General features: G+C 37.6%; 2 protein-coding genes and 2 long non-coding RNA genes across 10 annotated transcripts; 2 read left to right on the plus strand and 2 right to left on the minus strand.

Moving 5' to 3' along the window:
• The first annotated feature begins 4,490 nt into the window (after nt 1-4,490).
• Nucleotides 4,491-12,123, plus strand: LOC5511372 (spore wall protein 2). The gene is made up of 16 exons (XM_032380674.2): nt 4,491-4,530; nt 5,100-5,119; nt 5,973-5,989; nt 6,243-7,338; nt 7,478-7,515; nt 7,627-7,663; nt 8,118-8,143; nt 8,313-8,349; nt 8,654-8,679; nt 8,757-8,814; nt 9,137-9,171; nt 9,595-9,639; nt 9,748-9,784; nt 10,168-10,202; nt 10,520-10,556; nt 11,459-12,123. Exons 1-16 carry the CDS (start codon nt 4,521-4,523, stop codon nt 11,519-11,521), a joined length of 1,617 nt encoding a protein of 538 aa, XP_032236565.2. The 5' UTR covers nt 4,491-4,520; the 3' UTR covers nt 11,522-12,123.
• Nucleotides 12,124-12,398: 275 nt separating this feature from the next.
• Nucleotides 12,399-56,474, minus strand: LOC5511383 (QRFP-like peptide receptor). 7 transcript variants are annotated; one of them, XM_048722588.1, is made up of 6 exons: nt 56,439-56,474; nt 54,866-54,934; nt 53,731-53,926; nt 37,251-37,302; nt 31,129-32,379; nt 12,399-15,150 (listed from the first exon to the last, which is right to left on the minus strand). In XM_048722588.1, the coding sequence occupies exons 5-6, from the start codon at nt 31,775-31,777 to the stop codon at nt 14,582-14,584; spliced, it is 1,218 nt and encodes a 405-aa protein (XP_048578545.1). In that variant the 5' UTR covers nt 31,778-32,379; nt 37,251-37,302; nt 53,731-53,926; nt 54,866-54,934; nt 56,439-56,474; the 3' UTR covers nt 12,399-14,581. The 7 variants fall into 7 exon arrangements, with proteins under 7 accessions (XP_048578545.1, XP_032236568.1, XP_032236567.1 ...); XM_032380677.2 differs by lacking the exons at nt 53,731-53,926; nt 54,866-54,934; nt 56,439-56,474 and adding exons at nt 44,298-44,332; nt 45,487-45,559; XM_032380676.2 differs by lacking the exons at nt 54,866-54,934; nt 56,439-56,474 and having other exon boundaries at nt 53,731-54,282.
• Nucleotides 16,649-17,442, minus strand: LOC125560645. Its single transcript, XR_007306715.1, has 2 exons — nt 17,391-17,442; nt 16,649-16,823 (listed from the first exon to the last, which is right to left on the minus strand). It is a non-coding gene; the product is annotated as an uncharacterized LOC125560645 (long non-coding RNA).
• On the plus strand, nt 51,433-52,738 carry LOC125560643. Its single transcript, XR_007306713.1, has 2 exons — nt 51,433-51,599; nt 51,670-52,738. It is a non-coding gene; the product is annotated as an uncharacterized LOC125560643 (long non-coding RNA).
• Nucleotides 56,475-57,496: the final 1,022 nt, after the last annotated feature.

Raw genomic sequence — 57,496 nt, forward strand, 5'->3', positions numbered from 1 at the left:
AGTATCTGAACTTAGTATTCTTTTTTGAAATGACCAATAAACTTCTAAATCTAAATCCGTCAATTCTCCCTACTATACGTCGTACGGCAAACAAGACCCTCCCTAAACTGTGTAAAGTACACTGAACCTAAGTATAAGACTACAGCATATCTGAAAACCTTTTTTGTCCTCACAACTAGGATATGGGACTCTCTCTCTCCAGTGAACTGAACTTGATAAAGTACTCTTCTTTAAAGCTCTTCCAAATCTGCAATTCTAACTTTTTTGCCGCCTTACATTGTGTACGCACTGTGTACACTCGCAAGAGAACACACATATAATGCGAATACACGCATTGTGTACACTCGCAAGAGAACACGCACATAATGTGAATACACGCACTTTGTACACTCACAAGAGAACACGCACATAATGTGAATACACGCACTGTGTACACTCGCAAGAGAACACGCACATAATGTGAATACACGCACTGTGTACACTCGCAAGAAAACATGCACATAATTTGTATACACGCACTGTGAACACGCGCCAGAGAACATGCACATAATGTGAATACACGCACCGTGTACACTCGCAAGAGAACACGCACATAATGTGAATACACGCACTGTGTACACTCGCAAGAGAACATGCACATAATGTAAATACACACACTGTGTACACTCACAAGAGAACACACACATAATGTGAATACACGCACTGTGTACACTCACAAGAGAACACGCACATAATGTGAATACACGCACTGTGAACACTCGCAAGAGAACACGCACATAATGTGAATACACGCACTGTGTACACAGATAAGAGAACACCCTCTAGCTATCTAGGTACCTCAATAAGCTGTTGCACTCCTAGAATTTTTCTGTTTTAACTGATGTAACAGACACTGGAACACTGGGTATAAAAAAAACCCAGCCTGTAAAATCAAGAGTATGACGCTAAGTCGTTTATTTTCATTTATTTGATGCACATGTATTTCTTTTCGCACAGTTTACAAGAACTACTAACTACTTTGCCGCCTTAGATTTCTACGACGCAGAGAAACCGCGTACGTACAAAAATGTGTGTATCAAGTGTAATTCATGCTGTAGTCTAGCTCGTCCTGTAACTTGTTGTAAATAGTAGTTTTACATCTTCTATTATCTGTTGCGGTTACCCTGCCTATTGCGGCGAAGCTAATAATATAAATAAAAATAAATAAATGCACACCCTACATACACTAACAAGCAAGCACATAAATACATGGACTGCACAAATACATACATGTAGAAACGCACACTCACAAGAATACTTCATATAAATACACATACGTAAATACAAAACTTACACGCCAGCAAGCGTGAAAATCGATACACCATGCTAGCCCCGATATAAATACATGCTGCGCGCCCACTCACATATGAGAGAACACCCATATATGTAAATACACGCTCTGTGCACAGGAACACACGCACATAATGTGAATACGCGCACTGTGTACATTCACAAGTGAACACGCAAATAATGTGAATATACAAACGGTGTACTCTCGCAAGAAAACATACACATAAAGTAAATACATGCACTGTGTACACTCACAAGAAAACACGCACATAATGTGAATACACGCACTGTGTACACTCATAAGAGAACACGCACATAATGTGAATATACGCACTGTGAACACTCACAAGAGAACACGCACATAATGTGAAAACACGCACTGTGTACACTCATAAGAGAACACGCACATAATGTGAATATACGCACTGTGAACACTCACAAGAGAACACGCACATAATGTGAATACACTCTTTGTGCACACTCACAGGAAAACACGAACATAATGTGAATACACGCACCGTGTACACTCGCAAGAGAACATGCACATAATGTGAATACACGCACTGTGTACACTCGCAAGAGAACATGCACATAATGTGAATACACGCACTGTGTACACTCGCAAGAGAACACGCACATAATGCGAATACACGCACTGTGAACACTCACAAGAGAACACGCACATAATGTGAATACACTCTTTGTGCACACTCACAGGAAAACACGCACATAATGTGAATACACGCACTGTGTACACTCATAAGAGAACACGCACATAATGTGAATACACGCACTGTGAACACTCACAAGAGAACACGCACATAATGTGAATACACGCACTGTGAACACTCACAAGAGAACACGCACATAATGCGAATACACGCACTGTGAACACTCACAAGAGAACACGCACATAATGTGAATACACTCTTTGTGCACACTCACAGGAAAACACGCACATAATGTGAATACACGCACTGTGTACACTCATAAGAGAACACGCACATAATGTGAATACACGCACTGTGAACACTCACAAGAGAACACGCACATAATGTGAATACACTCTTTGTGCACACTCACAGGAAAACACGAACATAATGTGAATACACGCACCGTGTACACTCGCAAGAGAACATGCACATAATGTGAATACACGCACTGTGTACACTCGCAAGAGAACATGCACATAATGTGAATACACGCACTGTGTACACTCGCAAGAGAACACGCACATAATGTGAATACACGCACTGTGAACACTCACAAGAGAACACGCACATAATGTGAATACACTCTTTGTGCACACTCACAGGAAAACACGAACATAATGTGAATACACGCACCGTGTACACTCGCAAGAGAACATGCACATAATGTGAATACACGCACTGTGTACACTCGCAAGAGAACATGCACATAATGTGAATACACGCACTGTGTACACTCGCAAGAGAACATGCACATAATGCGAATACAGTCACTGTGTACACTCGTAAGAGAACACGCACATAATGTGAATACACGCACTGTGTACACTCGCAAGGGAACACGCACATAATGTGAATACACGCACTGTGTACACTCACAAGAGAACACGCACATAATGTGAATACATGCACTGTGTACACTCGCAAGGGAACACGCACATAATGTGAATACACGCACTGTGTACACTCATAAGAGAACACGAACATAATGTGAATACACGCACTGTGTACACTCGCAAGAGAACATGCACATAATGTGAATACACGCACTTTGTACAATCACAAGAAAACACGCACATAATGTGAATACACGCACTGTGTACACTCGCAAGAGAACACGCACATAATGTGAATATAGGCACTGTGCACACTCACAGGAAAACACGAACATAATGTGAATACACGCACTGTGTACACTCACAAGAGAACACGCACATAATGTGAATACACGCACGGTGTACAATCACAAGTGAACACACACATAATGTGAATACACGCACTGTGTACACTCGCAAGAGAACACGCACATAATGTGAATACACGCACTGTGTACACTCACAAGAGAACACGCACATAATGTGAATACACGCACTGTGTACACTCGCAAGAGAACACGCACATAATGTGAATACACGCACTGTGTACACTCGCAAGAGAACACGCACATAATGTGAATACACGCACTGTGTACACAGATAAGAGAACACCCACTAGCTTTCTAGGTACCTCAATTAGCTGTTGCACTCCTAGAAATTTTCTGTTTTAACTGATGTAACAGACACTGGAACACTGGGTATAAAAAAACCCAGCCTGTAAAATCAAGAGTATGACGCTAAGTCGTTTTTTTCATTTATTTGATGCACATGTATTTCTTTTCGCACAGTTTACATGAAAAATCCCCCCCTATCCTTCCCTCTGCCGTGAATGAGAACTGGGAAAGATGGAATCGCACAAGGTACATCTGACCTTAAATTAGAGTTCGTGTAGATAATGTGGTACCACAAGTAGCAAAGCGCCTACATACCGTGCGGGTCCTAAAATGAAGTCAGCACAAGGGTCAGTACGCTGCAAATTAATTGGGCAAATGAACAATATCCGCACCTCGACACAAAGAACGGGGGGTCAGTACGCAGCTCTTACAAGCTGCAATTTGATTGGGCAAATTGAACAATATCCGCACCTCGACACAAAGAACGAGAACAATAGAGACAAAAGAACTCCTTTTTAGAACAAAGATAATAGGAGACAAAGCAGCTGCGTACTGTTTAGAAGAGTCCGTAGGTCGAACTTGCGTTAAAATTTTCTTTTTTTGTTTTTCAAAATTCAAAACTTTCAGTATTATTCAAAATACAATTTTACCATTATCATTTGATACTTTTAAAATATAATTGGGGTTTTCATTTTAGGATGGATTGAAATTCACTGAAATGAAGATCTCATCGTATAAGCGTCGCTTGAGTCGGATCGAAAGGCTTTAAAATCTCTAGGGAACACGCACGATGAATATTCTGCCTGTGCTGCCTTTTCTCGCTAATATCTGGTGCCCCTCTAATGAACTTCTTAAAAAAACCTAATTGAGCATTTAGCTTATCAGCTTTTTAGCCAGCGGTTTTACTAGTCAAACTAGGTTCCATTTACGTCGATAATCTTAATGAAAGCTGATTGGCGCGCGCTGAAGAACTAGAACGTTTCTTTCAAACAATGTCGAAAGGTGAGTCTAACTCTTTTGGTGCTTTTACTTCAAATAGCAATTATTTGCATCTTATTCTCTATGAAAAGAAATTTGTCAGGCTGTGATTTCTTTTCTAGCGTTTTACGAATGAAATTTTCAAAAAATATTAATGGCAAACGTGTAAGACACCAGGACAAAAAACAGATATGGAAAAACAGCTTTAGGCACGGCGCACAACTTACAATTACTGTCTTTTGTTGGGAATTGTGAAATTGATTAGCGAGACTGCTTTCAGTTTACAGGTTTATTTCACAATTCATCTGAACATCTCCTCACAGATCGTCTGACACACCCACAAAGATTCCTACGTTTTTGTCTCTTTTGGGAATAGAAGATAGCAAAATTAAACTTTTGAAGCAGTTTGATAATTTGTTGATATATTACGCGCTAATTCTAAGTAAAAGAAGGTTTTGGAATTTGTGATAGGCGGAATATTATATCCCTTTGTAATTTACATACGTGTTGTATTTTTACTAAAAAGTTGTGCACGAAAAAGAGAACGATAGACCTACGAATATAATAAATGGGATGTTTTTTTTATGTTTCAGAAAACATTGTCAAGGATATGGTAAGTGTTTTCCACTGACGAATACAGCGCATTAAGAAAACTTGCAAACTACATAGAATAAAACAGAAACAAATAAGGAGTTGTATGCAAACGCGTAACGCAAAACAACGACATAAGCGTTCTAGTGATTTACCCATTAGCTACATTATCACGGGAAATGTTACACTCGAATAACACTACATTTTCCGTTTAGGAGCAGCACGTCATAAAGTTATTGTTCCGCAGTTTTGAAGATATTGATACTTCATTTACTACACATACCAACACTTCTACCACTCTTACTTGTTTTACGCATTTCATGTTGAGCTGTGCTGTTATATAATTGGCCTGTTTTGTGAGTTGTTTCGTCTCATGTTAAGGAATGTTATCCAGGCCCGTAGCCGGGATTTTGAGCGGGGTGGTTCGTTTTTCCGTTTTAGAGTACCAAATTTCCGGTATACCCCTCTCCTCGCCTTATAACATTAGGCAATTAATCTTGTATTTAAAATGTTATTAATAGGGTATTTTTTAACATATAGCGATAATAAAGATTTTTATAGTTATTTTAAAGACATATTGATGTGCACGGTATATCTCCAGCCAAACGTTATATATTTTTGTTTGCTCTGAGCGGACCTTCGAGCCTGGGGGTGGAGTTCGTCCGAACCCCCCCCCCCCCCCCCCAGCCTGGCTACGGGTCTGTTATCTTTGTGTTTTGTTGAGCTGTGTTGGTTGCTTGTTCAGCGTTCTGTCGCGTATTACAACTCGAATGTTGGTCGTTTTAAGGTTAAGGTTTTAGTACTTATTTCTTTAAAATTTCACTCCTTTCTAAATAACAAACGCTAATACTAAGATCTACATTTTTCTATTTCAGGTTGAGACGATGGAAAAGTAAGTAGTCAATAACTCGATTCATACGCCGATGTTAATTTTAGTGCTGTTGCCATAAACAGATAAAGAATGACGTATTTGACTGAGAAGGCGAATATGTGAATCCACAAGGTATCCCGCACTAAAACACACTGCTTTCCTTCTCTCGCACTGGCCGAAGATGAGCACCTGTAACTACGTCTTCCACGCAGTCCTCGTAATACCAAACAGATTCTAGTCCACGTTAGCCTCTGACGTCTAGTTTTGTTTTCAGGGACACACTTCGAAACACCGATAATATGGTGGACAACTTTGTCCCAGATAACGAGGGAGCGACCAAAGATCCTACTCCCGATAACGAGAAAGTGATCAATGATCATGTCCCGGATAGCGAGGGCGAGATCAAAGCCTCTGCTGTCCTAGATAACAAGGAAGAGATCAACGACTCTGCTGTCTTGGATAAAGAGAAAGACATCAAAAACTCTGCTGTCCTGGATAACGAGCGAGAGATCAAAGACTCTGCTGTCTTTGATAACGAGGGAGAGACCAAAGCCTCTGCTGTCCTGGATAACGAGGGAGAGATCAAAGACTCTGCTGTCCTGGATAACGAGGGAGAGATCAAAGACTCTGCTGTCCTGGATAACGAGGGAGAGATCAAAGACTCTGCTGTCCTGGATAACGAGGGAGAGATCAAAGACTTTGCTGTCCTGGATAACGAGGGAGAGATTAAATACTCCGCTGTCCTGGATAACGAGGGAGAGATTAAATACTTCGCTGTCCTGGATAACGAGGAAGAGATCAAAGACTCTACTGTCCTGGATAACGAGGGAGAGATCAAAGACTCTGCTGTCTTTGATAACGAGGGAGAGATCAAAGCCTCTCCTGTCCTGGATAACGAGGGAGAGATCAAAGACTTTGCTGTCCTGGATACCGAGGGAGACATTAAATACTCCGCTGTCCTGGATAACGAGGGAGAGATTAAATACTTCGCTGTCCTGGATAACGAGGAAGAGATCAAAGACTCTACTGTCCTGGATAACGAGGGAGAGATCAAAGACTCTGCTGTCTTTGATAACGAGGGAGAGATCAAAGCCTCTCTTGTCCTGGATAACGAGGGAGAGATCAAAGACTTTGCTGTCCTGGATACCGAGGGAGACATTAAATACTCCGCTGTCCTGGATAACGAGGGAGAGATTAAATACTCCGCTGTCTTGGATAACGAGGGAGAGATCAAAGATCCTGATCACTATAACGGGGGAGCGACCAAAGCCTCCGATGATGACGTTGCAAAGGTCGCACCTTTGGTCGTTAATGAGGGTTTTACTAAAACCTCTAAGCCTGAAGAGGAGGCCAAGAACAAGCAAGACGATGTAAGATCTTTTAATCTTTAAATTTTTCTTTTAATTTCTTTCTTAACGAAATATCTTTAGCTTGCTTTAATATTTTGTGGGGTTATCTTGAAACATGGCTATGATTAAATCTGTTAATACTGTGCTCTCTGTTCTTCAGGCGGCTGTGGTTGCTTCCCTCAAAGCTGAAATTTCCCGGTAAGTAAATAATATGGAATAATAACGGTAACTGTAGTTGCTACCGTTGGTCAGAAAACGTTTTATTCTTGTTATGTATTTTCTATGATTATTTCTACTCTTAATTCACAGACAAGAGGACAATTATGCCCAGCTTACCCGAGCAAACGTACGTTCTCATGAATGTGTGGAAAAAGTCGCTTCTATATTGTGATTAATTATTGTCGTTGCTATATTGTTTGTTACTGCTGATGTTCAGTATTGTATTGTTATTTTTATTATTTTTTGTCGTTGCTTTTGTTTTTTGACGGCTCTTCTGCTGGTGTTGATGACGATATCGGTGATGACGTTGATGGTGATAAGGTAGATGACGAAATGTTAATGATGATATCGATGATGATGATAATGATGATGGTAATAATGACAATGATAATGATGATGAATGATGATGATTATAGTGATCATGATAATAATGATGATGGTGATGATGACAATGCTAATGATGATTATGATCATCATCATCAAAGCGAATATTGTAAGGATAAAATACATTAACTGTGACATAACTGATGTGTACCACACTAACATTGTGGTATTTACTTTGGTTTCCTTTTCATATTCAGAAAGAGCTGAAGATGAACGTCTTGCGGTATGTTAAGCCAGTTTTAAAAAATCGTCACCTTAATCATTACGTAATTCAAAATCACACGGTTTACAAAGCATGTTTTGCATCAAATAAATAATATTACAACGAGAATGAATTGGCACATTTAATCTGTTAGCTAAACTGTTTTTATTGCTTCCTTATTGTTCAACAGGTGGGAGAACGATATCGAGAATGTTGTTAACACTTCGGTAAATAACATGGTCCATACAGGCATATATAAACCTAGATATTTTAAATAGTTTAAATACACTTTTTTATATAGAGGGTACAACACTAGTATTAGCCATACTGCCACCACGGCCTTCAGCGCCACAGGATTCCCAATATTCGAAAACAAACATTTCCTACTAACCCCGGGTGAGAGCCGGATACCAGGCTATGCTACTGACAATAGCTTAAGCTTATTTTTAATAACACGATGTAAAAACTTTGATTTACTTTATCTTAGGCTTACATTGCGGGTTCTCTGATTTATGCTTTTTTTTATTTAAGGGTTTCCGAGAACAGACAGTCGAATTGTAAGTTCTGCTCATTCATTCTGCAACCTTTTATTGATATGTATTATCTGCACATTAATGACCATGTCCGTTTTTAGATCTATGATCACCTTCCAAGATCTCAACAATGAGCTGTTTCATAATAACCTCTGGCAGGTACAATAAACTATACTCTCTGTGTTGTCCTTCGAATTTTCGTTGTTAAGTCCTTGTTCCGGTCCTTGTGCTGGATTGATACTTTGTTGTCGTACTTGCCTCGTTGTTGTTGATAATGTTAGTGATTTTTGTGGCGCTGTTTTACTGTCACTGTTTTACTGCTTTTATATACTGTTACTTATAGATAATCCCTCTTCTTCCTTTTGCTCTTACTTGTACCTGATCCACATTTTGTTGTCTAATTATATTGTGTGAAGAAAGCCTTCAAATAAAATGAAATAAATCATATTGTTGATTTTAACTTATTTTCACATCTCAACAGATTCGCGAGAATCAAATCGCCAAGAAAAAGATCAAGTAAGTTTTGCGATCATGTAAAGAACTTTTAAGAGTTACAAAAACACCCGTGCCCAGGGGGTGAAGGGGGCGCGTTCGCACCCCCGCCCCTCCTTCCCCCGCTCTTCCTTCCGGTTCGCAATAGACGTGCTATTTGTAGACAACACTATAACGCATAAGCGAATTAGATAAAAAAGGCATTCTAAATCACTCTGGTATGTCATATATCTTTAATTCAAACTTCAAACTTCTATCCAATAATATACTGCAATGGATTCTTTTGGGGGTGGTCAGACTTTTAATACAGTAACTCAACCCTCATCCACACCCCCCCTCCCCCGGTGAAATTTGGTCCACTTTTTAGGATTTCACAACCCCCGCCTTACACATACGTTACGCAACCCTTTACACATACGTTATGTGACGTTTGCTTGTTTTCTAAAGGGAGCTTGAAGATCTCCAGGCTGAAAATGCCAGAAAGATCGCCGAGTAAGTATCGATTGCCACAGAACATCGTCGAATGATCAGCACAATGTCGCGTGTTTTTCGGATGTATCGGCACCTCTTGAGTGATATGTCCTTTCTGCTTTCCTTTAGGCTCACCGAGGCAACAACCAAGCTCGCGGATGCAAACGTTAGTGATTTCTGTACCGATCAACAACGACCATTGACTCAACAAGAATATTTTGCTTGGTACATCAGCGGCGGATCCGTCCCAGAAAGGGGGCGGACAGGATCTCAAAAAGGAGGGCGGATTCTTTGCTCTTTACGTGGTTTTCCTTATATTTCTTGTTATTTTTAAGCCAAATATCTGAAAATAGGGGCGTGGTCCGCCCGACACATTCCTAGATCCGCCCCTGCACATGAAGTCTTTGAGTGTTGTAAAAGTCACGCCAAAATATTTCGTCAACGTTCACTAATATAACAGCATGCTACAAAACATGTCACACATTCCTCTTGCCACACATTTAATTGAGATCATCGTATATTCTTAAACTCGTTTTTAAAATGTTTCAGGCGAGGCTGATCGAAACTGGGCTCGCGAAACAAGAGTAAGTAAAAACACAAGTTGACACAATAGCCACTCATTACATCCCAAGTTAATTATCGCTTTTATTAAACCAGGGCGTTCCAGAGCTCAGAGAAAGTTTAGAGTCTTAAACAATTTATTGGGAAAGAAGTATGTCATGGGATTCCGATCCATCGCTATCCGATCGACTACTAGGAATAGCTTTTTACTATTTATATGATGTGAAATCTCTTGTCTTCAATAATGTTCATGGGTTACCTTAAAGGAGAAACACACCGAAATAACACGTGCGCGCATACTGATTCTTCAAAAATGTGTTTTTTGCTTCTTGTTTTACAGAGAAATTGAGATGCTGCGCGAAAAGCTCAAAGAAGCAGTAAGTACAATATCTATTTACCCATGATGCTCAAGGAGGCAGTAGGTACATGATTTATTTACCCATGATGCCCAAGTAGATCATAAATGCCCAAATACATCAAATATATTTATATCCCAGTGATGTATTCTCATTCGCGCTCATTGGTCAATAGAGGTTACAGGACAGGACAAGTATCTTAAGATACCGTCCACCAAAGTGATATCTGTCCTATGATTATTATTGTTTTGCAGTCAAAACTCGTGTTCTATAACAAACAATAATGGAAAACATCCAACCGGGGTTTTGGACCAAAAATTCCGATGACCTTAGCATACCCATAGTGCATCTCTCCCACGCTTAGCACGTAGGGTAACTATTTCGTGTAGTAAAAGTCAAGTTGGAGCCTATGTGGCGCAGTTGGCAGAGCGTCGCTCTCTAGTGCCTGTGTCTCCCACCACTAGGGTTCGATTCCCAGTCCCGACGTAAGTTGAGTTAGTTTATCTCGCCCTTGCTCCGAGGGTTTTCCCGGGTTCTCCACAAAACCAACAATTTCGATGTTATCTGTGATCCGGCGTCAAGCATTAGTTGTATGGCGGCTTCCTGAGGAGCCTTCCCAGGGGCAGATCTAAGGGGGGACCGAGCCCCCCCCCCCCCCCCCCCCTATTTTCAGATATTTGGCTGAAAAATAACAAGAATTTTAAGGAAATATACGGAAGAACAATAAGTCCCCCCCCCCCCCCGTTTCTTGAAACTTTTACTTTGGTTCCACCTTTTTTAAACTTCCGGATCCGCCCTGCTTCCTATGCCTTGAATTCGACAACGTATAAATCTGTGCTCATGTAATTCAGCATCTAGCAGCGATGAGAGTGATTAGCTACTCTAATTTCTCTGTTATTTATTTATTTTTACTTTGTTCTCAGACCAAGAAAAAGCCAAGCCGATGGCAGAGATTCAAGGCTCGCGTTCGCTCCTTCTTCGTATAGATACCCGCGCCCTCCACTCTCCTTTTTCAAAATAGCACGATACAGTACTAAAACAAACATTTGAAAATACTAATACCCATCTTGACCGAAAATTCGATAAGTTAAGTCAGTTTCGAATACTTTTATATCTTTGTAACACTTTGGCCGAGGAATTGGCTACAGCTTGGTAGCTTCTGAAATCCAAGCGATTTTTTTCCCACTTTCATATCACTCTAAGCGTCCGGACGGGCGAAAGTTTGGTGTCTTTGTAAATCCTGTGAAAATTCAAACGATTTTGACTGTGATTTCTTTTTTTCTTGTCATGATAATTTTAATCGGATCTCAACACTACAAAGTTCGATATTCAAGACCTGAACGACTTTTTCCGCGAAAACTTTGAATCAATTGATCAGGGAGTATTTATTTTAAATTAATTTAGTACTGTATCGTGCAAAGCTAGTCTGGATAAGTAATAACTGTAAATAATTCCATATAATTTCATATGCGTGGTGCGAGTAAATGATTCAATAGGTCGGATTGAATCTAACAAACATCCTTAGTGCTTTTATAAAAAAGAAAGCACTGTGTTTTTATCATTGTGAATAAAAATGGCAGAAATCCTTGAACGTTTATACTTCAATTATTTTACTTCTATCGAAGCGGTAAATATTGTCTATTGGAAATGCTGGAGGTACGGCCGGGGAGGGACAGGGGTGAGGGTGGGGGGGCTGAAAAACCAGCGAGTTAACCAATAGTGATGGCGAGTTTAGTGGTGGTGGCTGCGAGTTTATTTTATTGTCGATTTAGAGGAAAACGAAAAAAAGGACATAGGGGCAGAGAGAAGGGGGCTAAGTACGAGGGAGAGGGAGCGAAATAGATAAAATTATTATACCGTTGCTTTGTCCAATGATAATTTAATGCATATTTACAGTGTTCTATATGTTCCTCAATGCTTATAATAAATATTTCTTTATTATGTATCTTCTTTTCTATGTATTTCTCTGCACATATTTCTAAAATAATCTACATATCTTTTAATTTCTGATATCTATCTACACAAATGCATAATATATTGATTTGAATGCATTAAAAGATTTGCGTTCAGGACAAGCAACAAAATGGCGGGAATAAAATCTTGCTTGCGCCTGCAAGATTATTTCGCGCCATCTAACGCCGTGACTGAGCATGCGCGAAGTGATTAACACTCGCACCGCAAATGGAGAGGCTGGGACATTTATGAAAAATATTTTGTAATCTTTCCTTGCCTCGGTTATTTTCCATCTACTCTGTTATTTACTAACTGCAGGAAGTTGGTCAGTTTGAATTAAACTATAAAGTTTATTTGCCAGAACGCTATAACGTTCAAGGGATTATGGCTTGGTTTCTTTTACCCAGCTTATCTAGGGTTTGAGGGGCATTTGCCATTTGTCAGCTATAGAGCAAATGCCTTTATCCCTATGACACCATCTGCGGTTATCGGAAAGAGGAGTCCTCTCCTTTCACAAGAGCATATTTGATTGCACACACGAGTCTTTCCGGGTTCACACACAAATTTTCTCCGGATTCGCTCAGGAAGCTTTCCCGAGCTCACACTCAGGAAAGCTTCATTAACACAAGAAGGAGAAATCTCGATTGAGGTTCCATTTTGTTTTGAGAACTCTGTATATAGAACTATCTATTGGAATGCACATGCCACCCAATATAGGTATATAGGATGGATACACGCATCATCAGCATCAACAGATACATCGCCATTATCAACCACCATCAATATTGTCATCAATGTCATAATTATGATGTCATTACCATTCCATATTTTCTATTCAATTTCCATACGTTATCATCATCCTGAATGTCATAACCATAACATAGGTTATCACCGCCATCAATACAATGATCATGATCATAATCATCATGTCGAATTTTAAATTTACGTTTTCACCAAGCACCATCGATGCCCTGCATTGTGAATGTCATCTTGGTGCTTCTAACAGCACTTAGAATATATCATATCAGTGGTGCTTAAAGAGAGTATATCTGACCAGCGGTTGTTGGTACTTGGTTACTATTTCTTGCAGGCATTGTCTGGACTGAGCCCACAATATTTGTCTCGGGCAGTTATAAGATAGAGCCTGCTGTATTAGTGGTTCACGGATCTGGGTCTGATTTTTGTTTTTATGTTTTTGTTATGGCAGTCTAGAATGACCCTGCATTATTTGTCTACAGCACGTGGACAGCACGTGCCATATATCGTTTGTCAGTAGTAATTAGACTGAGCGCTCTGTGAATCTGTTGGAGTTGAGCCCACTTTATTCATGTCAGCAGTCAAAATTTTGAGCCTGACTTATTGCTAGACTTATTGCCTATTGCTAGAACTAAGCCCACCGCATTTCTGTCAGCAGTGTAATGACTGAGCCCGACTTATTCGTGTCAGCAGTGCAAGAACTGAGCCCACCGCATTCGTGTAAGCTGTGTAAGGACTGTGCCCGACGTATTCGTGTCTGCGGTGTGACTACTGAGCCCACCGTATTCGTGTCAGCAGTGTGACTACTGAGCCCACCGTATTAGTGTCAGCAGTGTGACTACTGAGCCCACCGTATTCGTGTCTGCAGTGTGACTACTGAGCCCACCGTATTCGTGTCTGCGGTGTGACTACTGAGCCCACCGTATTCGTGTCAGCAGTATGACTACTGAGCCCACCGTATTCGTGTCAGCAGTATGACTACTGAGCCCAGCGTATTCGTGTCAGCAGTATGACTACAGAACCCACCGTATTCGTGTCTGCGGTGTGACAACTAAGCCCACCGTATTCGTGTCAGCAGTGCAAGTACTGAGCCACCGCATTTGTAACAGCAGAGCAAGAACTGAGCCCGACGTATTAGTGTCTGCGGTGTGACTACTGAGCCCACCGTATTCGTGTCAGCAGTGTAAGGAATGAGCCAACCGTATTTGCATCAGCAGTGTCAGAGCCCGCTGTACAGCTGGGTAGGACTGACTCCAAAGTTAACCATTTTGGTCAGCAGTGCTAGAACTGCGTTCGCTTGTGTCAGCGGTGATAAGATTGAGCCGGTTGTATTCGCGTCAGCAGACAGACTCGTAGCATTTTGGTTTTGTTTCCTTCTCAGCATCGCTTGGGGTGTGTTCGTTGTCATGGTTACCGGATATATCATCTGGTACCACCCCGTAAGAGTTCCCATTCAGTTCTCTCGGATGCACATAAGACAGAAAGTGGCTAGAGACCTCGCCGTCACCCGCTGACCGAGCCTTGCGGCGCACGTGCTTTGCCACTGCTAGAAACTGTGACGTTGATTTACGGACTGTCGATTGACTCAAAGGAGACCGCTGGCCATTAACCGACATATCGCAGCCGAGATATTTCCCGACATTCACCGCGCCGCAAGTCAGGATTCGCGCAAATTCTCGACGGTAGTTGAGATTGAAGACGGCGTATATTATAGGGTTGAATGAGCTATTCGCAGTGTTTAACCAAAGACTGAAGAGGGCAGCGTATGTGATTTTTGCAGTGATGTTCTCAGGACCAACAATCTCAATGTACAAAAAGATCACGTGGAAGGGAAGCCAACACACAGCAAAGATAATCACCACCATTATGAGCATTCGTATTACGCTAACACGCGACCGCTGGGCACCTAGATGGAGAAAAGCACACTTCTCAGCACATTTAAAACACGCGTGTGGACTCAGATTAACGAGCTAGGGGGGAACTAGCTATATCAATCAATGGCTGTCTTTTTTCAAAATGGTCTAAAAGAGCCTGGGGAAAGCTCGCGGGAGACCTGTGATATTCTAAAACGTTAGGGACTAGGCTCCATTATCCAAGATGGCTGCAAACAAAATCATAGTAAACACGAATTCCTGCAAGTTTACGTGGAATTCTCGACTTGCAAAGCTCTAGAGCAATACAAAAGCGAAACAAAAGATTATTGAAGCGGACTCCCAAATATGGTATGAAATGCCTAATAAGGAAATGACCGAGCGAGCTAGAAAACCGACAGTTTTTAAAACAATATTTGGTGATATATGGGGGGGAGGGGGGTGAGAGAGAGCCTCAGTGCATTGTGGTTTCAATATTTTTTCGAACCCCCGCAGACAACTTTCAAAACCTTAATCGTCTTCTATCTTCCGTCACTCACCTCCTCCATGTCTAACCATACATCTTTGCGACTCGTGCGTGAAACAGAGGTCAGGGGGGCAAACTTCGTCATCTTTATTTTGCCCCCCCCCAGACTCCCGTCAATTTTCCCCCTGACCTCGGTTTCACGGGCGCGTCACACAGTTCTGTGGAAAGACATGGGGAAAGGGGGAAGGTGAGTTCCGTATCGTAGAAGCGTGTACATTGGCCAGCAATGAAATGGCTTCCAATCGCACCAAAGTCTCCGCTGACGGATCAAAAAGCACTGAATGTAATTCGTTATTTTGATGGAGAAGCCAGAAAGCGGTTTTAGAAGTTGGAATTAGTAGAGAGTTCGCAGAATACTGAAAATCCGCGTAACTGCACGCTCGGTCATTACTCTTCTTCTTTACGCTTCTGGCTAAACAGTGCCGTTATGAGGCCTCAAAATGAAATAGAATAAAATATTGTGTGTGGGGGGGGGGGGGAGGACACGTGTGGCCTGCTAAAGAACGAGCTAAGCGCGGCGTATTGTTCTTCAGGGCCATAGCAGGGGGAGGGGAGGAGGGGGGCACTTGGGGCCTCGTGCCCCCAAATGTTTTTGAAAATTATAAGGAGATGGCCAGTGTGGCTGTGTCCCAAAAAATGTCTTCTTCTTTCTGTATTGTATCCTTTTAATTCGAGACATGTTACGGCACTGTTCTTATTAGTTTTCCCGTATGCTTATCATTGTTCGGTCTTTTGTCCTGACAATAACAACCTTGGATATTGTTTTGGTGTGATTATCTTCTAATATTTAATTGTGGGTGCACATTTTCATGTACACTAACAATTATGAACATATGCTTATAAGAACATTTTCAGCCATAAAATGTACTCCAGAAATAAGGACGGCCCAGGCTCAACTGAAAATTAGACGTTCTTATAAAAAAGGAGTGCATCCCAAAGTCTTATACTATAAAATTTTAGTCACCTACTTCTTACATCGAATTTAAGTGCACATTGGATAAACGTGACAAAACATACAATTTAATGCATGAGTATAACATCTTTAAAATGACGAATAATACAAATATTGAAAATTCCATTTAAGTGGCAAACCTCACGAAATAGTCAGAGACGTTCTCATGTGATTGCTTTCATGGCTTATTTTGTGGCCATGCTGACACAACAGCGGAGGAGCTCTGATCTCTGAAAGAGAATAAATTTTCAAGCAAATGCTAACAGAAATTAAAGCTTTAAAAAACGTGAATGCAAAGTATCACCAATTGGACAATGTGAGTAAATTTTTCATGGGTCGAATACAAATCGTGCTATTTTTGTCAATTTTCCTAAATAATAAAGAATAAATCGACTTATCTATAAGGAATCTTTTAAAATAGATTTTCAAATTTACCCCCAAAAAATCCACACCGGAATTTCAAATCCCCACCTTATGGGGGTATGGGTATTTTCTTGAACTACACATTAAAATAAAGATATTGAAAAAGAAACGGATAGTTGAAAAGCGATAAAAAAGTTATTTAAAATTATGCACATTTGTGTGTAAATAATACTTTTTCATATGAACGATCTTTATTTTAGAGAAATGAAAGTAGACATCTGCTACAAAAAAATGAACCAGACTTAAATTTATGTTTTAAAAAATCCCTGGAAGAGACTAGAGCATCAATAATTCAAAAATTAAGTAACCCTTAATGTGTCTCTCTAAGTGTATTAGTTCCAGGCGTGGGATAACGACTTTCATCTATCAGGTACCTTTCGACATTTCCCTTTTTCTTGTCATCGCTAGAGACGTTTTACACCCGTTCTAAAATGAGAAACGTCAAAAGATGCGTTTGCTTTTCACACTTAGCTTTAAGAGCCTATAGATATTGTAACAATTAATAGGAAATAAGTCTGAAAGACCGCAATTATTTCAAGAATGAGTTTAATTAAAAACAAACACTTTTTGACACTTTACGAGATTCTACTTAAGGTTTGTTTTAAGAATGACACGAATAAGAGTCTTTAAGGTTTTCATCCTTTCTCGCAAATAAAAGTGACCACTTCTTTAGAAATGACGAAGTGTGATAATTGCAGTACTCATTCCTTACACCCTTACAGACAAATTCGTAGTTTCGAGACGGCCCGACTCCAAACTCTCTTTCTCTTTTGGGAATAAGCACGAATCAAATTTAGTTTCGAAACCGCCCGACTCCAAACTCTATTTCTCTTTGGGAATAAGCACGAATCGAATTTAGTCTTGACGCCGTCCAACTCCAAACCTTTTTTCTCTTTTGGGTATAAGCACGAATAAATTTTTGGCAGCTTTTTTTTTCACCGCACGAGAATCAAGCTATCAAATTCAGGTTTGAAAAATAGTTAGGTTGTAAATAGAAGGCCGTTTCACTTGATTTTGTGTGCGTGGAATGCATAACAACAAATTTTTTTTATATATATTTATGTAACTCATCGTTCTGAATATAACCTTTTTAGTCCTTTTTTTTATTTTTTTATTTTTATATGATGCCAAGAAATGCGAGAGCAAGGATAAGAAATAAGGAGTAAGGATATGGAGTTTTGATAAGGAATCGAGGCACAGCCTTGAACCTGACAAGACAATAAAGCAACAACCGTTCAATTTCAATTAAAGTTGCCTTGTATATTGGACCATGAACTTGCAGATCCCATAAGGGGGGATTCATTATATAAGACAGGGTGCGCAGTAAAAATCGATCTTCCCTTTCGGATATCAATTTGGGTGTGGTCCACAGCAACTCTCGCCCCTAGGAGATAGCACATTGGGTGTGGTCGAAGCAATTCTAATCCTAAGAGAATAATACTGACGCTAGTAGCCTACAATGAAATCAAGTCAAACGTAGCTGGCGTTCAGTAGTCTTGTGGCTCAAGTGTAAAGTCAGTTTCGGGCGTTTCGGATTTTGGTTACTAGTTAGGAGCCGCTAGCAGAATCATAAAGAATCTAAAGCAGAATCTAAAGAATATTTGAATACCCCAATGGTTGCAGTTGATAGCGTTTTATACCCTAAAAAATAAGGACGATGGACGATACCCCTTTTTCAATACTCTCACTTGGTGTGTGTTGCTTTGTCACTAAGCCTTCTCCTCGCGCGTTCTATTCCAAATAATAATTGGCAAAAAAATTCGACAATCAAAAAAAATATGTTATCGATATGCTAATACTTATTTAATGAGCAGTACTTATGGAAATTTTGTACTAAAAACACGGCATTTATATGAACGCACAAATCTGATGGAAGAAGAAGAATAGAGGGATTGTGATTTCGTTCGGTTATTTTCAAACCTTTGCAAATATTTTCTGAAGCTTATTTGTCTCAAGATCAAGATGATACTGAATTTTGGATAATTAAAATTGACTCGGGGGCTGAACGAGTAATAAAGCTCGATGTTTTAGCCTTACGGATAAAAATGGATTGAAGGCATTTTTTTTTTTTCGCTTTTCGTGCGAATTTTCGAAATATTTGTGAAGAAGTGTGAAGTTCTTGCAAGGTTTATGATATTCGGGAATAGAGTTCTCTAAATTAGTGTTTTCTTGAACAGGCCGTAGTCAGCATCTTCAGCGGGGGAGTTATTCGTTTGCAAATTCAGCCGACCATTTTCTTTTACTAGGTTGCTCGTCCTATTCTAAAAACGTTTTATTGATCCTATACAGAGAGGCAAAATTTCTATAAGAAACTCCTCCGAAGTCATAGGTTTTTTTTTCTGCTGCAAGAATAGCGTCTGGAAATGCACCGGTTTTCCTAATATGTTCTTATCAACGCCTCAAGTCAAAACTGCCAGTCTAAGCCGTCTACAAAACCTTTTACGATCTTTTTTTTATCTATCGCAGATAAAAAAAACGAGAGAGTGTCCAATTTGGTGGCATTGTGAGCAGGAGATTGCAAGCAAGACAGACTGGGTAGATACTAATGGACGAAATCCAATAATATAAATCAGTAATTAGACATATAGCATTTTACGCCCTTGAGCTAAGCCCAAATTACCTTGTATAAGACAGAGCTTGTTATCGTAAGATTAAAATGAAATAGCCTAAGCAGGTTCCATGATGTCTGGCTTATAACCTGTTATCGGTATCAGCTTAATTATAAGCGAACACGGATGATTAAAACGAGCAGACTTCTTATGGTAGATAAACGCTGAGTCAACAAAAATGAACCTATTTATTTGAAAAAGCTGGAACAAAATAAGTGCAATCAGTAAAAATTATTAAGAAGACATTTTAGCAACCGGAAAGGGGTGTGGCCCCCATCACAAAAAAAAAATATTTTCTTAATTGGAAATCATTGGAAAGGTGTGGGTATTGATATGAATAAAACACTATAGTAATATACAAATGATACGTTTCCACTTATTTTAAAGCAAGTACAAGATGGCACTCGTAACTTTTAAACAAATCAGTAGTATTCTAGAGTGGAAAAAATATGGTTATTAGAAAAAACGAAAAAAGGTCTGATTTTTCGCTTTGACAAAACAGGAGAGTAGAAAAATTCAAGTAAATTATAAAGCTTTAAGCACTATTACGTTATAGGATGCATGCTCTTTGCACAGGAAAATAAAAGAAGTATTTAATGTTTTCATTACCTGGGTTTTACTTGCCTTTCAGCTGTGTTTTAATGCACATCTTTATTGCCCTTAAGCGCAACAGTTTATTGAACGAGAACAAATTTAATTACCAACAGAACATGAGACAAAACGACAAAATATAGTAGGCTATCTCTATCAAGCAGCCACAAATAGAGGTAGACCTCTATTTGAAGCAACCCTAGACTTATTCTAAGTCAAAGTATTACAGAGTCACTCAAAGTCAAGAATCCCTAGGGGGTCGCACAGCAACCGAGCGTCGACAAAAAGCTCCTTCCATTTTGCAATTCTAGCAAAGTACCAAGTGTGAAAAAGAATCCATGTCATTTTAATATGTTTTTCGAGAATACAAATAGATGGCGAAAAAACAAGATGGCGGCCATTCCCGAGCAAGAAAAGCACGTTAATTTTGAAAAATTTTTAACAATTGTTAATTTTTTTTTTTTACTCAAACCATTGATATTACCATTCCTAACAACTTAGCGCATGGGATTTTTGATTTTTGAAGAATTGAAAAAGTTATTACCAATTATGTGGTTTTCGAAGAACATAAATATTCGCCATTTCTCGTGGTATTAAAATTTCGCAAATCCGATGCGTGAAGTTTAAGAAAATAGTTATGTTAAAATATTTCTGCAAAAAAAATGTGGCAGATTTGAACAGTAGCTTCTCCGACACGTTTTTATGTTCTGGGTCACGTGACCATGGGAGGGGGGTCAGATGACGTCATCACTTGTGTCATTTATGTCTAAAACACTTATGTTGAAAGTTCCAAAAGATTTGACAAAAAAACAGAAGCTTTTATAAAACAAACAAATTTCCGTAGCAACGGACTCACTCGTTCAACAGTCACAAGAGTCATCCTGCTGCCACCATAGATCAGTAATTTTGCTTGAAAGCAGCTTAAACATATAACGATGAATCTGATAAGCTTTTCCATTCTTATGCTATCAAATCATGGGTAATGTCGGCGACTCCTTGAACCGGAAATTGGTTGAGACATTTAAATAAACACGCTAAATAAAAGAATGCTTCTTTAAGAGCTTGAGCAAGAGAAACCGAAAATTTAAATGGAGTTATTGTGACATATATCTTGTGTATTTCTAATAGCTGATGGCTTAAATCCGTTATTTAATCCTCGGCTTGATGTCGGCTAGTCGCAGGCCTTCCAGGTCTTCACATGACCAAATGTTAAGTCTTTTTAAGTAATTAAAATATTTGAATTGCTTTTCTAGGAACACAAGAAATAAAAGATGAGTTCATAGTTCTATTACTTTTATCTTAATGTTCTAAGTTATATAGCAATATATTTTATCTTAACTTTCTGCTTTACCTATAAGATGAAAACAAAAATCTTTGGTAAATGTTTAAGAAAGAAATAAAAACCTTTAAATTTCTAGTGCAACAACAGGTTGCCTAGCAACTACTAGTAATAGTCGTAGCAGCGACCCAATGACTAAAACTGACCCGAATTAAAATGATGCTGAATTAATTGAAAGATAATAAGAGTAAATAAATCAGTATTGTGTGGCTCTGGGTATCAGGAGGGTTTTTTTTTTTAATGAAACTTCTTCTTTGGACAAAGGAACATATTTTTTTGTAGAAACAAAATTAATTTTCGAATTGACAACATGACTTGGGTAAATGTTTGCTCTCCTCAAAGCTCATTCGAAATTTATTCGATTTAATTATTTTGAAGCAATAAAATTTTTTTCAAGATGATGTAAATTTTTAGTAACACGGGGAAAAATATCAGATGACCTATATCTTCCTTTATACCCTTGAAGGAAACTACGAATAATACTTTTTGTCTAAAAAGCTCGCTTTTGGGGCGCGGGAGCGGTTGCTTGGGAAAATAAATCGCCCCGACCGGTTATACGAGCAATTATTCATGTGTTAAAATGTCTAAACACTCACTGCTGGCTTGTAAAAAAAAGGGAATGAATATGAGCGGCATCAGAACATATTCAAACGACGAACGCTCGTTGAATGAGCTCCCGAATAACTTTTGAGCTCCAAGCTCTCGTTTTTCAAAACTCAACGCGACCCTCTGCTTTAAGCCGCCACAAATTAGCGGCTAACCTTAATCACAAGTTCTTGCAGGTGCTACACATTTGATTTCCAATTCACGACTAAGTAAGAATAGCCGTACACAGGTTGATCAGATGATCAGATAAGGCAGAGCAGAAGAGGGGGAACGGTTTGGGGTGGCTTCTTATCTACCTCCCCCCCCCCCCCCCCCCCCCCACACACACACCCTTCCCCTCTTGAATTTATGGTACATCTCTAGTTTGTCTACCCCTTCTTTATATTTGCTTTAAAACCTCAAAAAAGAGTTAAAATCAAGACTTGATTTGTAGGACGGTTTTCTTCCTCTCTCGCCCTTATTCCATCAAAAATCTAGATATTAGGAACATTCTCAAATGATATCGAGCGAGAAAAGACTGGATCCAATACTACGAGGTAGATTGATCTCTTATGATTTATGATAATTCTATTGATATTGTTTTTATTATCATTTTTATACCAGCTCACAAGTTGGCAAGTAAATAAATAATGCGAATGTTTGTTCGATAAAGTGCACCCACGCTCGATATGCATGTCTTCGGTTCAAAACTACACAAAAACTTTTAGCTAAAAAATATAAACTACTTATTAATAACCAAGCGCGAGGTCCGTACCGGAGAAATATCAGACCGAGGTCTCGAATGTACGCAAAAAAGACCAAGGTCTGATATTTCTTTGTACACACCGATGAGCAAGCGAGGTTAATAAAAGTTTTATTATATGGCTTTTGAAAATTAAAATGACGAGAAAACAAGTCAACTTTCGCTTCCGTGCGAATATCAATCAGTTTATTGATCGATTTAAAAAAGGCGGTAAAACAAAAACACTCGCGCACGGTCGACTAAAAAATATAAAAGAGTGAACAAAATTCATTACAACAATACGACAACATATCAAATAGATCTTGAAGTGAAGAGATGTTGGTTTTAGCAGCCCTTCAGACGTAAAAAGAATAATGATCTGTCGACCAAAATGAGTGAAAATCGGAGCAAAAAGATGGTTTATTTGCCGTTCAGCTTTTTTTTATCGTTGTGATAATTCAATGACTTTTCGGGCTATTTTACCTATTTTCACTTTTAGGCTTTTTCCTAAAGGTGCTATAGATCTAACCAATAAAAAAGATAGCTCAGATATTAGTCTCCACGGCATGAATGGGCTGTTTGGTCTTTGGTCATACTCCTCGGTATGTATAGAACAAATATCTGAAGTATAAAGAAAAAGCCAATCGCCTTATGATGAAAATTGATGGTATATTGCATTTAAAAAGAAGCTGTTAGTATCTTAAACCTATTCAGACTGGGCGGGGGGGGGGGGGGGGGGGGGGGGGGGCTCTTTAAGCCCCCCCCCCCCCCCTCCGTGAAAATTGCTATAACTTCTGAACCATAGCAGCTTAGAGGCTAAAACTTGGTGACTTTTCCTAAAATCTATCTGCGGACGTTTTGATACCATTGACATGTCTTCAAGACGCTTGATAACCGTTTTCTCACACATAGGTTTCCCAAAAACTAAGAAGTAGTGATTTTTTTTTATATTTTGGTCCTGTTTCTTAGATTAAAATGCCTCTTTTGACTTTATAAGTTTGCTTAGGTGACAAGTTTTACAACAGCGCTAGATTTTTTTAACTTTGGATATTTTGGGGAGAGGGGTGGGTACGTTTTGCTCTCTCAAAGCTGTTGTTTAAATGTCACTTAGTTTTACTAGATGACACTCTAAAAGCTAATATTGTGCATTTATCATTACTATGAGCAGTAATAAATGCATGCAAATACTTTTTTCTGTAATAATTCTAGATTTTTTATCTTTTGCAAAAAATTCATAAGAATCCAAGATGGCGGACCCAAGATAGCGGAAATTCTTACAAAAAAATAATTATAAACGTTTCTTTTTTCCTTTTAGTATTGTAAAGCCGTTAAATAGCTTTCTCTCCCTAGTCACAGACAGCTCAAAAAAGCCTAGTCTGAAAAGGGTTAAAGAGACTCTTTATGTTATTTACACACCTTGTTATTTATTCATTTGATTGCTTTTGCGATACAAATAAGCTTTGTATTTCTTGGCTGACAGTAGCGCTCGCCAGCTCGTCATACTTCTTTTTGATGAAACTTGATGGAAATATTGCATTTACAAAGAAGCTGTAGCATCTTAAAGAGACTTTTTTTACCACTTGTTATTTATTCATTTGTTTGTTTGTCCGATATAAAAAAGCTTTGTATGTCTTGGCTGTCAGTGGTGCTCCCCAGCTCATCATATTGTTTCTCTTCTTGTTAAAATTTTCTTTTACATTTTTGTCAGGATAATAAAACTCCGGCTCAAAATGCACGTCGTGGCCCATTATCAATTTCTAAAACCTGCTTGTTTTGTTTGTTTGTTTTTTGGTTGATTCTGGTATGTTTTTGGGTTGATTTTGTTTTAGCGAGATTCACAAAATCACTCGGCTATGTTAACAAAGCCCGCTGTGAAAAAAAATTCCAAAACTGCCCACGGGCAATATCGTAGGATTCCAGCCCACTAAACAGCCAATAAGAGCGCGCGTACCATAGTAGTCATATAATAAAGTATGCTATAAAACAAATATCCATGCAAACTGGGCACGATAATTTGGGGAATTCTCCTATGGATCATTATCATCCGGAGTCTGCTCTTATCAGAGCGTTCGTGAAACGTTTGCGGGCGGTGATAGGCATATATATGGAAACATCCGAGTGGATCTGAGCGACCGGTTGCTGGACCACAATGCACCTATCTGTGCTTTAAAATATATCCGATCCCTCGACTCTACATATTCTATTTTGCATTATACAAATGCCCAGTTGTAACAAAAAGTCTTCATTGTCGTTTTTGGCTCTTTTATGTTTTACAGGTTACCATATTAGATCCCAGACCGCCCTGAATTGCCCCCTTTGCACAAAACATTAGGCAATCGGGTATATTACAGGCCCGTAGCCGAATGAATTGCAGGTGGCTCGGACAGCGCTCTTATGACTGAATTAAAAAGAAATAGGAATTTAAAAAAAACACTACGAGCTGGGGAGACATGTATAAACGAGATTGGCATGCTAAATTTGTAAACGCATTCCCGCTTGGAATCTTGACCCAATCTTACACGGGATCGAGGCGTTAAATATTGGCAGTGAAATATAATGAACACTCAATATCACATAAAAAGCTTTATTCGGGCATTTTATATTGGACGGGCTTCAATAATTGTATGACTATTTTAACGAGGGTAAAAGGAAATTAACTTGACAAACATTCTTAAAACGCACAGTTGCAGACATAATCTTAAATTAGTTTTAAAGGGTTTCAGTCAGCCAGTTGTTTGTTATTGTTGCGTTCGGCAAATATTCGACAAAACATCTCAATCTATTGAAAAACAACATTTCAAGAATCTTAGATTGCTGATTTACATTCTTACACCATGGTTTTGGTGATGATTTTATGATTCAGTGAAGAACATTATTAGTAATCTGATTTCGTTTCATATCTCAAGGATATCTGTATTAGACAGAAAATAAAAACGATGATGCCTACATCTAGATCTTATATTTTACATCCGAATGGTATAAATTCTACGACTGATATAAATATTTTTAAATTTTCTTTTGAAAATGAAACACAACATCGATGAAAGACCCTTATATCTCCAGCAAAAAAATAGAAAGAATCGGAGCACGTCGACACTTACATTTATCTAAATTCCATTTGTGGAACGCTTACGGTAGTTTACCGAGTTCCGTTCACAGGTCCAAAAACATTCGCTTTAATCAAACCAACACTTCAGTAACATTAAATGAGTCGCGTAAGGACACGTGCCACGAATTAAAAACCACTAAAAACACAAATCCCGAGCATCCATTTCTTATCCACTTCCTATTACGCCACTGATATCCATTTCACAGTTCTTTAATACAAACTCCAGCTAGAAGCTAAGAGTAGTATCACGTTCCCTCCATAGTGAATTATTCATCAATGTTTCTTTAATATAAAAATTCCAAGTTCAGACAGAGACAAATGCAAAACAAGAGATCTTTCCGATACGTTTAAGATAGCGTTGTGTTCCAAAATTTAATATAGAAAGAAAATGTTGGTGCATTGATAACGACAGGCTGTAAATTTACTCGTGCGAATACATTAACGTAGACATTTTTTGCGTTTTTATTTATTTATTTTATTCTAGTGCTTTTTGCGCTAAATTTATAAAGAAAGTACCTGTTTTAGTTTACAAGTGAAAACAAAATGATTGCGAAAATGCTTGAAAATTGCTACGCGCGTAAATAGCCTCTTTTAAAATTCATGTCACTATAAATAAAACACATAAAAAACCTGGGAATAAGGGAAAGAAAAATAAACCTATGATGGGTAGCTTTATTTATGGATTCATAGGTGATAAAAGTGTTTTTCCTAAAAGTGCTTTCCCAGAAAGATCTTCACGTTTGATTATTTGTAAACAAATATCTAGAAAAGTGTAAACAAATATCTTCTAAAACACGAAACATTCACTGTGATTTTAACAGCTTTATGTTAAACAAAAAATAGTAGTATAAAGCGTTGCATTGAATAAAAAGTGTATCATAGAAAGGGAAAATATTTTTTCCAATTCCTTCAATTTTCTCAAATTGTCAATTATTTCCTCTTAAATAGCATATAGATATCTTTTTAACCAAAAATTTGCGAAAATCACTTGCAAGTTTTATCTTATTCCTTTATCTTTGTGGATGTATATTTGAAGATGTAACTAAGTACAAATATTCAGGCGGATCTGGCCTTGAAAATGAAAAAAAAAAACGAACAAAATTTGACTTGCATGCTATTTTCTTGCATAAAAAAACTGTGTTAATTCAATAAAAAGGCCCCAAATGCACACACGGTTTTTTTTCCTTCACAGGATGTTATAAAAAGTCACATACTTTTATTTCTATTTTTCTTGTAGATATGAACCGACTCTACAAAAATAAGGATTTTTGTCTTGTCTGGGTCGCATGTTTGGCTTACGAGATAAGTGATGTCACTTTTTATGCTAATCTTCTGCTAAGGGCGAAAATATTTGGCGTTTTTACAAACTCATTTATCAAATTCTGTCAGTGACGCGGGTTATGATATTGCAACGATATCTCGACTATTTGATCTCCAATTTTGTCTCTTTCCCAGTGTAGCCAATATTTCAATTTTCATATTACAAGATTAATAGAAATAAAGCTTAAATGCTTATGATATTACAAGGATTTACTTGTTGACTTCTTACTTTGAAAACCGCGATGTATTCTTAAAACAATACTTTCAGCATCTTTGTAGGTATTTTAAGGGCAAACAAATGACTCCATTTTCTCCTAACAACCGCAAGGAAATCAACATCTTTCTACAAATAGAATCATTATAAGGAACAAAAAAAGGTTTTTAGTTAATGACGCAAAAAGCCGAAATTAAGCGATGCCTAGATAAAGCGTTGCCTAATGAAAAACCCCGAAACCGCACTTGTATAGTGCTTTTGAAGTCTTCAATTTGCTCATGTATTCATGATATCGCAGATTCGATAGCTTTTAAAAAAAGTGTTGTTTTCAAAGAGTAAAGTACACAGCATTGTCCTAATAAACGCCTAGCTTTTACATTGCTCGTTCGCTGGAATTAGATAGTGGTAAAAGAATCACTCGCGATAATAACTGCGTCAATTTTTTTCAATTTTACTATGAAGCTCAGCATCTCAGTATCTTTTTAGCCAACGGGTTATTTTGTCTTCTCTACATGGTAAAGGCGAAATGGTAGGGCGACATTTACTTGACAACATAAACGGGAAGTTGATCAAAGGCGCTTCTCCCTGTCTGGTTTTTAAAAAAAAAATAAAAAAAATAATAAAAAGAAGGTTCATAGGTGGTCAAGCTTAAGTTGGTTTTATTATTGGACCCCCAGCAGAGCGATGGAGCGAACTTTGTGTAAATTTGTTTTCCTAAGATCATAACAACTGCACCCATGTTTAGTGGTATAACCATATTGTAGGGCCTATTATGTGAAAATAAAATCAAAATATTCATTTTTAATGATAGATTTATACCTCATTTACCAAATTCAATGGTAAATATCTAAATGACTTTCTCAAATCCGCCGATGTAAATTGATGTTTCTTATACATGTTTTTTTTTTTTTTGTAAGATAACAAAATGGCGGCTGAAAGGATACGCTTTGCAGATTTTAGTTTGAACGCATAGCAGGATTCATAAGGATCGGGGTGTCTTTATTTCCGCTTTCGCAAGTTGTCGACACAAGGGCGGAGTAAACAGAGAAATATCATAATCAATAATTGATCCAAAGGTAGCCAGTACCATGTTATCGGGCCCAGGACTTCCTTGATTTTATCTGTAATCTCCGTTAAATTCAGAGTCGTGTTTTCATGCTTTACCTACTAACCGTAATTTGAGTTAAAGATCATTCCAAACTATATGACTTTAGTGCATAATAAATCCTACAGCTCTCTTTCCAAATAAACCCTCACACGATAATCATTGGTACAAGGCAGTTAATTTTGTAAAAAAAATATAATGAAACAAAAAAGACAAAAATGATGCTGATGCAGTAATTTATTGCTCAGAAATTTTGTATTTTTAATGATATTTTTTCAAAACGGTTAAAATCATGCGAAACCCAACTTAAAAGGCTTCCAAAAAGGGCCCGAAAAGCATAATCAAGTTTTTCAAAATAAACTGTCTTTTGTCTTCACAACTCGTTAAAAAAATAATAAGATGGAACACTTTATTGTACTCGCCCTATGAACTAGTGATAACATGGACAAAAATAAAATATCTCAGATATCAGCACATATAAATTGAATTAGAATTCGTAAGTAGCAAGCTTAGAGACAAGATTCGTTAAAATGTTTTGTTTTGGGTGGTAGAACATTTTTTGCGATGAGAGGATCGGTTATTTATTTGCCAAACAACCTCTTCAAAAGCCCTTTACTTGCCTTTTAATGAGTGTTTGCATTAGGCAGTTGTAATTTTTTTTAAATATAAATCCATTTTCAGATACAATTCTATTATTTTCAATTTGATAATTTTTTCTCGTTGAACTTTTTCTGTTTTCTTTCAGTTTTCTTGATAAAGAAAAACCTTGAAGTTCTACTCTAACATGAACAATAAATAATGAAATTATTGTAACAACAAAAAAATTCGTTCCAAACAGTAGTCAAACATTAAGAGTCCTGAAAATAATAATTTATTACCTTCTTTACCTTCTTAGAATAGCAATGAATATCAAACAATTTCCATCGACTAGACAAAGGATAAATTAGTCGAAAAAAACTTATAAAATAAAACAGGATAGCTTAAAGAACAGTTGCTTTAACCATAAGACGTGACACATAAAACAAAACAAACACAGATAGCAAGTGAATGCAAATAGAAGAAATTTCATTTATGTAGACAAAAAGACGCACACAACAACCCGTAGAACGGTATGCAATATAGCACGCTTTTAAAATGTCAAATTCCACATAAAATAAACCCGTCGGATAGCAAATAATGGCATTGTAAATGCCTTTGAGCGATCTCTTGGTGTTGAAGCGCTAATTAACGGTCGAAAGTTTGCTAGTTCCATTTGGCGAAGTTCACCTGTAGTCTTTTACCCCACGGGGATGACATACTTTATCACAAGGCAAATATGACAAAAACCAGCCGCAATCAAGATTCCTAATCGCAAACGAGCGCATCTAACGCAACTTTACTTTGCATCAAACGCTGTTTTATTTCTTGAATCGAACAAAATGAACGCCGCCCAAAAATTTCCACAGATTAAAAAAAATAACTCGAGGCAATCGACCCGGAAAATTGGTCTTTTCTCGAAAAAAAAAAATAATTGTTGAATTTCTTGATAAAAAAGGCCAAAGTTAAAGTTGCATTAAACCTTGCCGCTAGTTGAAAAGAGAATCATAATAATAAAAATTATTTTGTATGTGTGGAGGATGTGTGTGCGTGCTGTTGTTTACTGGCAAATTTAGAGGCGGGTAGGTTATTCCTCTCACACCGAAATTTCTTCGGCGGAAAGTAGTCGGTAAAGTGGCTATATCGGACCGCGGGATGACTGGATTTATGAAGAAAAAAGCCAAAAGACTAGAACTAAAAGCTTCTTAATGGCGCAATTTATGTAAAACCTTGGAGTTGGTGATAAAGGTTGGCAGTGCTCGCTTCATTTTCAATTCCTCGCATCCGATATTCACCTAACCTCCGGCTCTGGATGAAAGTAAATACAGCGAATTAACTACCTCTTCTCAAACCCGTCGACAAGTAAAGCACTAATCCCGGGAATATGAACCACGATGAAGGATTAAGTCTTTTGTAAATTGGTTGAAGGGCAAAAGTCGGGAGGGTAGTGCTTGATAGTCGCCAGAGCAAAGGGATTATTTTTCGGGCATTAAACGGTTAACCGACAAGCGATGTATTGAATTTTAAGCTCATATGAAAGTGAATGTTTTAATATTGTCAGAAGACCAATGATTAATTTGAACAGAGCAAGTATCAATTTTTCATCAGCCTAAATTTAAAATAAGGTGTTATGAGGTTTAAATTTATTTTATGTGAGAAAAACATCTCGACACGAACTTATGAGATTGGATCAGTAATAAAATATTAGCATACCTCCGACATGTCATAATACTTTGGCTTTAGAAAAAAATAACACAAATTCCCAGTCGCAATACCCACAGCAAATGCAATAAAGCCAAATAAAATGCTACACTGATCGACGCTAGGATAAACCGTTTATGAAAACACACAACCTGACATCAACGCGCGCGCGTTAGAATTAATTACATTTTGCGCGCTTAAAAATAAAACATAGTACTTACTCTTTTGCACCGGCTTGTTCTTGGTAAGATTGTAGTAGATCATGAAGTACAGCACGCTCATACTTCCAAGAGGAATAAGATACAGCGAAAAGAATACAAAGGCAAAGTAGGCGAGGTGCCAGGGGAAGTCGCTCTTAGGCCACGGTTCAATACAACCTTCTCCCTCTCTCACCTCCGAGAACTTAAGCATTGGTGTCGCCACCAGAATCGCCGCAATCCAGATCCCGATGAGTATGTAAACTGCGTGTCGAGTGCGCATTCGAGGCTTAAGGGGATGCACTATTGCCCGGTATCTGTCCACCGCGATGACAATAAGAGAACCAACACTCGCGCTAAGGGTAATACCCAGTAGCGAGGTGACAATCTTACAGATGACCAGCCCGAACGGCCAGTTCTCTAACTTCAGTTTAAGCACATTGAAAGGGACATTTATAAGCACAACGTTAAGGTCAGCGAATGCTAGGTTCGCTATAAAGAGGTTTGTAACTGATTTCATCCTCGGGTTTCTATACGCCATGATCACCAGGATATTCCCCAACGCTCCGCAAACAATAATCAATGAGTTGAAAAATGCCCAGGGAATAAACTCGAAGACTTGCTCTTCGTGACCCATTAGTGTCTCGTTCGTGCGGTTTGACCACTGATCCATGATTATTTGGCGCACACGACGTCGCAGCAAACAGGAGAGCACGCGGATTTCCCTCCAATAGAACTTTCTGTTTCAATCAGAACTCTTGCAAAGTTTGCTGTTGCCGTTTAAGAGTTTTCACTCGGTATGAAGTGCTTCGAGTCCTTTGGTTTCCTAGCGAGGTTGAGGAGCACTCAGAAAGACAAGTTAGCTCCTAGCTCAAAATTTTAATAAACCAAAGCGAGTTTAATCCTCGCGTAGAAGACCATTGCGCGTCCCGAAAAAAAATTAAATTAGCGCAAGGAATCCATACCGTCTTCATAAATTTCGCGATGAAGTTGACAAATGCTCAGCGTCCGTCCTGTTTTTATCGTTTACTCAGCTTGATGCTATATTTTTGCCTTGAGATCTCGGTTTGACGTCCCAGTCTAATAGATTAAGGTCGCGTAGTACAATTTCTTAGTCTAACGTACTACTCAAAAACGATGCCATGTTATGCCAGTTGACGCACGAAACAACCTTTCAATTTCTCCAAGCTGACACTCTCAGCATTATGAATATTCATGAGTGCTAAACTTCCTTGATGGCTCGCTTAACAGTAGACAGTAGCTTGCCTCCAAGACCTAAAAGATGATATAGATGAAATCATATAAATACATTAAGGCGTCAAGATAGCATTACGTTTGCTAGGGCGTCCTGAGGGTATCTCGTTCATAGTTTGTTTTGATGGGAACTCATCGCCGGTCCAACAATTCGGTGCTCACAATTTGAAAAATATCCTAATTGATGTCATTCATACAATACTAATTGTATATCTGCACAACAATTACAGACACACATCAAGCGAACAATTTATTACATATTTCTTTTTGCCATCTTTCTTTTGAGACTCACACATGACGTAGGTTTATAAGGAAGCAAACCCTTTAGAGTTCAATGTTCGTAGATCATTTGGCGGGAAACTCATATTCTACCTCCTCTCAAAGCTCCCATTACTTACCATTCCTTTGTGTGTACTCTCTAGCTAGTACATTCTAGAAAGTTCTAAAACCCCGGGCGCTTGCTAGACTCGTTCTTGTTTGCGAAAACCTTTAGCCATCCAATGTTTGTACAATCTCAGACTCTGTCGCTTTTTATGCACTGCATAAACTTGACAATTTCTCCCGCTAAGTAGCTAATCCCAGACGACTGAGATCCACAAAATTTACTCCTGTTTGAATGACGGAAAGGTCTGTTTTTATAGAGTTTGTGACGTGGGTTATTTCGCTTGTCATTTGGAATGTACCGCGTACTGAGAACAATGTTGCAAGTTTTAGCTCACTCCAGGTGTTTTTCTTGAGCAAACATTGGGGGGTTCTGAATTATCGCTTTATTTTATGCAGCGTTTTTTTGTCTATTCTTGACACAGATGTTTTCATAGATTTACCAGTATTTCTTGCCGACAGCCCATAAAAAATAATCATCATCATAAAAAAAAAAAACTTTTTGACTTAAAAGAAATTCATCCCGCACATTAGTGGCTCGCGCTGGCTGGTGCAATAAGATTTCTAAAATTTATTCAATTGGGCTTTCTTATCATGAAACGGATTGTGCTGTTATATATCCTTTAATTACAACTGATTCTCAACAGAAATAATACTGACCATCTTTTGCGATTCTCTATCCGGAAATTCTAAAAAATACTCAAAATTATCCGATCGGTTGCTCATAACGCTTTGTGAACAAAGACATAGAAGCAGAATGCATTATTTTTGTAATAAACCCATTTTGTATTGACAAATGCTGTTCTGCATTAAACTACTAAAACTGTTTTGACTAGTGTTACAAAATAAAATAATGGAAGAACCTTTTTTTCAAAACCTCTAAAAACCAGTCTTGTTTAACATAAAAAAGTGTATTTTGTGACATTTTTGGCACACAATTTAGCCTTAAAATCTTTCTTACAACTTCATATTTCGCTTAGTCTATTGATTTTGAGATAAAATTTGAAAACAAAATTTCCCAGCAACAGGGGCTGCATTAATAATGTTTTTTTGATAGTCAACAGACTTAAAGCTAACAAAATTCGAAAATGTCAAAATGAAATATTTTATTCTTCTGCCAAGCTTCTCAATTGTTGAAAAATAACGACTGCCTGTCCCCCAAAATGCACTTCATACGGTACACATAGCAGACCTAGCATCTTATGATCTTTATTTCAAGAGGGGATGTTGCTATAGTGTATTCAAGTGTAAGCAGAGAATCACCCCAAAGCAAAAAGCTCACAGAGCCATAAAGCAAACAAAACGACAGCCAAGCTTTTAATTAAAACAAAAGGCAATTACGTTTAGGACAGAGGGAAACGAATGTATCAATAAAAAGGACGGATTATTTACGAGGCTTGGTTTATGGACGAAGCGTTTCTTGTGTAAAATTTCCACCATACAATACGACAAATAAAACGACTGCTACTAAACTAAACCATTCTCACAGATTAAGTAGAATATCATAGCTAAGGGGAGTAGTGTGAATGATATAAGGGTTAGAGCTGACAAATACTCTTGTAGTTGAGCAACCTGAGATTGTCTAGAAAATATCTAGTCTGACAAACTGGAGTTTAATAGCTGGACACTACCTTTTTTCTATATTCAATGTCTCGAATTCCCATAATTCCAAATTCATCTCCGCGAGTCCTGTTTGTGGTATCATCAATTGCCAAAGGTTAAAAGGGACAGTGTGTTGTCTTTAAAGTAAGCTAGAGGCGGGAAATACGTTGATCTTTATCGTTTGTATGTTTATATGAATTTACAGCAGCAACAAGTCGGATGCAAAATTTGCGGAACTAAAAAGCAATTAGTAATTAATAAGTAATCTCTACTACGTTCTCTAATCGCTATAGTTCTTCTCTTTAAAGTCTGTTAATAACCCCAATTTGGTTGAACACGCGAAAACTGCTTAATGATACCACACGCAGTGTGCGCATTCTTTATACGCACTCAAGTTTATACTGCTATTTCGAATGAGGTTGCACCCCCAGAATCCATTTGTAGTAGCCAAGCGTAAATGAAAACAAATCCAGGCTTTCATTCGATCTTTTATGTACCTATAAATCCAGAGACAAGATTTTAGCTATCCATTCTTTACCCACGAGCCTCTGCGGGCAACTCTCATAGCAAAGCGCCAGTCTTACCCAATCAGAATCGAGAAAGCGAGCACAATGTATAATTAATCATCTTGATGATTGACTTGACAACGACATGAGCATGATGGTGATTATGGTGATGATGACAATGATAGAGTGATAATAGTGATGATGGTGATAATGATGTAGTCTTGTTTTTGTACCTCTTTAAACGTTCACGTGGTGTTCAGAGACTCAGGATTCAGCCATTTATACGTTACTCATGAATCACTGAGGGTTACAATACATTGATTTTACGGTAAACTCTGTAAACTTTTAAACATGTATGTAATCCTTTGAGATATATTCAGCTCAAAACCATTATAGGGAAGACAGGGTCAGTAGGAGTCCAAATTTACAAAACACAATAATTTATTTCACTTCACCGTATACAGATTTACAAAATTAGTGAAAAATAGAATCGTAGACTCCAGCAACATTCCCCTTTATTATCTTAATACTTTGCCGCCTCTTTTGCTATTTTCTTCGGAGGATTAAATATTAGAGAGAAAATCTCCCTCTCCGATTTCTTATCAAAATCTAATCCCGAGAGGATCTACTAAGTTTTTTCAAAAAGTGTGTTCTTAGCTGCGCATGTTTACTGCGGTGAGACAAGACAAAGTGGAACTCGTCCTCTAACGTGTCCGTACAGAATTGAACTGTCCGTTCAAAAACTTGTTTATAAGGTCTGTGATACCTCCTCCCCTACAAGGAAAAACATGAATAAGCGACTCTCCCGAACATGCGCCTCTAAAAGTGTTGCACTCAATAGACTTCAGTGAGGGACAGTACGTAACAAGGGAAGTAACGATAGCCACACTACATTTTGTCGTACGTTTTTAGAGGATTCTAATCACTTGCAAGCTGTTAAAAAGCAATCTTTATCTAGTGATACGATTTTGTAATAAGCCTCCGTAAAAGCCCACGAGTAAGAGCCTCGCCTGGGACAAGACTCAGTTATCGCCGGTATTCGAACAATAAAGATATTTGCAATGTCAATCCGACACCGCTAACAAGAATGAAAAGCCATGACTCATCCGGAATTTAGATTGGTTCAACCTATTACAAGACAAGGCCGTAGCAGGAGGTAGTGCACTGGTACCCGTGAACTCCTACTACAGTATGGGCGTGGCTGTACCTAAAAAATATTATGTTGAAATATTATTCTTATGTTTCTGTATCGTGCACCCCACCCCTCCTTCAATATCTTGAGACCTGCTACAGCTATGTAAGAAACATTGTTTAATTTTCTCGCTGTTTGCTTTGGCGCTAAAAGATAAGCACTTTGCATGGAGTTTCTAGCGTTAAAAAACGATCAAGTTTTTCCAAAAGACCTTCAATAAATCTAGAGAGGGGATAGAAAGTACCTTTTATTTGCCTGAGCTACGGATTAAAAAAAAATGTATTATACTCGTGAGTATATACTCAACTAAAGCATTGAAAAAAGCGACATATGGTTGCAAGGCTAATGAGTAGTACCGTTTGACTGCCATTTCTAGGCGTCTTGTTATATTGCATAAATCATATAATAACTAGATTAAGATAGGAGTTAGGCCTGGATATAAGTGTCCATCCAAACAGAAAACTGCCTAATCCTACTTATAAATGAAACAGTAAATTTCGCTGCCTCACACAGGATGCATACAATAAATCATTACAAATGACCCACGTCATCAAAACTGTAATTTCCGTAGTAGCTATTTGTCTAGGCAGAACACGACGCCATTCGCGAAAGGCAGATGACAATTGATTGACATAGTGATGTAACAATTAGCCAAATTACTTGAACAGTTTCCTAAAGCACTTGTTAGTGGCCGTTTACGATTCTTGAAATTTTCATATTTTCCTTATGTCTTATACAAAAGAGCTATTTAATTAATCGCGAGCTTTTCCATTAACCAAGAACATTTTACTATAACTTTAGCGTCTTCTTATAGAGAAGACTTTCTGCGAACTTCCCTTTTGAAATATTCCCATTACTAGAAAATGGAGGTTGGGGAGGGGGGTTGTGGGGTTGTGGGGTTGTGGGGCATTTGCCCTAAGTCCCTGCCGGCTACATGAGGTCTGTACGTTTTGACTATACCGTTGTCGCTTCGTAGCAGGGTACACTGTTTTTTTGTTTTTTTTGTTTTTTTTTTTTGTTTTTTTTCAAGAACGTCCAGCCTGTGATTTTAAGAACATGCTAAGGACATACCGTCCCAAATAATTTTTTTCTTTCCTTTCTTTCCATTCACTTTCCATATTAGTTTTTTTTCATGGGAGAAGAGGGGTGGAGTCTTTATTCAAAAAGTTACATTGCCGAAACAATGAAGCGAAATATACCTTGTTACTTACCGAACTTTCTCGAAACCTTTCGCCCACGACAACTGAGACGAGCAGAATCAGCCTGCAGTAACAACAAAATGCTGTTAATTAAAATGATTTTTATAAACGTCGGTTTCCGTTTAAAAGGCTTACCTCATTTATAATTTAAGGTAACATAAATATATATATATATATATATATAGGTTAAGGTGTACTGTATTATATTACATTATGCCAACTGATATGATAGCAAAATACTAATCCACATACCAAAAATGTGTTAGTTGTCTTGTGTGTCTATACTTGAAAAGATAACATGATTGTTTGCAGAATTTGCCAATAAATGGTAACGATTGACTATCCGTCTTAACAAATGTTCCATGAGTTTTGCCTTCGTTTTTGCGTGTGTTTGATTGAATAACCTGACTGTATGCTTTCTACTTAAAAAAAAACCTTAAAGGTTGATCCATCTGAGCATTCATTTACCATTGGCATAATTAATGACTCCACTAGACAATCCCCATTATAGCAGCACCATTGTGCTGCTATAATGTGCCCGATTAGATGAGCTGGCTGTGTGCTCGAAACGTATGATTGACTTGAGGGGATTGTCGAGTCGCGAAGACTGTTGGGAGACAAACAAGTGCGTGTAGATATCAAATAGCACTAGCCGTAGCAGGTGTTTACAAGCGTAGGAGTTAAAACTTTATTAGATTAAGATTAAGAGGAAGGAAAAAACTTGAGCTGTTGGGCGTGTCGGCCTTAATTGCTAATTTGACGAGAGTGATTAACGTTTCATTGCTTGGCTAAGTAAATAGGATAGTTTCTTCATCACTGGGGATATTGGGGGAAAGTATTAAGTACTATTTTTGGAAAATAAAATTATAGAATTACAAAGATTGAATTGGTTATTGAGTGATTTCTCCGCTCGCCCCAAATGGTTGCAACAGTCAAGAAAAAAACAAAGATATTATTTTAACAACAAATGTCTATAGTTAGTAATGGCATTAATAAAGGCTTTCACTCGCCGTCTGGTGTATTTTTCAAATGTTACTTAATTGTATTTCAACAAAGAAAATTAAAAAAAAACTTTTCAATTAATTCTAAATCCCTATGTCAACCTGCTAACAATTACCTGTTTTTCTTGCATTTCTACCACACGCTTGACATTAGCAATTTATCTCAGTGACATTCTATGTCTAACATTTCTCATATTTGTTTTAGCGTACTTAAAAATGATTGACCCCCTACTTAGAGACAAAGAGAAAATTCAGAAACATTAGATTTTTTAAACCAAAATATTATAGCTTATATTACCCATCCATATATACCCTGTGGCTTAGGCAGCTAATCAACTCTGCAGGAAGGTCTCTTTCTATTTTGTAAGTTTTCATTTTTACTCAGATGTGTAATTAAGGGAAATTTAAATCTGCGCCGTAGAGGCTTCCGAAAAATATCTAAATTCCGGTTTTTAAAACAGAACCCTACAACAAAGCATTAAAAGGTCATTTTTATATTAATCATTTATGAAAGAAATTTTAAAAAGATTCGACTAGATTGGTATTTCTGAATTATTTGTACACACGTTATACAGTATTTTAGACCTATGATAGTTTACTATTGATGATTTAAGACTCGTCTAGGAAACGGTGTCGGGGTTTAGAGAAATTTTGATACGTTTTGGTTTAATCAATCCAGTGGAATAACTTACAAATTGTTTTCAAATCCCTGTCCTATTTTGTTCCAAACAAAACTCAACTCAATTTCCCATGCACTAATATTGGACGTGTGTTTATTAATGTAGCTTTTTCTGTAAATTTCTGATAACTTGGGGAAATTAAGCTTACAGTCAAAATGTTTCTTAATGTTTCTAATTGTTCTTAATATTTTCAAAATGTTTATAATTGGAAAAAATACTTTCTTGCATTTAATCGCGAAGCGTCACAAAAGTAAATTCTCTGAATACTTCAGAACTAAAGTGCTCGTCTTATTCCACATTTAAGTATACTCTCTTACAAAATATTGGGAAAAATATTGATATAGTCTTCGCCTTTTATCAATTACACCCTTATTATTTTAGTGCATTTTAAGGCTGATAATGTTTTTAAGAACGTTCTTAAGTCTTTGTTAATTAAAATATAATATCCAATGAATTATGAGGTAGAAAATTACCCAATTGATCAATTCGATTCTGCATTTTAAAACGAATCAGGAGACTAACAAAACGATAAATACTGCTGCTCCATGAGCCCCTGCATGTTCTTAGGCATTTTTTTTTATAAGAATGTCTAATTTTCAGTTGAGGCTGGGCTGATTATGCTCTTAACGATGTCCTGAAATTTTAGTGTATATAAGAATATTATTCCCTATAAACTATTAGGAAGAGAACTACACTAAAGATCAATAGAAATAATAAGGTTGATGCTATAAGCACAATTTGATACTGCTTTTTAGAACGCATCACGACAAAAAAGCAATTTACTTCTGCTATCTGTGCCTCGACATGTTCTTGGCATGTTCTTAAAATTTGGTGAAATCTCAAGCTGGACGTTCTTATAAAAAAGTTCATTAAAACAAAAAGAGTGTATTTACTTCACGAATGGAACAGAGTCTGGATTACTGATTACCCCGCCAACTAAAAGTTGTACAGTAGTCACTCTTCCTTAAACGCTACATTGGGTTTTTCCTGATTGAAAGATCATAATTTTCTGTATATAATTAGTATATCAGACGCGTATGGGGATCTTACTTCATAAAGCAGAGATAGAGAACAGAAAATACTTACAGCACGGATGTTGGGTAGCTAATAGAACATATCCTGGATCAATTTTCCTTGTTGCACGGACCGAATAAATTTTGCTCTATCAATTTAAGGTATCAAGCTATCAAATAGCGCTTCGATTTGATGTGAAAATGATTTATCGTTTTCTAGTCTTATTATGGATAATTTTATGAGTATTTTTTTCTTGGCACTGTGTAATTATTGATAATATTCTTTTTGCAATTTATTTAACATCTCGTTTATGTGAAGGACCCTTTGGTTAATGTGAAAATAATTTATCAAGTTCTCGTTGCTTATGGCTCTAAAAAAATATTAAGAATAGATTTTTTTATGTCTAGGCCGCGCGGAAAATGTAGCAAGTCAAAAACGTAGGAGAGGGGGAAGAATGGGGTAAATTTTCACCAAATTCTTGTCAGGCGCGTACACAGGGGGGTGCGCAGGGTGCTCCCCTACCCACCCCACCCTTGGCAGCCAAAAAGTCGGTGATTTCTTGTTAAGGAATCTTCAGATACTTATACTTTTTTAATATGATACCTATCAATGCGCAACCCCCACAGCTAATCCTGGGAACACGGCGCCTGGTCGTCATGCTGTTGCTAATCTGTGTTGAAACTTGTTACTAGAATTCCATTATCAATCAATGGTTCTCGTTTTTATAGATGATCTAAAAAAAAGCCTGGAGAGAGCGAACGGGAAACCTGTGATAATGTAAAAAGATTCAAGATTGCGCCAAGCAAAAAACGTATATTCCAGGGGTAATTCCATATGGGGTAAAAGCGAAATATCAGTATTTAAGAGATATTGAGGTCAAGGATGTATATGGTACCGGTATCCCTGAATCAGAAAATTAGAATCTCTTGTAAAAGTAAGCTTCCTGAATGATAAAAAGATCAGGCCGTAGACGAGTTGCCCTAAGCCATTCGCAGGGTTTTGATATTAAGCCTCCGTTAGAATAACTCAGCATTTGTTTCTTTCGCCGATATCTCTATAGCCTGCGAGCCGGCTCTCCTGTGTGTTTTCGGGGTAATGATCGTTTTCGGGGTTTTGGGAATCCTGTGGCGAGCAACAAATAGAGAGCTTTTTTGCTCGCCACAGGAATCCCGAAACCCCGAAAACCGAAACATACGATATAACCCACTGACCGCTTTTGCCCTCTGGTAATAAGGCGAAGGTATTTTTTTAGATAATTATTTTCTAGAATCATTAACAAACTAACGCTCGATGATACTAAGAATTAGAACCGGAACTTAGAAGGTTCTTGTCCGAGTTTCTGCTTTTCAAATACCGACAAGGAATATTGGATATGGTGTTATTTGTCTCCAGTTGGTAATTGATTGACTGATCTCAATTACTGGTAGTTTGTTCATAATAGAATTTTGCTTCTAGCACTTTCTTTTCGAAGATTAATATATGGACGAGGATTACATATAGTCCGGATTCTTTTTACTTGCCTAGATATTCTGCAAACCATACTAGTTATAAAATGTGTTAACAAAAAGACTTACAACTTGTTTTCTATAACGGGACGTACGGATTGACGTGTTAAAAACAAAATCAAAAAAAACAATAAACTAGCTTTCTACAAGTATACATTAAGGCCAATATATTCACGAAAGAAGAAAGCTGAGAAGAAGATTAGGAAGTGGAGACGTTAGACATTCATTGTGTTTGGAAATCAAACGCGTAGGAGGTGTTAATTTCTCCCTTTCTCCGCTTACGTCTCCTTTTCTGTGATTTACACGTTGTGCCTCTGCTTTTCTTGTCCGTCCCTGCATCATTAACTAGAAGCGTAAAGCCGGTGGAAGGGACTTAAAGGCGTGACAACGGGGGACAACTCATGGGAACGAGACCGAAAAAATAATTTTGCGATCATCTCTAAAATAAATACCTAGACCATCGATAATTTCTAGCGGAAAAGGGCGAATCTGATTAGGTTCAAGTCGTCTACGTCTTTGTTCTTGGTAGACTTTTAAACTTGAAGTTTTACATCGTCGTAGTTTGTTGGAGAATAAAAATACAGTAGTATCCTATTTCACTTACCACCATCACCATCACAACTACCCCCCAACCACTACCCAACCACTACCATCACCACCATCCCCTTTGAGACAGCCCTCCCTTCTTAAGAAGATTAATTTACAAAACACTAACTAAAAACATACAGTCTTTTTATGGGCGTGTACTACGGAGGGACTTACTAGTTATCAGAGTTTTTTGGGTTGCTTAGTGCCGCTTAGACAAGAATAAATTAATCATATTATAACGTAATAATCTAAAACGCCCCTGACTCCAGTATTTTCTTTTATCATCATTATTTATTTTTTAACACTGAGAACATACTTTGGAAAATTTGTGGGAGAGACTTAGAACAACAGGCAACGGCTTATTTTTGCAAGTACTTTGAAAATTCGTAGGTCTTTGCTACTCCAAAACGGAACTGATTTGTAAAATCGTTAAAATCTGTGAATGTAATTATTCATCTACATTTCTGAGAAAAGCATAAGATGATGTTTCCTAAAGGCTATTTTGGTTGATGGTTCCCTTTTTTGTAATATATATAACGCCAATCATAAAACGATGAATCAGCTTGTGCATTTCGTTTTTTTCTATTCTTTCTTTTTTCTTTTTCTTTTTTTTTTTTTGTCAAGAGCTTTTGGGATTTTTATACCTTACTTACGTTGACGTTTTTGTCAAATCCTGTTTCATCGATTCAACCACTATTCAGATAGCATCATCAACAGAGAGAGACAGAGAGAGACAGAGAGACAGAGAGAGAAGGAAATGCCTGCCATTGGTGTTTGTGTTAAATGGGATTCATAACAGAATTAGAAAGGTTTATAAGTCCATTTAATTGATATCGCGGTTCCTTTACTGTACTCACATCATTGAGAGAACGGCCCAAAATAAACTTCCAATTGGTCTGCATTTGCGCTAGGCCGCTAATTTCTATAACGTTGTTTTAGCTTTGGGCAAGTATGTAATTAAAAAAAAACAAACCAATTAACCAGAATTGCTTGCATTTAAATGAAGTCAGGTTTGTTCAAGTAATCTCAATTTACACCCAGAAGTGCGTGCCAGATTCGGTAATATTTTGTACATCTTACATTTATGTAATTATTTTAAAAAAAATAACCTAATCTTGTTTGATCTTTTTTATATAATTTTTGCTTAGATTTGATCATTATCATTCTATTAACTTTATAGATAAGAAACAAAAGGGAGAAAAGAGCCAGTAAAAAACTATGGATGTATACTATAAAAACGGCAGTTTTCAATATTATGGGAAACTCTCGCCGTCAATTTCCAAAAAGCATAATCGCCTTCTGGCTTCTTTCATTTTGAATCCTCAGTAAGAAGTGTTTTTATTGACCAGCACTGACATTTCAAACGACATGTCAGGCGCGTACACGTGATTGGCTGGGGGAGGGGTGCGCAGTCATAGGTATCATATGGAAAAAGCATAGTTTTTGAAGATTCCTTAGAAATGACCCATTTCCCCGCGAAGGGGAAATTCCCCTTTCCATCCCCATTACCCTTTCTTGAGATAAAAAACAGAAGCAATCGGTTCTCTTTGTTTTAGAATAAAAAGGATAAGTAAACCGGCTCTTATCCCCATCAACCAACCTCCACCTCCTTCAAAATATAGAATTCTCAATCAAATCCTGCTCAGAGTAAATCTGTTTAGGGCCAGCAAATTTCAAACATAATGGGGAAAATGTACCTCTTTTCGAGGCTTGGGGGAAATAATTGCGGATTAATTTATTTCTAAAAGCAGAAATATATATAAAAATACAGACTTCAAAATAGTTAGGCAGTTCCACATAAAAAGTATGGGTTATAATACAGTGCCGTATCAGGGGTGTTCCACCCCCTGCTATGGCCCTGTAATATTAAGATAAAGTAGGCCTAGAAGGCGTTTCAGTATTTCCTCATTGCGAGCCACCTTTTATGGAACCGCTAGCTTGGGGTCCCTATTAGTTTACTGGTCGTGTAAAGAATTTTTTATTAAATGAGAATCGATCTATTTCGAGCGAATATTCTGGTCGCATATAGATTTTTTTATTAACTGGGAATCGATCTATTTCAAGTGAATATTCTGGCAACATATAGAATTTTGAATTTAAAGGGGATATCGATCTATTTCAAGCGGGTTTTTTTTAAAGTTGTTACTATCCTAATCTTAAGACTTTAAGTTTTTTTTCTAAGCAACAGGCACGCGATTTTTTGAACATCTGAGTGAGAAAAATATGTATATTTATCAAAAACAGCTTCCAAAAGAAGCCCAATTTACTCACCTAAAAAACGAGATACGAGGAAAAGAAGCCAACAACTGCAAAGAGGGAAGAATAAATTTTGTTTTTAATTTAATTTTAAAGAATAAAATAAAAGAAAAAATATGTCTCTCTTTCCTATATTCATGTATTTTTCTCACTCAGATGTACCAAAAAGGCGCGCGCGCATGCATTGCCGATCTCCATATGAGCGTTCATGCCTGTGATCCCAGCATGCTGTGCGCTTATCAACTAATCCCAACCCCACGCGCAGCGTAAGAATGTCCAATAAGAGCAAGCAAACTCAGAAAAAAAATAACGTAAGTGCAATTTGGAGAATCTACTGCTCAGGGTATATTGTGTGCATTGCCTAGCGAAGCCAACCCATCGCCACTAAGTCGGCATATCTGCCGGCTTGCTTTAAAAAGCAGGAAAAGTTTTAAGTTCAAGCAAGGGGATGCTCCCAACTAATATTTTCATCGGAGAGTTGTCTTTGATCTCACTAAGAACGCCATTTGTTGATTGTTTGCTATTCACTGGATTAGTAATTAACAATAGGCCATCAGGAAATGGGAGATTGAAAAGACCTCTAATGGATTTGTTTTCGAAAACTAATCATCAATTCATAAGCATTCTGAAGATGTCCACATACAGTTGAGTAAGACTAGCACAGTTATAGGGAAAACATGTGTGATTATTTCGTCCTATCTTTAAGAAGAGAATAAAGCAAGTTATGTAACATGGCAAAAAAGCGATGAGACATGTAGCATAGTGTCTCCCGAAGAAGAGGGGCGACAACGTACACCTCTCATTGATAATGACTTGTGTATAATTTCCTCTAGGTTTTTCTCATTAGCATTAGATACAAATTGTGATGAATGATTCAAAATGACCCTTTCAAAAAAGTTAACCCCTAACTTAAAACGCTAGAAATGGACCTCAAAATTCTTAGCTGTTAAGTCTTCATACGACTACGATAATAGCAAAATCTATTTTTCTATTCTGAACAAAAAATGTAACAAATTGTTGGGCTTGTTATCTAAAACGATTAGGATTATATATTATGATGATACACATGATTAAATACAAACAGACCAAATAGTCGTGTTCGTGAACCAGAAGGTGTATGATATGATGATATTTATGATGATAATGACAATTACACCCTTTTATATTAGCCCATCGCAAACGTTTTCCTTGCATTAACACTTACCCAGTTCTATAGCAGGCCCACTATGTTCCCCAGCAGACTTTGCCATCGAACATCACATAATAAATCCTCAAATGAAGTTCGCTTTTTACAGTACCTAAGAATACCGGAAGCTTGTTAAACAAAGCTAAACCAATAGAAAATTGATCATCATTTCTATAGGTCTCGGATCCTATAAAAAGGCTGTCATTAGATAAGTTCATAATGGATTGGAGTTAAGACAAACGCCGCCAATGCACAGTAAGTGCATCATCACAGAAGACTTATCATTAGAGTTCTCATTGAACACGTTCATAATGGACAGGCAAACACCGCCTTTGAACAGGACGCGTAGAGACCGTGAACGTGCGACTTTTGTTCGTCGGAGCTCACTGATCCCAGAACTGTTTTTGGTGGAGTTTATGCGTCCCATTTCAGAAAGAGTCCTCACGCAAAGTGTCTTTCGCGTGAATAGCTGGTAGGGGCAGACTCGCACAGAACGCGTAGAAACTTCTCGTTTTCGTGAGACTTTTGTTCGCCCAAGCCAGCAGATCTCAGAACTATTTTTGGTGGCGTTTATGTCCCATTTCTTACAGATAAACCTCATCCAAAGTGTCTTTTGCTTGCGTAGCAGGCGCAAGGGCGTGTCTAGACGCGCACAGGACACGTACAAATTCCTTGTTTTCGTGAGACTTTTGCTCGCCCAAGATAGCAGATCTCAGAACTATTTTTGGTAAAGACTATGCTTCATATCAGGCAGACATGACGGAAAAACCTGGAAAACGCGCAATTCCAGATAGAGAGAGTAGACACAATTTCTTCAGTGGCTATAGGTTCCTTGTATTACGGACTAATTTTTAAAACAAAAATAACGTGAGGATGAAGTGCACATAACCAGATTTTGGCTTTTTAAGATAAGTTTTCCTTGATCATCATTGCCCTGTGTATCAGCTCAGGGACGAAAAGCTCAAATTTAAATGACACTACAAAAAGTCGCATCAGTTTAGAAAAAGTCGCACTTGATATTTTGTTTGTTATAAGTTACTAAGTACTCAGAGAAATTCTCCGCCTTATTCGATGTGAAATGGGCTTATTTAAAGCGTCACGTCATGTTTTCCCGTCATGTCTATCAGGCATATTCTCACGGAAAGTGTCATCACGTTTGCATAGCAAGTGCAGGAAAGTGTCAGTGCAGGAAAGTGTCTAGAGAAGCACCTAGGGTGGTGTCCAGAGAACTAATTCACTGACCAAAAATCAAACAAGTTCAAAACTAGAACCACCTAGGAAACCTTTTCGATCCAGATATCTACCAACGAAGGAGTCAACCGGAGTCAAGCTCTTCTCGTCACATAAGCAAGTTAAAACTACGGTAACCAATTGTTCAAATCGGCAGTTTTAGCTCTGGTGAAAGTCACTAGAACTATCTAGAAACTTATATTCTAAATAACTACCAACAAAGGGGTGAACCTAAGTCAAACTCATCTCTTCACATGGTCGAATCCGCCCCCCCCCCCTCCCCCACCCCTCTAGACACCCATGCCCGCCAAAAAGTTTGTTATTTCATATTGAAGGACCGTCGAAAATTATCATTTTCACCTATGGTATCTCTGACAACTCACCCCCTTTCGACCAATCCTTGCTCGTGCCTGCATAGAACGTGCGTCCATGTGTTGAATAAGCTTACCGTTCACGCATCCACCGTAACAAAGATTATATTGATTTCGGTCCAAAATAGTATCGGCATAAAAAAGAATCCGATGAGTGTTTTTTTTTTTTTTTTTTTCATTTCTTTTGTCTTACTGCGGACTGAAGTCTACCATTCACACTTTTTAGGAAACGGGGGATAGGATACTGTACTTAAGATCGTTTTAGAGAAAAAAATATTTTTTTTAATTACTAATCCAGCTAATAGTCCCAGTCCCCCTCTTCTTCCCCCTAACCTATATCAATCAATGGCTGTCTTTTTTTCTTAATGGACTAAAAGAGCCTGGGGTGAGCGCGCGTAAGACCTGTTAGGGACTAAGCTCCATTTCCAAGATGGCTGCCAGAAAAATCGTAGTAAACACGAATTCCTGCAAGTCTACGTGGAAATTCTCGACAAAGCTCTAGAGCGATATAAAGGCGAAAAATGATTGAAGCGGACTCCCAAATATAGTATGTAATGTGTTATAGGGAAATGACCGAACGAGCTAGGAAAACGACAGTTTTTAAAACAAGATTGACTGATATGCGGGGGGGGGGGGGGGGGGGGAGAGGGGGATACGCCTGCCACCACTACCCATCTTTGATGATTTGTTCACTCAAGCTATGTGACATTTTCAAATTAAGCCATCACGACGATGATAAGCAAATTACAACTAATGATAACATTTTTTTCTAAAAAAAACTTTTTTTCAAATAACCCATTTTAATTTATTAAAACCCTAGATGCCGATGTCCCACCGGATCCAAGTACGAAAGGATCAGGGCTACCTAAACATCTAAACTTGTTGGATTTTATTTTATCCTTTTTATCACATCCTTTGTTAAATTGTTCCTTCATTTGCTTTCTCATCTTATCCTAATCGCTGTCACGGCCTTTTTGAAACGTTGTTACTTCCTCGTTATAATTAAGCAATTTTACTTATACAGCCTCGGCACTCTCACCGCATGACAATCCCTACCCAGCTATCTTATCTAAATTTTCTATTTCAAGTTATCTCGCCGACTTTTGAGATACTCAAGCAATATACCGACGCTTGTGCTTTTCCGAGATCATAGTGCTCAACCAAATACTCGAAATTTCATCAATGATGCATAGCTTAACCTTTATTCATTCGAGTTTTCTATGAGTCAATAAAAAGTGGCGCATAGAAAACGAGAACAAGTAAATGTCTAATTGTATTAGTATAAATCCACTCTCACACTGACTTCGAAAAAAACTACTATTTTTAAAAATTCTCAGTAATAAATAACCGCTGTTGGCGCAAAAAAAAAGGCTTTTTCGCTAATCTATGGCTTAATAGATAGTGAGTACGGGAGTCAATTTGCGGGAGTCAAATTGCGAGATTCGTGATAGTATGTGAGTGGATTTATACTAAATTTGGATAGATCTCGATTAAACACTGAACCTCCCAAAAATATTCAGAACAAATGACACTAGAAGCTTTTCGCGTATAAGTGGTGTCCCTGAGAGAGTCGACCAAAAATTAGTAAGCATTCCAAAAACACCAACCAAAACAAATTCATTTTTCGTATTCGGCAAACGACTGTTTAGGATGTTTAATTAAAAAAATCCTTAAAGGGCTTGAATATTTCTCTGTAGCTTTAATATAAGCGATGTTATAATCAAGAATTATTTGTGGATGAGCTCTTAGTGATAGCCAGAATATCAATTTCTAGAAAAGTTGAATCAGGCGAGGCCAAAGGCCGAATACATTGATTAAAAAAACACTTTCGCGAAAACAAAATTTATTCCCTATTTGACCAGAGACACCACTTCTGAAAATCATTTCTTTACGCCATGGCCCAATCAGCGACAAAACCTGTTGAAAATGATAAAAAGTAGTCGTACTCAAATAATTTACAATGTGGGAACTTTTTATTACTCATATCCCCCTCTTCCCCATTCAAAGTTGCTGTCTAGGGCGTTAGTTAAAGAATCCAACATTGATTTGGGGGAGGGGGGGGGGGGTGGGAGGGGACGATATCAAAGTCTATGCTACATAATTTTGATTTTCTTCTGAAACTGCATTTTAGGCGTTAAAATTTTCAACAGTTTTGTCGCTGCTTGTAGCCTGCATTGAATAAAGTTATACAAGAAAATTAATGGCGAAGTCCTAAACCAATCGCCAAAAATCTTAAAAATGTTTGCGAGGTCCCATCCATCGCCATGCATGCAGTGAAAATATAAAAAAAATAATGGCGAGGTACCAACCCAGTCAACACAAAATTCAATGAAAATGTTTGAAAGGTCCCAAACCATCGCCCTGCATGCAATAAAATTACAAGAAATTTAATGGCCAAGTCCCAAACTAGTCGCCAAACTTTATATTTAATGCAAATTTTGCGAGGTCCCAAGTCCCAAATTAGTCGGCCCACGTAAAATTTAAAGAAAATTCTGCAAGGTCCCAAATCGTCGCCTTACAGGCAATAAAATTATAAGAAAATTAATTAATTCAACACATCGAAGGAAACGAGAAGAAACAAAGTCTAAAGTCACCTGGACACTGCGAAGACGCCCTGGACACTGCGAAGACGCAAGGAAGGAGACGTGAAGAGGATGAAGTTTATCTCGTAGTGGTATAGTGTGCTAGGAGCTACAGATGGGACCAACGCACGTATATCAAGAAAATTGTGCCAAAAGTTGTCGTTTTTGCCAAACGCGGTCACTTCCATATAAGGAAACTAATTATATTCCTTATTTGGAAAACCTGCACGATTCTTGTCATTTTTAGGGCTGCCGTACCGCAGGTGCTTCGCAAACTTTGTGAATTGTATTCAGAATACAAAAACAGTGGCTGTGACCATCTTTAGTCAATGAAGAAAGCCTCTGAAAAGAAACGAACATTCATATCGGTACCAGACCCCTAAAACTGCAACTGTTTCTTCATATGCAAAGAGGAGAAGCAAATGAGCAATACGGCATGCTATTCAACCATATGAATAATGTATTAGCATTCCAAATGTCTATAAGACAAGGGCACAAAACGGATCTGTTCCGCAAAATATCTTTTAAAAAAGAAAATATGTTTTACGGCCCGTTTTTTTTTTTGTTGTTGTTGTTGTTGTTTGTTTGTTTGTTTTTTGCTAGCTGGGAAGATGTTGGACCCCTCGATTGCAGGGGAAAAAAATTGTCCCGAATGGTTCTGCTGGCAAATTTGTGGAGTCGAACTAGTTGTTGATGGCTGGGAAAAACAAACCTAACCAATGCTGTCTAGGAAAAAAGCAACGGTCGCTTCTGGGAAATAGGCCAACATATATTTTTTCCCAGCAACTTTTAAAATGGATATTTTCGGCATCAGAATATATTCAAAGAACGAATTATGTCATTTTAACGTGTTTCGAGAAGGAGGGCTCGCTCGTTGTATGCCCTTGTATATAACAATGAACTTACTTATGAAAATACATTCTTTCTCAACTAAGAGTAAAAGAGTGAAGCTTATGTTGTGCGACTATTCTACAACATTCTCATAAATAAATATTCTAGAAATCTTAGTTTGCTCACCGGATCTCAATATTGACCTTTTATCACCTTTTCACCTTTCATTCTGAATACTAAGTATGCACCTGCTAGTCATACAGGTCATGCGCAGTGTGACCTATGCCAAAACCAGTTTAGCGTTTACCTTAGATAACATTTACTTTACAGACATTTCGAACAAGCCAAACGAATCCCTCAGCCTCATTATTCTGTAATATTTTATATAATCATTATTTCTAGTCAATTGATTGTTATTCTATCATCAACGGATTCTTACTATAGTTATCCTCAATTGTGAAATTGTTCTGTTTCCTTAGATCAACATTTATTTGCAATTCTTGCATCACCTCTCTTAGAGCAGTCAAACCAGTTAGTACCGAATTATTAATTAGTCAGTATAAATAGGAGTTCACTGTAAAACATAGGCACTTGTAATAACGACAGCTTGCTGCGGAGGCTATCGAGTAAGTTATGTTGGCTTCGTGAAGACAATCCCTAGTCAAGGAAGAGGTCTAGTAAGGATTCCCTTCTATCAGCCTCGCCTTCTGAGAATCGTCTGATCGTTACCTCCTAGAACGAGCTTGAATACCTCCCTGCTCGATAAAAAGAGCTTGTCTTTACAATAAACGCTACTGTGAACCAGCAACCGTATTGTGCACTTTGAGCTAGTTCACCCCTGACAACAATTAACAGGTGGCTGGCATGATGTGAGTGGCTGGCGCATTGGTGATGGTCTATGTGTGTAGTAAATATTGACCCACCCGCCCACCCTTTATTGCAGACCTGTTAGCATGGCATTGTATGGGTCCTCCCTAACGACCCAGCTCGTCAGTGGGCGGCACTATTCTATAAATTAATCACATGCTAATAGGATTTCAGAGAGGATAATAAACTAATCAATCCGGTGAGAATAAGCTAGGTTGAACAACGAGCTATAGGAATGTTTCACCCAAAAGTATGTCCAAAAAAATGTTTAACAATCATTTCTTATTAGTGTTTGACTGGATGTATTTTCGCTCCTCCAGCGAGCTCTGTCTCTAACACATTCAAACGACGCACTTTGTAACCACCCGTCCTGTTAAATCAGAAGCTGGACACAAGTGGCGTCAACAAGAACGCAACACAAGTAAGACTTGATCAAACACGAGCGCAGCATAAGTGAGAATCGGTCAAACAAGAACGCAACACAAGTGAGACATGGTAAAACAACAGCGCAACACAAGTGAGAATCGGTCAAACTCGGGCGCAACACAGTGAGACCTGGTTAAACACGAGTGCATCATGAGTCTTAGACAATCACCAGCGCAACACAAGTGAGAATCGGTCAAACACGGGCGCAACACGGTGAGACCTGGTTAAACACGAGCGCAACACAAGTGAGACATGGTAAAACACCAGCGCAACAAAAGTGATAATCGTTTAAACACGGGCGCAACACAAGTTAGAATCGGTGTGAAACACAAGCTCAAGAAAGTAATAAGCAGTTGCGTTCTTTGGTTCTTATTTGTGCTAACGAGGAGCAGCGATTATCAAAATATCATTATCAAAGATAAAAAAAAATACTCATATGCTATATAGGCAAGATCATAAAAATAGATAACGATTTCACGATTAAGCATTTTAGCAGATGTGCTTGAGGATGCACTTTAGACATGGGATATCTACTCGTTTTTTTTTTTTTTTTTAATTGACACCTGATCACCGGGTGTTGTTATGAGCGAAAATGCTAGGTATTTTATCTGCGTATAGATATCCTAAATTGACCTAAAGGCTATTAATTTTATCGATCGAGACTGCCTTCAAGAATAGAAATTTGACTCTGTTGGAGCCAAAAAGTCGAAGTAACTGAATATGTCTTTTCTCCCCGACTGCTATTAGGCCAGGAAAAAAAAATCCGTCCTGCCATTTATTCTAATGGCACTCCGAACTGGTTAAGGGCAGAGAATCAACGATATATCTACACAGACTCCATCGAAATAATAATGACTTACAATTAAAAGTATTATGTTATGTATTTGATGAATTACCAAATGATCAGTTAAATGATTTGATTGTAAGTGACAATATTATAAAAACAAGTGATTCCCCCCAAAACTAGTTTTGTGTCTATTATACTACACTCTTTTTTTTAATAAGAACCTTTATCAGGCTGAGATTCCACCAAATTTAAGGAACATGCCAAGGCTCGATAGCAAAAAACTTTTTTTTTCTTTTTAAGTCCTGATACGTTCTAAAATGGAGAATCAAAATTAATAGTGCTCATAGTAACAACCTTATTATTGGAAAATCAAAATTAATTGTGCTCATAGTAACAACCTTATTATTGCTAGAAGTAGCAATAATGTTGTTAGTATGAGCACAGTTTGATTACACTAATGATTACACTAATGATCAAGTTGATTATTAGTAGTGTAATCCCCTTCCTAATAATTCATTGGGTATTATATTCGTATATACAAACATAATTCCATGGCTCTGTATTTATAAAGAGGCTATTCAGCCTTAAAATGTCCCAAAAATAATAACGGCCTAGCCTCAACTGAAAATCTGAAGTTCTTATGAAGAAAGATAGTAATTATATTATGATAATGATTATGACTTGCAGCTTCTATTCAGATGTCTGTCAGTAATTGGGTGCTCGTTCGTTTAGAATGCTTGAAATGCACCTTTTCCATTGCTCTTTTCTGGAAGAAAGCTAATCAGCGATGAAATAAAACCACTCTTCTTTTTTTTGAACGAATTTTCGCATCATTGCTACCTTTTACTTTTTATTCAATGCTTTTTCTCAAATCGTGTTATTTGCATTTCAATTCAACGGAGAGAACTTTTAAAATTATTTTTGCCTTTTATCTGATTTAAAATTTGATTTGTGAAAATTTAATTTTACATACTTTCACTTACCTTCAGAACACGTTTTTGAAGCATTTAGAATCAATGAAAGCACGATGGAAAAAGTGAAAAAAGTGCAAAGCTATTGAGGCTCAAATTACATTCATTATTTTCATAACGAATTCGTCTGTTTAAAGAGAAGCATATGAAAAATTATCTAAACTAAGAAAAAGAAACAGATTATATTTCTACGTTACCGTCAATAAAAGAGCTTTCCCCTTCGAGATTTCGATAAAACAGCGAAGATTACATTCAGTTTCCAGAGAAAGATATTCACTTTCAAGCGCTGAAATGTATGCAACATAGCCGTCGATGTTGGTGATAGCGCTATCGACCCGAGATGATCTGACGGCGAATGGCTTTCAAGTGACTTGACGCGAGTTATGCGACAATCTGTAAAGGCAGAAGGTAAACAGGTTAAACGACAAGCACGATATCCGACGATTGCAATGCTCCTCATCAACCGATTTTATCGTGGAATAACAAGACGAAGAACTCCGTCCTTTCTTGAGTCATTATCTTAAAACACGAGCTAAAAGGAGCCCAATTATGCCATGCCTTTTCACGAAAAACATATTTTAGTTGGCTGCATTATCTGACATATGGTCAGAAAACCAATTGTGTATCACAAACTTTTCTTATCATTGATTAGTTTATCGGATAGCAGGATTCCGATGCGAGATGTGATTGGCTACTGTGGCGCATTTGTGCTTTCCGCTAACTAAAATTATTCCCAGACACAAAATGAGAAACAAATGCTTTGACTACGATTTTCATAGCCTACTTGTTGGCTTTGATAGTTTTTCCGGCACGAAAACCCCGAAAACACGAAGTTCGCATACCACGGCCGCCATCGTGGTATGCGAACTTCGTGTTTTCGGGGTTTTCGTGCCGGAAAAACTATCAAAGCCTACAAGTAGGCTACTATTTTCATCATCCTGTGAACTCTCACTTTACTTTTCCTAATGTCAGCCTGTTTTTTTGCTTCCGTCAATCAAACGGCAGAGGCATGAAATTATGTTTGTATGCCACTGTGAGATATTCAGATTTTAAAATTTCTTTACAGTTTTAGAAAACATTCCAAATCTACTTGAAATCAAACAGAACAGTTCACATAGGGCACAAAAATCCGACGGTCCGTCTTAGCTGGTAATGCTAGATAACGAAGCAATTCGCAAACATTTTCCTGGCGCCATAGTGTGATATGGCCAGGTCAGATTTATGTAGACATTGAGCTCCCTTTGTAATGTACCATCAATGTGGTCAGCGTTTATCCAATTGCTAGTCTCCAATAAATGTTGTGGTGGATAAAAACCTGATTCGTTGTCTTACCTGTAGAATGGCTTTAGTCTTGTAGTCAACCAAGCGAGGCAGCACCTGCAGCGCTGGTGTTGATTAGCTCTATTTGCAGTTAAAAGAATGATGTATATATAAGATCATTTTTGCTAGTCTTATAGGGGTCAAACGCATGACTTTTGTTATCAGGTAACTAGGAGATACGACGCAACTTGTCTGCACCAGGATAAACCATTTTCAGAATCCATTTTCATCGGCTAATTCAAGCGAGTAACCAATTTTTTTTTTCCAATGAAACATTGTCAATAACGTATCAAACTTCATTTGTACATTGTTTTTTTTTTTAAATATATTTGCGATTAAACCGTGTTGCATTTTCAACTATAGAAAAAATAACAAAGGTATTGTTGATCGACATTCTTTAAGGGAAGGAAGTCACAGTCCCAGGAGTTGCTTGTGGTTTTCAAAAAAAACCATGACACTACCCCTTTAATTAATAGCATTCATCTCTCCTACAATAGACCCTATAACTAATAGCTTTCCTCTAATCACATTTTTTATTAGTCGTGGCCCACGGAAGACTTTAGAATCCCTTTTCGAGACTGAAAAAAGCTGAAAGCCCGTTAAGATTTTGGCTGTAACAGTACTGCAGTTAACAACACACTACTTGGCAGACTCACTATTGGTTTTCAAAGTATTTAAGGTGAAGATACCAATTGTGGCACTAACTTTGCTAAGGCCTTGTAAAAGTTTTTACGCATCCATTCTGATTATTATATATTATATATTATATATTATATATTATATATTATATATTATATATTATATATTATATATTATATATTATATATTATATATTATATATTATATATTATATATTATATATTATATATTATATATTATATATTATATATTATATATTATATATTATATATTATATATTATATATTATATATTATATATTATATATTATATATTATATATTATATATTTAACAATTAGACTACGAGTTTGAGTTTTCTATGAGCCAATAAATAGTCAACGAGGCTCGTAGCACCGAGTTGACTATTTGACTCATAGAAAACGATCCACTCACATACTACCTTCAAATAAATAACGCTTTTAATAATAATTATCGGTAATAAATAACACAAACAACAGAATTTTACACAATCAAAACAGCGCGCTCTTGTTTGAAATGGCGTGTTTTCTAGTGCGTGCGCATGCAACCGGTGTTTGCAGCGGGTGCAGATAACAAAAATTGAAAACTTTAGCTCCAAAAACCTGCAGTCTTCGTTACTTTTAGTGTCCTTTTGTAAGGATGGAAAACACATTTACTAGACAAGATTGTGAACCAAATTTTTGAATTTCAACCAAAGTTTTTCGTCTCTTTCGCTTCAAGTGGCTTTTTCGCCGGCTATTTCGCTACTCACTTTCTATGACTCAATAGATAGTGAGTACGGGAGCCGATCAAATTGCGAGATTCGTGATAGTATGTGAGTGGATTTATACTAATATATATTATATATTATTACCTGCATCGATCTAGAGACAATTGTATACTCTTCTCTGTTCAGAAAAGGTAGATAAATTAAGAGGAATAATCTACCTGCGAGGCTTTTACTTGGAGTAGTCGCCCTTGAATCTGCCATCTAATGCTCGTAATGTGTTTTTATATAACTAGCATAAGTAGAAGTCCACCAAGTGGATCTATTAAAATGCTCATACATGCCTTTATATACCACGCGTTTTATTATTATAATTATTGTTTACTTGAATCAGACTTCGGCATTCAGTACAAGCGGTACGAGTCAAAGATGGACAATGTCGACTTCTCTTTGTGGAAGAAAATGCGCGCCTTAATAACCGAGCAATATAGATTAGGAAGTAGAAGTCATTCGTATAATTGACACCCACGGCCCTGACTGAAGGTAGTCGCTCGCCGCTTTGAGTTTCTAAATTGAAGCCGACAATGAGTTATACCTTTATGTCCTTTAAAACAATAATGGCCTTGTATATCCAGTTTTACAGTAAAGTCGACAACACAAAGTCAAACACATATTTGTTGTTTAATTGTTTATTTTTACCAAATCAGTAATTCAAACCAATTCCATGAAGTCTTCTTTATTCGATTTAATAACGCCCTAAGATATTTTTCGGCCTTGTTAGTTATTTTTTTAATTGTTTTCCAGAAAAGGCTGACCTTATTGATTTCCTGGGGGTTGTCGGGAAGGATTTGATAGTCTCTTTCGGACGAGGTTGTTGAGCTAAAATATTAAAAGAAAAATCTCGCTCGTAGCTCACAAGATCATGATAATAAAATTTAAACTTTAAAAGATATTTAAGTATATGGGCTGTATGGTAAAACCGGGGCTAGGCCTAGAACACCAAAAAACACACTCAAATGACACCTACAATCATTTTCTATTTACCATTTTGTGAAGAAGCAAACAAATGAGCAAATAATATTCAATTGGCACATTTTCGATTGTCGCAAGTACTTTATATACGTGTGTATAAAACGCTGGTCTATCTAGAAAGACTACAGACTAGCTGTAGAAGAGCTAGATGGTCTGCGTATTAGGGCGTGGTGTAGTCGAGCTATCAACACAAGGTTGAAAAAGTTGAAATGTCTAACGTCTCTTTGAAACAGAGTAGTTGACGTTT

The sequence above is a fragment of the Nematostella vectensis genome, chromosome 15 (genome assembly GCF_932526225.1).
Source record: "Nematostella vectensis chromosome 15, jaNemVect1.1, whole genome shotgun sequence".
NCBI lineage: Eukaryota > Metazoa > Cnidaria > Anthozoa > Actiniaria > Edwardsiidae > Nematostella > Nematostella vectensis.

Bases quoted from the DNA above. Each gene is read 5' to 3' on its own strand.
- LOC5511372 (XM_032380674.2), top strand. The intron at 8,815-9,136 runs GTACAATAAACT...ACATCTCAACAG, and splicing joins TTCATAATAACCTCTGGCAG to ATTCGCGAGAATCAAATCGC. The intron at 9,172-9,594 runs GTAAGTTTTGCG...TGTTTTCTAAAG, and splicing joins ATCGCCAAGAAAAAGATCAA to GGAGCTTGAAGATCTCCAGG.
- LOC5511383 (XM_048722588.1), bottom strand. From the start codon at position 31,777: ATGGATCAGTGGTCAAACCGCACGAACGAGACACTAATGGGTCACGAA. The intron at 15,151-31,128 runs GTAAGTACTATG...TTCTCCATCTAG, and splicing joins GAACAAGCCGGTGCAAAAGA to GTGCCCAGCGGTCGCGTGTT.